Consider the following 72,089-nt stretch of genomic DNA (forward strand, 5'->3'; position numbering starts at 1 on the left):
CACTGGGGTGTTGTTACTTCTGGGTGTTCTCAGTTTGGAAATATGTGTCTATGAAATAAACTGACAATCAGTTCAGTTCAGTTCAGTTCAGTTGCTCAGTCGTGTCCGACTCTTTGTGACCCCATGAATCGCAAAACGCCAGGCCTCCCTGTCCATCACCAACTCCCAGAGTTCACCCAAACTCATGTGCATTGAGTCAGTGATGCCATCCAGCCATCTCATCCTCTGTCATCCCCTTCTTCTCCTGCCCCCAATCCCTCCCAGCATCAGGGTCTTTTCCAATGAGTCAACTCTTCACAAGAGGTGGCCGAAGTATTGGAGTTTCAGCTTCAACATCAGGCCTTCCAATGAACACCCAGGACTGATCTCCTTTAGAATGGACTGGTTGGATCTCCTTGCAGTCCAAGGGACTCTCAAGAGTCTTCTCCAACACCACAGTTCAAAAGCATCAATTCTTCGGTGCTCAGCTTTCACATCCATACCTGACCACTGGAAAAACCATAGCCTTGGCAGACTAACAGGATAAAAGAATATAAATTCATTAAACTTTAATATTTCACACACAGAAAATAAAATTGAATACCCTCGCCCCTAAATTGGTGAGATTTGAGAACTTACATACCCTCTTAATTGGGGTTCCCTGATGGTTCAGCAGGTGAAGAATCCGCCTGAAATGCAGGAGACACAGGAGAGGTAGGCTTGATCTCTGGGTTGGGAAGATCCCCTGGAGGAGGAAATGGCAACCCATTCCAGTACTCTTGACTGAAAAATCCCATGGACAGAGGAGCCTGGCGGGCCACAATCCAGAGTCACAAAGAGTTGGACACGACTGGGTAGGACTGAGCAACTAATCATGAACATGATGCCATCTTAATAGGGGAAGGGGATGTAGGCAGTTTAGGAAATGATTTTCAGGGAAGGTGAATGGGCTTTTAGAAGAATAGATGGGACATATTGTATGGTGGTTTATGACAAAGTTTGTCTGGCTCTCAGGTCCACTAGTCTGATAGGAGTCAGTGTTCCCTGGTTGATGAACTCCTGTCAAGGGAATTTATGACAATTGAGTTCCTTTTAGAGGATCTGTCTTTAGGCAGATAAGGGGAGTTCAGAGAAAACCTCCTTAGCATTGGCTGCTTTTTAAGTGCTTTCAGCTCAAAATAATCAATGTACACAAGTGATATATTTTAGGGGTGGCATGACCTGAACTCTTTCAACAGTAACCCCTTGTATGTACTCATATCTATACTTATTTCTTTATCTGTTTTTATTTATCCGTATTTATATTAGGCTAAACATGAGTTCATGCTGATGATGTTCCTTGTTCCGGAAAGAAAAAGGTTGGCAGCAGATGGTGCCTCACAGAAAGTTTCCTTTTAGTCTTGCTCTGATGCTATGTGCCAAATCTACTAAAAAAATCATTGTCCATTCTCTAGGCCTCCTCTGAAGATTAATCTAATCTTGCAATACAGTCTGCATTGAAAAACATGGTTGTTGGAGGCACAAAGCTCTGCATAGAACTGGAAGCACGGTCAGCATTAGAAGAAATAGAGGTCAGGCAGCTGGAGCAACAAGCCTGCTCTTTGACCGGGTGGTAGTGAAGAGGTTAAATATGAAGTTTGGATATACTTAGAGAAGTTACTGGAATCACTTTTTTCCTGGTATCACCATTTCGGACAGGCCTTGATGAAGAGAGAAGTGACTCATACGGTAAACAGGTCATGTTAATAGCAGTTTGTCTTACTTTGGCAGAGACGAGACAGCAGCACCCAGCACTAGTAAGTGGTTATCAGTAAAGCATCTGAAATTTAAAACAAGTATTAATGTTCAGGTCTTTTTATGTCTAACTCTTTCTGCATTACAAAAATAATGTCTTCTTTGTTAGCATAGGTCTTTTGCCAAGTTGGTAGAAAGAAAACCTGTGTCATTGACTAGGGTGTCAATGATACGGCAGGAAAGGAAAAGCTCAGTATCTTTCCATTACAGAGGGAGAAGTCTGTGGTGGTCAGGTAGCTAAACATGCAGCTCTCAAGAAATGTTTCTTATAAGTTGAAAAAGGAAGAAATGCCTGAGGAGAGCTGTATTTTGCCAACATAAGCTCTATCTGAGCATCTTATAAAAATATCTGAAAGCGTAAACTGACAGTTAAGGAAAATGTGGGAGAACCAGTTTTGAAATACACTAGGAGATGGCACTAAAGATATGCCATAATTTATTATGAAACATTCATAGCCACAAATGTCTGATTTGAGGAACGTTCACTTTTCAGGGAGGGAGAATGACTTAAAAGAAAAAGAAAAAGGAAAGAGAAACCCAGGAAGGAAAAAATGCAGTTGAAGATCTACTACAATAAAAAAAATTAAGAGCGTAATAAGCCTTTAGTGTGTTTTTACAGACTAAAAAGATAAGACTTTATGAACAAATTAATACTACTCTTTTAAACATTATATATGAAGAATGCTTACTGGCTCTTCCTCTCCTGTGCACAGAATGTAGCCATGCATGTTGGCTTGTACTAGCTAGCTCTCCTATGTGAGAGCGTGTGTTCAGTTGCTCAGTTATGCCCAGCTCTTTGTGACCCCATGCACTGTAGCCTGCCAAGCTCCTCTGTCCGTGGAATTTTCCAGACAAGAACACTGGAGCAGGCTTCCATTTCCTCCTCTAGGTGATCCTCTTGACTCGGGGACTGATCCCGTGTCAGCTATGTCTCCTGCATTGGGAGGTGGATTCTTTATCACTGAGCCGCCCGGGAAGCATGTGAGTACCAGGGTTCAGTTATATTTATCTTGGTGACAGCATTCCTGGTGCGCATTGAAAACATAACATATAAATTCCAACAGATTAATCTGAAATTTCTTTGTAATCAAAGCAAGATACTGTTTGCAATTCTATAAACTATAAAAAACTTCCCTGGTGGCTCAGATGGTAAAGAATCTGCCTGCAATGCAGGAGACCTGGGTTTGATCCCTGGGTTGGGAAGATCCCCTGGAGAAGGAAATCGCTCCCCACGCCCATATTATTGCCTGGAGAATTCCATGGACAGAGGAGCCTGGCAGGCTACAGTCCATGGGGTCGCAAAAAAGACTGAGGAACTAACACTTTCATTTCACCTGGCCTATGCAATGGAGTAACATTTAGAGAAGTATTTTTAGAACTGATCTTGTTTTGTAAAGTCTTCATATCCACAGCAGGCCTGTGTATGCATTGGTGAGTGTGTTTCTGTACCTAAGTTTACTAAGGCAAAGGAGCACATAAAATGTATGGTATTGCAGTAAATAGGTGTTTAGAGAAAATGACATCTCATTAAGGAAGGTGTGGTTGCACAGAGAATATTTTATTTCTATTCAAGTTTTTGTGTTCTTTACTTCTTGTTTTTTTTTTAAATTCATTATTTTTATGATCATTTTGATTCATGAAACACTAATAGTTGAAGCTAATAAGACAATTCGCAAAAGATTTTAGTCATGAGGAATTATGAACCATAGCAGTATTACAGAATTCCCTTGTATTTAGCTATCTTTTGGCAACAATAAAATACTCATCTTTTATGGCTCCAAGTATATCCATGGATAGTGAAGAATGTCCTCTCTTATGTGTGGATGTTTACATTTAATGACTAGAATTTATTGAAAGCTTGCTGTGTGTAAGGTACTATGATAAGATATGCAATAATTTATTCAGTCTTACATAAAGTTACCCCATTTCACAGACGAGAATCTTGGATTTTAAGAGAGATGTGGTTATGACTTACACAGACTGTGGAGTTAGTAAGTATAGAACCAAGTCTTAAAGTCAGGTCTAACAGAAAGAGATCATTCGGAAAGTCTGTACATTGTTCTGATATATTTTTCTATAACCAAAGGGGGAAATCATGCCTAAACAGTGTTATAGTTTTAGTATATAACTGGCTTGGGGCCACTGTGTTGCTTCATCTTGCTCACTCCTAAAGTTCCAGGGATTAAAAATAGTAAGTAAAATTACTCTTAGGGCCCCCCCAAATATTCTGAGCCAAGAGAAAGTTCATGCCTACTGAATTACCAAATTTGGCTGCTGATACCTTTTGTGCTAAAAATAAATAGAAAAGCCATGATTAGGGCCAAATCTCCAAGTCATACATCAGTTGCAGCAGTGTGCTGGGGGCAAGGGGAATATGGTTTCTTTACAAGTGAGTTCTGCTCTACCATTGGAAATCTTATTTTCAAGTCACTCCCAAAGTCTGAGGATTAAAACTGCTTTAACTCGAGAAAGGGGCCAGGAAGCACAAAGCACTTACCTACATGTAGGCTTAAACTTACTCAGCTCCCAAGACACGCCCTGATGCTTTGTCCTGATGTCTTGTGAGGCACTGCCTGAGGGACTCACTAGCATAAGTTTGGTGTAAGCAGTTACGTATATAAAATTTCATGGATTTCCTACTCCCGATTTTAAGTAATGAGCTTTTCTGTCAATCATCTCTTCACCTATTCGTAGCAACCTCAAGCCTTTTCTGAATTCAGGGCATACTGTTTAGTCAACTAAAACTTTGTCATAATCTAACAGCCAAATCTCATAACAGAAGCAGGCAACACAATAGACTAAAAAGGCTGTTGCTGTTTAGTTGCTATGTTGTGTTCAATTCTTGCAACCCCATGGACTGGAGCCCACCAGGCTCCTCTGTGCATGGGATTTCCCAGGCAAGAATAATACTAGGATGGGTTGCCATTTCTTTTTCCAAGGGATCTTCCTGACCCAGGGATTGAACCCATGTCTCCTGCTTTGGCAGGGAGATTCTTTACACTGAGCCACCTGGGAAGCTCCCTTTAAAAATTTTTTAAAAGTATCTTGACTACTGAGTTTGATTTAAATTAGTCATCTTTATACTGTACTCTGAAGAGTCGGGTTATGGAAGATGAGGTGAGAAAAGAAGGGAGTGTATGTGGATTCTGTGCGTGCTGCTCAGATCCTTCCATTAGAACCAAAGTTCCGAAGAACCAGTCTTCTCTGATGACTGCTGGAATGCTGCTAGCTGACAACCCCCAGCTACCAGTCCTCTCTGGCAGTCACTTCTGGCTGAAGACAGCTCCCTCGTCCCAACTATAGGTCAATCCTGAAGGATCATTCCTCTTTGAGAACACCCAGTAGCGTCACCGAGGCCTTGCTGTGACTGTACTGAACTGCCCCATCCTGCTTCTTTTACTTGCTTTATAGGATCTTACTCCAGAGCACTGTCTAGTAAATTTCCTGTTTTCCTAACTTCCTAGGGAACTGGCGCCTACAGCAATATCAACTAAAACAGCTCTGCTTTTATCATTTATGTTTATGTAGATAAAGCTCAGCTTTATCATAATCACTCATATATTTATAGTCCCCTTAAAGCAAAACAAACTAAAACCTTTGAAAGCCACTGGTCTAACAATTAAACAATGTTATATTAAACCTTATATGAAAAATCATCATTATGGTTTTGTGCAGGGTTAATTTAGGTTAATCTTTACAAACCAACATCCAAGTGTTTTCCTTTCGTAACTGTTTCTTCACCTTTATTTGTATGGTGTGTTTACACATTACTGTTGTGCCTTTTAAAGCTGAAAATACATTAAATGATAGTCATGAATATTTTTGCTATATATGTAAAACCGGGAAAATTTATTGACAGACCGGAGAAAGGCATTTTGTAGATGGCAATAGTCTCAAATATTGAGTTGTTATATATCTCATTCCCTGCTCCCCCCCACAAAAATAATTCTGAAGATTTTGTTTTGAACCAACTATGGTATAAATAATTATACTGTATATAGAATTTTCATTCTTTCCTTAAAAAAACTCACATTAAAAAATATACCATCAGCTAGCTTCTTGTAACACAGGGGTAAACCCATAACAAAAAAGGTCGATGGTCTTGTGGTAAAAATCACTGTATTCTAGCAAAGAATTTCCAGCTGATGAAGTCAATGAAAGGGTAAGTGATTGAAATTTGCTGAAAAAAATAACAATTCAAATTTAATAAACATTTGAATGACCAAGTTTTAGATCTGGCTTCTGCTGAGTTCATTCAATAATTTTAAAGAAGAAATACAGTTTGGCTCATCTAGATCTGGATTTTCCCGGTACTCTATCGTCTGGGAAGCTGTAAATCCATCAGGCCTTGGCTTTCTGCTCCAGCAATAAGGATGAGGAAAACACGCTCTTTTTACTCTCAAGTGACTATACCCAAACTTGATGTGGCAGTAATTAACTGACAAGCAGAAAACAACATAAGGAGTCAGAAGGGAGACTCAGGATGCAGGGCTGTGAAAGGGTATTATTTATTAGAAAGAATAACAAAGTATTTTATATACGTGTTATTTAACATATATAATCTGGGCAGCTAGGTCACTCTAGTTGTGAATTTATTCAGGAGCCTAAAATACCAAGCTTAGATACTTGAGAATTCCTGCTCACATTTCTGAGATTTTTAAAGATTAACGTTTAGAAAAGAAAGATCTATTGAAAAATACTGGAAAAATATGAAATTTAGGTAGCATGAGTTACCATTTGCATTCTGAAGAAATAGTGATTTCATCAAGCATGACATGAAAATACATTTTTCTTCTAAAAATGTAAGCATAGAGTAGCAATACTGTATATGTATGCAAAAAATAGCAATATTCTTCCATTGAAAGTAAATAAACTTTATAAGTGATAACACATAAATCAATCCATGCTCTTTATGCAAATAGGGTGTATTTTTGGAGTCAAAAAAACTTTAAAGTGCAACCAACTCTAGGTCTTCTTTGTGAATACCTTCTAGGGAGAATATGAATAAATGAAGCTGATTTATTTATTTGGCAAAGATTTTGAGGACAAACTGTATGCCAGTCATTGTGTTCGGTGATGCAGTTATGAACATGATAGACATGTCTCTGCCTGTGAAGCCTATTGTTTAATGGAAGAAGCTGACCATAAACTTTTACAATATAACATGACAAATGGGGACAGGGGAAACACAGGGTCCTCTGAAAGCACATGAAATACCAAAGTGAAAAGTGAAAGTAAAAGTCGCTCAGTCGTGTCCGACTCTTTGCGACCCCACGGACTATACAGTCTGTCGAATTCTCCAGAATACTGGAGTGTGTAGCCATTCCCTTCTCCAGGGGATCTTCCCAAACCAGGTCTCCTGCATTGCAGGTGGATTCTTTACCAGCTGAGCCACAAGGGAAGCCCAAGAATACTGCAGTGGGTAGCCTGTCCCTTCTGCAGCTGCTCTTCCCGACCCAGGAATCGAACCAGGGTCCCTGAATTGCAGGCAGATTCTTTACCAACTGAGCTATCAGGGAAGCCCTATGAAATGCCAAAACTGGATTTAAAAGAGGTGGAGAAATTTTCCCCAGGGGACACAATATCTAAATAAGCCTTAAAGCTGTGGATGTGCTGGTCAATTTGGTAGGGAGGAGCTAAAGAAAGAAGGTAAAAGATTTTGGAAGAAAGTACAGCTTTCAGCTGAAAACACAATCAGTATAGTGAGACTTGGGAAGGGAAGGTGGCTGCATAGACAGGTAAGGTATGTTAAGAACCAGTTCACAAAGGGTTCATGAAAACTATACTAAGGACTAAACATTTTATCATAATGGTAACAGGAAGTCATTGAAAAGATTTAGGCCAAGGACGTCAGTCACATTTTAGAAAAATTATTCTGATTATAACATGGAAAAATGAAGGCAGGAGATCAGTGAGGATTCTAAGATAGCAATCTATGGATGGCAGTATGGACTAGGTTAGTGATACTGTGAATGGAAGGAAGTGGCAAAATTTTTTAGGAGGTAAAACAAGGTGAAAGAGTGATAGGTTACATGTGGGCTGTGTAGGAGGCAATCGTGTCGTTCGCTAAGACTAGAAACACAGGAAGAAGAAAATGGGAAAAAGATGCCGAGTTCCTTTTCTGGACATGTTAAATTTTGGGTACTAAGGGATAAGCAAGAACAGATGTTGGGCAAGCAGTTGAATGTATGAATCTGATATTCTGCATAGAACTCTCTGAAATGGAGATGTAGACTGGAGAGCTGTTAGTGTGAAATGGTAACTGAAGCCATGGGAGTGGTGGTATTGCTCAAGGTAATATGTAGACCCATGAAAGAACAGTCTGGAACATCAAAAATCAAGGGTTGGGCAGAGAAACTGTTATTGTTCAGTCTCTAAGTCGTGTCCAACTCTTTTCATCACCATGGACTGCAGCATACCAGGCTTCCCTGTCCTTCACTGTCTCCCTGAGTTTGCTCAAACTCGTGTCCATTGTGTCAGTGATGCCATCCAGCCAACTGTCACCCCTTTCTCCTCTTGCCTTCCATCATTCCCAGCATCAGGGTCTTTTCCAATGAGTCAGCTCTTCCATCAGGTGGCTGCTGTATTGGAGTTTCAGCTTCAGCGTCAGTCCTTCCAATGAATATTCAGGGTTGATTTCCCTTAGGATTGAACTGATTTGATCTCCTTGCTGTCCAAGGGACTCTCAAGAGTCTTCTCCAACCACAGTTCAAAAGCATCAATTCTCTGGCACTCAGCCTTCTTTATGGTCCAACTCTCACATCCATATATGACTACTGGAAAAACCATAGCTTTGACTATACGGACCTTTGCTGGCAAAATGATGTTTCTGCTTTTTAATACACTGTCTAGGTTTGTCATAGCTTTCCTTCCAAGGAGCAAGCGTATTCTAATTTCATGGCTGCAGTCACCATCTGCAGTGATTTTTTGGAGCCCAAGAAAATAAAATTAGTCTCTGTTTCCATTTTCCCCCCATCTATTTGCCATGAAATGATGAGACCAGATGTCATGATCTTAGTTTTCTCAATGTTGAGTTTTAAACCAGCTGTTTCACTCTCCTCTTTCACCCTCATCAAGAGGCTCTTTAGTTCTTCTTCACTTTCCACCATTAGAGTGGTATCATCTGCATATCTGGGGTTACTGATATTTCTCCCTACAATCTTGATTCCAGCTTGTGCTTCATCCAGCCCAGAATTTCGCATGATGTACTCTGCGTAGAAGTTAAATAAGCAGGGTGACGATATACAGCCTTGACATACTCCTTTCTCAATTTTTAACCAGTTCATTATTCCATGTCTGGTTCTAACTGTTGCTTCTTGAACTGCATACAGGTTTCTCAGGAGACAGCTAAGGTGGTCTGGTACTCCAATCTCTTGAACAATTTTCCAGTTTGTTGTGATCCACATTGTCAAAGGCTTTAGTGTAGTCAATGAAGTAAATGTTTTTCTGGAATTCCCTTGCTTTTTCTGTGATCCAGCGGATGTTGGCGATTTGATCTCTGGTTCCTCTGCCTTTTCTAAATCCAGCTTGTACATCTGGAAGTTGTTGGTTCACGTACTGCTAAAGCTGAGCTTGAAGGATTTTGAGTGTTAACCTTACTAGCATGTGAAATGAACACAACTGTACGGCAGAGAAATAGGACTTAGAAAATATTCAGTCCAGCAATAATCCTGAAGCAATAGTTTGTACATTAGTTGATATTCTTCTTGGCCAATTCTAGTACTAGAAGTACTAACAAGTATGACAGTCTGATTTTTTAAATTCTTATTTCACCCTGTCAAGCCATTAATTCACAATGAAAACTTCTAAAATAAACTGAAATCAATAAACATTTGTAAAATAACTAAATAATTAAAATAATAAATAAATAGCTAAAATATGTAATTATATTATAGAATCACAAACCAGACAAACAGCCCTTGATTGCTCAAATACCCAGCTTTGATTATTTTGAGCTTAATACTTTACAACAGACCTTATGCTGTAATTTGCTCTCTCTCAGTTCTGTAACTGTTTCTTATTTCCTGATCATTTGGATAGTCTTTAATAGATTGGCAGTTTAGTGATAGCCCAGGAAGATTTTCTCTGATCAAAACGTGATTAAATAGAGATACACTTTGGTCAGAAGACAACTATGGTCCATAGTTCCCACATGGAAAAGATTCAAATGCAATTTTGGATGGGTCTGTGGGGATTTGCCTTGATATACTTCCTTTATCTTTTTAAGAGTAGAAATGGAAATGTGGCCTCTAGAGTGGCTAATCAGTGATGTGCTGATGATACATGTTCAACAACTGGCTTCCCACAAAAAAAGAGCCCTGATTTGTTGTGTTTGCCAATTATAGTGTAAATACTCCCTTCATATTCAATGTCAGGCCACCAACTTGATGTCACTGAAGGCAAAGAGGGATTAAATGTATACAGTTGGCTTTTGCAAGCCAGTGTAAGCTGGCTCCAGCACACTAGTGAACTAAGAATGATCTGACTGGTGGCCAGGAATGGAAATATACCTTGCATATGAGTTCAGCATATGAGACAACTGAATTCTACATAACTTAGTTTTTCCTTTAGTGAAAATTGATTTATTCATCTACAGTCAGTTTACTTATAGGTCTTGACCTTTTCCTTTTGAATAGAGGTATGAGTGATATATACATACACAAATCTAATAATATAGCACTATAATTTCTCTTTATTCATAGTAATAGTAGTTTCTAAAATTGCCTTGTGTCTGAGATTGAAATGATTGAGAATGTTTGTGAATCAATTCCTTATACCATGAACCAAAGAAATGACCAGTTTCTTTTTATTTCAAGATATCAGTATAATTTGCATTCTAATACCTTTCATAAAAGAAAATATTTTATTTCCATCAAATGAGCAAAGTTTGTTTTTTCCCTATTAAAGCAAATTATTTGTTGGTATGCTCTTCTAATAATATATGCAGAAAGGATAGCATCAAAATATCTCATTTCTTTATAGAATTTAATATACATCCTATTAACAGCAGTGTACAGATGTATAATATTTGACAATTAAAAATTACTTTAAAAAATATTTTCAATATTAGCTCTGGTAGAACCAGAGCTGCTATTATGCATACTATTTCTTTTTTTACATTCCAAAAGGAAATTAAAACTTCTAGTAGTATTACAAAGGAATACACTTTTAAATATTGAATGCAGATATACAAAATCTCATGACTTCTGTTAAAAACCTCGCAACTCTACTGGACACGAATAATGTCAAATAACTTGCTCTTATGCCAGGTTCATAAAGGTTACTATTAAAAATACTGCAAACCCAGTAAAAACACAATGATATAGTACAAAGTCTTTTTTCAAAGTCAAACTTTAAAAGATCTGTATTTACACAAAGGAATAATATTTTTTAGTGCCCTCTGATTGGTACTGTTGTTCAGGATAATCTAATTTTAGAAATCTAAATTGAACATTTTCACCATTTTTCTGCTTCAGTATGGAAGATGCTGAGGACATACAGAATAAATTTTAGAAACAGGACTGGGTAAAAACTTTATAAAGTAGAATAGTAAACATTTTACACACTTTAGTTATTGCCCTGCCAAAGATAAAAATAACCCATTGCTCCATCTTCCTCTATTTAACTTTCTAGATAACTATCTCAAATACCTATCTTTTGTCTACATAGAAAGTTTTTTTAGACCAAAGTATAAAGATTTTAGATTTTTTTTTTAACAAAATCCAAAATATCAGTAAGCCGTTTTTCATTTTCTAAATATGTTTACAGAAATGCTATTTTTCAATATAAAACCCCAAAGTGTTGAATTAAGACACATTAATAACATGCCTGGCCAATTACTGACTTGACTTTAGCATTAGAGGAATATGATACAATTGGCTGTTGAGTTCCAAATTTAAGCATTTGGTTTTATATTGTAATACTGTAATGTCTAATACAGATATTAAAGAAAATGAGCTTTTTCTTTTAAAAAAAGGAATAATAAAGAATTTCAGCCATAATACAAATCAACTTTGAGGGGAAAATCCATATCAAGATAGGAAATAGATTTTTAAAATCTTAGACTAATTGCTATAAAAGAATTATAAAAATGTAAATTTCTAAAAAAAATACACTGAAAATGTTTATCTAGGAAAAAATACAAGGAAAACATTCACTACTACGGGGTACAGTCAACTATGGACCTGGCTTATGAGCCTTTAAAAATTCACAAAAACTAATTAGCACCAAAATTGTCTAAAACTCCAAATGATATACTGAAGTAATTCCAAGCCCAAGTATTACATTATAAAAAAGTTATATTTAACTTGGAAGTTTTCCCAGTTATAATAAATATATTTCTTTACAATCTTTAGAAAATGTGCTAGCTTTACCAATTTTCAAAATATTAAGGTAGTGTATAGAAGTTGTCATTTACATTAGTTTTGGCTGAGCAGGGACAATGGAAATTCAAGTTATTTCCCAGAAAATATGGATTTATTTGGTTGGGGTAAGTGAAGAGCAATTCTCCAGTCAAAATTTTTCACTCCCTGTTTCACCCTTTTTCTTCTAAAATGTTTTATTAGAGCTTTTACAAGATCTATATTGTCTGATTTGAATTTTGTATCCTATTTTCCCTGCTCACTTTTTGGTGTTATTTAAGGTCTGGCATGGGAATAGGAGTATTTAAAAGTGGGCACAGATCACAGTAGTTAAACAAGTTATGAATAAGCTACTATATATATTCAACCCTCTTAAAATCAAGTTGAATTTAATTTTAAACATCAACTTACAAATTTAATTGCAAAACAACAACACACAATTTGAAACAAGGCAAACTTTTCAGCCTTTATGTAGTGAAATGTATAACTTCACTAATTACATATCTGGCTACCAAATGTCAAACCAAATGTTCATTTGGCCATATTTTACTGCTGCACATAAATAATGACAAGGCAAAGAAGAGCAACTAGTCCGAAGGCTGGTAGGCCAAGGAACCACAGCATAACCCAAAAGAAAATGACTATTACTGGTTCTACAATTTGTTCTCCAAAATACATCCTTGTGAAGCCCATGTTGAGGAGGCTTTTGTTCAGTTCACCAAAAAGCGTTCCCATCTTTTTGTAGTCATCTCCCACAGGCTCGCCAGTGTGGTTTTGTGATTCTTCAATATCCTTTGAAAAACAAAAACAAGACAAAATATAAACATAAAATGAGAAACAGGTGAAGGTCTTTTAAGAATAATGATCATTTCATAGTTCTTTATCTTCCAGAGTATGTACTGGGCATACTTGTGATAACCATTCGATAATATCTGGGAATGTTCCTTTTGATTGTCACCCAGAACAGCTGTGACTGTGATCACCTTTCAAGAATATGGAAAGCACTGATTTATTGATTTATGTGGCCTTGACATTGACTGGACACTCAACTACTAGAACACAGATTTACAAGATGAAGGAAGTAGCTGATCATTTCATTTTCTAGCTCCCTGGAATTGCACACAACAACTTATTAAGTGAAAAATCATGTTCGTATTGTTCTTATCAATGATTGTGATTACTGAACAACCTTTTTATACCAATCTGCTGTTCAGAGGCAGGCTCTGGATTGCTCTGTCCTGCTAAGTAAGCTTCTTTTCAGTCCATTCATTTGACACTAAGACTTCAATGACCCAGCCTCCTCTCTCTGGAGTAGAGCTTGCTGCTACTGTTGAGCAATTCTCAGCTATTATGTCTGTGATCTTTCGATTTTAGCTGGGAAGCTAAGAATTCAGTGTAGGTCCTTGATGTCCTAAATGCTTATTAATCTCATCAGAAGAAACATACAGTTTCCACATAGGAATAATTTTGTATAATAAGCCTAAAAGTTTACCTACATATCAGTTCCCCAGAAAATGTCCATGTGTACCCAATTATACATACCAAAAATTATGTACTATTTCTATTACCTCTCAGTCTTATTACAATTAGGGTCTTTATACTACTATCTTGCTGCCAAGTCACTTCAGTCGTGTCCGACTCTGTGCGACCCCATAGACGGCAGCCCACCAGGCTCTGCTGCCCCTGGGATTCTCTAGGCAAGAACACTGGAGTGGGTTGCCATTTCCTTCTCCAATGCATGAAAGTGAAAAGTCGAAGTTAAGTCGCTCAGTCGTGTCCGACTCTTTGCGACCCCATGGGCTGCAGCCCACCAGGCTCCTCCATCCGTGGGATTTTCCAGGCAAGAGTACTGGAGTGGGGTGCCATTGCCTTCTAGTAGATAGATATTAAGTTACTATCTCTTAGCTTCAACCCTACTCTTTGAAATTCTACAAACATATCTGGTTCCCTGTTAGGCTCTGCCAGTAGAGGAACTAGAGAGACACTGCACAGCAAGAGGAGGAGGAAGGGGCTTGCTCTTTCTTGTTTGCCTCTCATGGGTTTCTTGGTCCTCTTGGTCTCCAGTGATAGTTCACTCTGGCGGTAGTAGGTCCTTCTGGTAGCAGCTACTGATTTCAGTTTAGTGACTTCCCAGCACCTGCAGAAACTATCTCAATGTGCCTTCCTGAGACACCAGATCAAACCTGTGGGTTCCTTTCCCTCAGATCTCTGGTCCCCAGGGTCTGTGGTGTTCCTCCTTTGAGCTCAGAAACACCAGTACCAGGTGGGCGGTGATTGGCTCTTGGAAGCCTGAGTCTCAGCTGCGTGTCATGGGGCCTTCCCCAGTTTTCTCAGTTTTAGTAATTCTCTCTCTTCTCTGCTTCCTCAGGCCCAGGAGTGGTGGCTGGTTCCTGGTGTTACTACCTGTGGCACTCTAGCCTACTAAAGTGGTTTTTAAAACTTGATATGTTAGACTCCCTTGGAGGGCTCTGAAAGCCCACTGCCAGGGTTTCTGATTCAGTAAGCCACAATTGGGGCTTGGAGTCTGAGAATTTGCACTTCTAACAAGTTTCCAGGTAATGCTTATGATGCTGGTATTTTTTTTACATCTTTTGACTATGACTGCCTTCATGTTTTTGCCTTTCCTGTTCTTCAATGCCTGCTTAACAATTCTTTGTATTAACTTATCTTTGTTAAAATAATTGGTATAGTTTCTCTCTTTTCACTAGCCCCTAATTTGGTCACAAAAGAAAACCTATGTCACAGTGACACAGTTGTAATTGTAATTTATTAAACCTAATCTCTTTTAGGCATGATGATTCAAATCAGTAATTATTTATTGAACATATACTTGCTCATAGTAGGTGCAAGATAGAAAATTGGAGTTGGTGATGGACAGGGAGGCCTGGTGTGCTGCGATTCATGGGGTCGCAAAGAGTCGGACATGACTGAGTGACTGAACTGAACTGAAAAAAGACGACTTTGGGTATAGAGTTTCATATAATAACAAGTAAATATTAAAAGCTACTAAGTAGGCTGTCTAGGCCAGAAAATAGTTAATTAACTTAACTTGAGACACACTTCAAACACATGAATTGGACTTAGATTCCTTTAGTAGAAACCAAAACTTAATCATTTCAGTAATCAATAAGTAAATAACTAAAAATATTTTTTCACTTAAATGCATTATTTTTTATTCTACATAATAGTTTACATATATAAGGAAAAATGCAAAAAATCTAACTTTTATGTGCAATAGTCAGACAAAATGATTTTCAGTGTTTCACTGAAGTGTTTCACTTAAAGTGTTTCATTTTAAGGCAGTGTTTTCCCATATAATAGTAATTTATGTTGAGTACAGAGTATCATTGATGTAATGAAAAAATGAGACTCAATGGGGCATCATTGTTAAATGTATATAAGTTTAAGCCAGAATTAGAGTTAATCTATACATATAATTTAATAAATTACTTTTGGATTTTAATTTCTACCAAAAAAAGAATGAGAAAAACAAAATGTTGTTGAGATATTTGGAGAGTTTAAATCTAGGCTCCCAACACTTAAACTGAATGACCTTGATCAAACTACTTCAGTTTCCTGAGCTTCAGTTTTCTAATCCATAAAATGGGATTTTATGAATCCTTTTTGATACAGATAATATACTCGTGAATTATAGTTTATTTGTTAACCTTTCCTTATTTTTTGTATTTTAACTTTTAAATTATATTTTTGTTCACTGATGTGCTGTGATTAATTTTGTTTCTTAGCTTCTCATACTTTTTAATGTGTTCCACAATAATACACTATATTAAAAAAGAAAAACAAAAATCTTGAGATTTTTTTTGTACTTACTTGAGATTAAGGCTTTCTTTTCTTTAGGACAGAACTCAAAGAGTTCTTGATTTAGTTTGTAATTCTTCTGTTCCCTCAACTTCTCTTCTACTCCAGTGTCTATCATTGCTGGTATCATTTTTGGCCTCTTTCTTTATTTTTTAATTTCTTTTTCTTTTTTACCACCTCTAATTTCTTTTAATCTATGCACTTATTGTACTTTGGGGTTTTCTGTTGTTACTGAAGCTTTTTAAAACTTTTTCAGTATATTTGTGGTTTTAGTACAAAGTGAGTACCCTAATCTAAAACAGTTCTTTCTGAAGATTCACTTTAAATTCTTCTACAAACTGTTTGTGGGTTTTTCAGGGGAAGAAGTAGGTGTTGCAATGCTCAGTTAACTCCTCGAGGCCAGGGGGAGAGGCAGCAGTCTGAGATCCAGGGAGCAGCTAGGGGGACGGGGACTAGAGATGGGAGGCCAACTGGCCTGGGGATGCTGTGGCTGTGGCAGCCTGCTGCTGCTTCTTTTTTTTTTAATATGAAAAATTTCAAACACAAAATTAGAGAAAATAGTACAATGAACCCCTAAATACCTATCAACCAGATAAAATAATTACTAAAAATCTGCCACCTTACAGAAGCATTTAATCTGGGCAATCTGAAGGAGAAAAAAAAGTCACTAGAAGAATGCCTAAAAGTGGCATATCTTCACAAATAAAGTTCTCTGGAAACATCAACGATATTCAGCAAAGAACTGGATAAAGGTTCAAATAACCCTAGAGGAAAGACACTTAAAGACATGGAAAAGAAAACAGGCAGCATTCTTAAATCACTGACATTACAGTCAGTCTCACTACAGTGTTTTCTGTATCAGTAAATATCTGTTGAATACATGGGGAGAATTTATCTTGTGGCTGGCAAGCATTAGAGCAATATCTTGACAGATTTTTACCTACCTGCTCCACTTCTTGCCAAACAAAAAGATGGCCTTATTTTTTCCAAATATTATTTGGATTATTTATATTTTATATTTATATTATTTGTATTATTTATAATTGTAATCTCAAAGCAATTATATATTTTTATGGAATTATCAGTATGTTTTGTTGTGGATATTATTAAGATCCACTTACTTTTTCCTTAATCCAGACCAAACTTTAATCCAGTCCATATTCTTTACCTGAGGAAAACCCATCTATAGCTTCAGAGATGGCAAGTCTAAGAGTAATCCCCTGTCCTTGATGAGAAGCTGGCCTTGGAAAGGGCATGGGATCTACTCTGGACTGATGACTTTTGAGTGTCTTCTGGGGAAAATTCTTTCAAGCTCTTCTGATACAACTTTGGACAGTGATTCTTAACACTTTAGGAGAAATAGAAGAACAATTTCTGCACAGATAGACAGTAAGTAAAGAGAATTTACTATATTTGGATTAGCTTTCCATCACTGCCATATGAAATTAGTACAAACTTAGTGACTTAAAATGACACGAATGTATCACTGTTTTCTAACCTGTTTTGCAGGTGAGAAGTCAAAACTGGCAGGCTTGTTTCTTTCTGGAGGCTCAAGTAAAGAATCCATTTCTCTACTTTTTCTAGCTGCTAGAGGGTGTCCGTCTTACTTGGCTCCTAGTCCCCTTCCTCCACCTTCAAATCCAGCAACATTGTAACTCTCAGACCATCCTTCTGTAGTTAACTTTTTCCTCTGACCATAACAGGGTAAGGTTTTCTGTGTTTAAGGACCAATGTGATTAAGTTTAGTCCACTTAGATAATCCAGGTTCATTTTCCCATCTCAAAGTCCTTAAATTTGATCATATCTACAAAATCTTTTTTGCCATGTAAGATATCATATTCATAGGTACCAAGGATTAAGATGTGGACATCTTTGAGGGGGGAGAAACCATTATTCTACCCACCTCAATATTTAATTTTAAAATTATTTCTTTATAGATCTACTTTCTGTCACTATCTATGATAGGAGGGGTAAGGTCACTGAAGACAAGAACCATATAAATTCGAAAAAGAGTACTTATTATACTGCATTATGCCTGGCCCTTAGCAGGCTCATAATAAATATTTGTTGAATGAACAATAGAAATATTCTATAATAATAACATATTAGGCAAAAAGCTCCTCAAAAATAAAAACAAAATTTACAAACAACATCAATTATTTTATTTCCCCATGAGTACATCTGTGAATTTGTTCAAATACATATAAATAAATTTTAGAGAGACTGTAAGATATAGTAGCTGTTAGCTAAAATTTACATGCTTAGTTCATTTGCTAAACAACTGTACTTTAAGAGCAGAGGCTAATATGAACAGATGAGTTCTTAAGTCCCTGACTTAGTCAGAGGTCTACAGTTTTCGAGTGCTCAGTGCCTACTCTGTGGCACACACTGTGCTGTACGCGCGTTTCCTTGTGTCGTCTTTCCAACAGGCTGTGAGGGAGGCACTATGATTTTCGCCATTTGCAGATAAGGAAACTAAGTTTCAGAGGAGTTAAATGTTGGCCACTGACTTATATTAGTAATTGAAGGAGCTATGATATGAACTCCGACATTCTTACTCCAGAGACCACACCAGTAATCCCTATGTTATACTCTCTCCAGGTATTATATTATTAATAGCTAACATCTGTGTAATGTAAGCTTTCAGAGAACTTCTACATATTTGATCTCTGAAAAAAGAAAAACTATGTAAACACATTTTCATTTTTCACAGAAAGAGTACATTTAACACAGTGAAATGAACATCAGTATCTTTCTGTGCTTTACATCTTTTCCCAGTTTATAGCATACTTGAAGGTGAGTTTTATCAAGCATAAAATTGCTCAAATTTTAATTTCTGTCTTATATAACAATTTAGACAAGGTAAAGCTATTTGCAGCAGTTTAGTAAATCTTTTTATAGTCTATTCAGTATTGACTAGAATTCAGATTCAAATGCAAAAAAGAGAGACTCCAAGCAAGAATGAGGAGATACGCTTGGCAGAGTTGCAATAAGGCAAAAACCCAAACCAACCAACCAAATACACACACACACACACAAAACTCTTCACACATAACACACACCAATATGAAAATGTAGATGGCATTTCTCCCGTCCTAACATTAATCACTTTGTATCTTTGCCAAATTTTATTCTTTGTATGTGAGGTCCCAATGGAAGAATATTTATCAAATGACAGTTTACTTCATGATCATATAATAGTACAGACCATGACATGCACATTAAATAGTGATGTTATTATTTTGTCCATAATTAATGACATACGAGTGTTATAATTGACTGAAAATCTCTTAAAACTATGCAGAATTAGTGATGAGAAATTAAAGGTGAGCCCTGAAATCATCATAGGATTTTTGAGAGCAAAGGATCTTTAAGGATAATTAAAGTCTCTTACTTCAGAAACAAGAAATAAGAGGTTAAATCAGACAATCATCACTCAGTGTATGGTAACTAATATTATTACTACATTTTTGGTAGAAATTATATCTTGTGATTTTATTTTGTTTTCTTTCTACTTTAACATGCTGCCTAATACCTTAGTGATTATCTTTCTTGTGATAATTAAATTCAGCTGTGTTTTTCTCCATGTGTTATGACAACTTAATCATATAGAAGTTGAGGTGGGATGTTTTCTATGGCACAACCTTATCTATGGAACAATCTGTGCACATTAGTATGGCAGAATCTGCTTATTCACTTTAAGAAGAGTACAAGCTACATTTTGTAAACAGGTTTTCACTGAGTGGGTAACAATTCAAGATTCACTTTCAACTGTTTTTTTCCGAGTGTAATATTGGAAGTCTGCTGGTTTTGCCTGTCTGGTTTTTATTCTACTTTCTTCTGTTGATATCATCTTGATTTAACCTTGGGAAAATCCTTCCCCACCCACTCTTGGTTCCTGTGTTCTGCTGGAATGTGTGCCCACTCCCAAGTTCCAGGCCTGGTCACTCAGAACATTTCGTTTCCTTGAGCACATGATTAGTTAAGGAATGAGCATATAACCCAAGACAGGCCAGTGAAAGTTCTACCAAAGATGTTTGCTGCAACTACTGATAAATGGGCATCCCCCCTCCCCAGCTGGTAACGGTTAGCTGCTAAGGTGTAGAGCCTCTTATTACAATGAGGACGAAGCTTGCTATGAATGAAGTCAATATAAAATAAAGCCAAGAAATGACATAGTGGATATTGTCTGAATACTTGAATCCAGCTAGGGCATCTACCTCTGTTTCTTGTTTGTTTTGTTTTTTAAAAATAACATGAGCCAATAAATTCCTATTTTGCAAAATCTAGTAAAAGTTGAATTTTTGTCACTTGGAACTGAGAGTTCTGATGATGATGATGATGATGATCAAAGTAGTTAACAGCTACCATTAGAGACTTCCCTGGTGGTCCAGTGGTTAAACCTCCACCCTTCCAATGCAGGGAGCGTGAGTTCCATCCCTGGCTGGGGAACTAAGATTAGGCATGCCTCAGGGCATCGCAAAAAGAAGAAAAGTAGCAATAGCTTCCATTAACTGAATGTCTACTATATGCTAGATACTGTGCCAAGTGCTTTATATTCATTATGCTATTTAATCATTATTTATTATAATAAGTATTATTAGCTAATTTCAAAGCCCTGTGTTAATAATAGTGCTCAAGAACTTCCTCATTAATTTTGTTTTATTGTTACTAGCAATAATTAACATGAAGAATATATTAATAATATTAAAAAATAATAATGGGGTTAGGCAAGTAGAAAATTTTAGATAACTTCTTGAAAGGTTTTAAAAACTACACAAGAATAAACCAACAAAACACTGTAGAGCAATTTCCCTCCAATTAAAAAATAAATAAATAAAAATGGGTAAATGGTGACTGTATTCAGATAACACAAAGAGTAAAGACTAAAATGCTGATTTCTTCTTGCTACTTTAGGTTAACCTTCCTGAGTTGTCAAGCAGAGCCAGCCTCAATAACCCAAGTCCATGGAAACCATAACTGAGAAGGTAAACTTATAAATGCACAGCGAGCAAAAGGGGAATGATTTTTGGATGATGTGAAGTGAAAGTTGCTCAGTCATGTCTGACTCTTTGTGACCAGGTCAGAATACTGGAGTGGATAGCTATTCCCTTTTCCAGGGGATCTTCCCAACCCAGGGATTGAACCCAGGTCTCCCGTATTGCAGGTGGATTCTTCACCAGCTGAGCCAATAGGGAAACCCAGAAGAAGGTCTTCCCTAACTGGGAACTGAACCTGGGCATGGTGGTGAGAGTGCCGAATCCTAACCACTAGACCGATAGCACATAGTAACCTGTAGACTGAGGCTTATTAAATGAATGAAGAAATGAACGAATGAATGAACAACTCCTAAATCTTTCTGCAACTTCTCCTTTCAACTGTTTTTTCAACTCTAGGTTTTCCCTGCTATCCAAAAGTAGAGTGTTCCTATGAAACCTTCGGTAAACTGAAGTGGTATAAAGCAAAGAAGCAATTATCTTAGGGCACATCTTGGTATTAATAATAGATACATAAAACAAACTGAGAAAAAGCACAGATGCTCACAGACACAATTCAGAGCGCTGTTGGCCTGATGCTGAGTGTAGTTCCTGAGGAAGGAGGCTGGTGTGGTCACTCTAGCTACTTGGGAGTGTGCTGCCCTCAAACAGTTCACTACAAACAAAAACTGAATGCTGTTTTTGCTTTAGACTTTTTTTTTTCTTATAAGAAAAAATCCTCTTTGGATTTCTTTGCTCATCAAAAACAGGTACCAACTTTCACAAAGTGAAGTGGTGCAAAGCAAATTTTTGAAAGCAGGGACTACCTGTATGTACTCCCACTAACTTCTTTTCAACTTTACTGGGATTGTACTTCTTCACTTTTCTCCTTCAGCTTGAGCTCTATGACCCAAATCTCTTTAAAATTTAAAACTCCATTGTCTCATGGGGAAACTCTAATCTTGGAATAAGAATTATTTTCTATGTCTGTACCTGAGTACCTGTGGTGCTGGAGAAAGTTATACCATAGGGTACCAACAGTTTATGACAACCCTAAACAGATCTTCAAGTACATTCCTATTTCATTTCTCTGCTGAATGTTTTTTTTTTTTTTGCTCTTTACACAGAGCTATTTCAGATCTCTTTTAAAAATCTTCAACTGCCTCCTACTCCTTTCGCCCTCTCCTCCAGCAAATTGCTTGACCTCCTATTTCTCAGGAAAAAGAGAAGTCAGAAGAATTTCCTTAACTTTGTGATACTAAATGTATCAGCTACCAAAGTTTATGTCCATCTTTTCTCCTCTTTCGTTACAAACACAGAAACAAGGAAGTATTCCTTTTCCATTACCCCTCTGTCTCATATATATTCAGTCTTTCCCTCTGTTGGCTCCTTCTCATCAGTATTTAGACATGCTTAGATTTTCCTCCATTAATGCCACTAGCTCTGCCTGGCCTTTTCTTCTTCATAACCAAACTGTTTGAAACAATTCCCTCTGCTTGTTTCCATTTTTTTAATCTTTGTCAGGAACTGTGAAGGGACTGGTGTTTCACCCCAGCAGTTCCCAACCTTTTTGGCACCAGGGACTGGTTTCGTGGAGACAGTTTTTCCATGGACCAGGGCTGGGGTGGGGAAGGGATGGTCCACGCAGACTGTATTATTGTGTGCTTTATTTCTAGTCTGTGGTGATCTCAGGATATTCTGCCTTGACTTTAGGGTTAGGGTGCAAGCTCCTATGGAATCTAACGCCACTGCTGATCTGATGGGGGTGGCGCTCAGGTGATAATGCAGGAGATGGGGAGCAGCCACAAACACAGATGAAGCTTCACTCACTTGCCCTCCACTCACCTCCTGTTTTGAGACCTGGGACTGGGGACTCCTGTTTTATCCTCCAAGTTAGGATCCCTGTCTTGGCATCAGGGATATTGGTACCAGACACAAGTCTCCTGGGTCAGAGAGAAATGACTTCACTACTCATGCCACAAGAAGCGGCCTGAGTTTCATGTTGACGTTGGTTCTCTTTAAGTCCCACAGGGTGACAGAGTAGCCAAGCAGATGCTGCATGCAGTGCGTTTCTGTCACAGCTGAGGGACTTTGAGCTTAGGGAACTCTCATCTTTTATAATGGGCTGTAAGCAAATCTGCCTGACGTTTGTCCCGGGGGAGACATCATCTTTATTACACTGGGTGGCAAACAGTCTGTCCTCTACTCTGAAAGGAGACACTATTCCTATCTTCCAAGTCTGTTCATTTAGCAAACATCTTTGAAAAACAGTCCTTAACAAAAGTTCTCAATGCAAGAGACCCATGGAGAATTGCTCCTAACAATTTTCCAATCAGACCTCAACTTCTGTTGGCTTCTGTTCTTTTATACCACCAAAACAGCTCTTGTAAAGATTACCAATAAACTGCCATATCAATAAATTAAGAGATCTGTTAGGGGGCAGTCCCTGGCAGTCCAGTGGTTAGGACTGTGTGCTTTCACTGCTGGGGGCTCAGGTTCAGTCCCTGGTCAGGCAACTAGGATCCGACAAGTTGTGCAGCATGGCCAAAAAAAACCCAAAAAAAAACCCAAAAAACAAACAGAAAAAAGTTTTTCAGTTCTCATTTGATTCAACTTCTAAGCAGAATTACATCTACTTCTGCTTCATTGACTATGCTAAAGCCTTTGACTCTGTGCATCACAACAAACTGTGGAAAATTCTTCAAGAGATGGGAATACCAGACCACCTTACCTGTCTCCTGAGAAATTTGTATGCAGGTCAAGAAGCAACAGTTAGAACTGGACATGGAACAATGGACTGGCTCAAAATTGGGAAAGGAGTTATGTCAAGGCTGTATATTGTCACCCTGCTTATTTAATTTATATGCAGAGTACATTATGTGAAATGCTGGACTGGATGAAGCATAAGCTGTAATCAAGACTGGTGGGAGAAATATCAATAACATCAGATATACAGATGACACCACCCTTATAGCAGAAAGCAAAGAGGAACTAAAGAGCTTCTTGATGAAGGTGAAAGAGGAGAGCGAAAAAGCTGGCTCAAAACTCAACATTCACAAACCTAAGATCATGGCATCTGGTCCCATCACTTCATGGCAAATAGATGGGGAAACAATGGAAACAGTGACAGACTTTATTTTCTTCGGTTCCAAAATCACTGCAGATGGTGACTGCAGCAATGAAATTAAGATGCTTGCTCCTTGGAAGAAAAGCTATGACTAACCTAGACAGCATATTAAAAAGCAGAGACATTACTTTGCCAACAAAGGTCCACATAGTCAAAGCTATGGTTTTTCCAGTAGCCATGTATGGATGTGAGAGTTGGACCATAAAGAAAGCTGAGTGCCGAAGAATTGATGCTTTTGAACTGTGGTGTTGGAGAAGACTCTTAAGAGTTCCTTGGACAGTAAGGAGATCAAGTCGGTCAATTCTAAAAGAAATCAATCCTGAATATTCATTGGAAGGACTGATACTAAAACTCAAGTTCCAATACTTTGGCTACCTGATGTGAAGAGCCAACTCATTAGAAAAGACCCTGATGCTGGGAAAGATTGAAGGCAGGAGGAGAAGGGGACAACAGAGGATGAGATGGTTGGATGGCATCACTGTCTCAACTGACTTGAATTTGAGCAAACTCCGGGAAACAATGAAGGACAGGGAAGCCTGGTATGCTGCAGTCTGCAAGGTCGTAAAGAGTCAGATACGACTGAGCGACTGAACAGCAATAACTTTTTCTTTTCTTCTGAATTATATGGTATTATTCTATTTTTCTCTCTCTGGCCACGCTTTTCTCAGTCTGCTTTGTGAGGTCACCATCCCCAACCTAGCTATTAAGTATCGATCCTCAACCTCTGGTCTTAAGCTTTCATCTCTTTTCTCTCCATATTTTCTTCCCAAATAAGCTCAATCAAATTTTACAGTTTCAATTACCACCAGTACATTAATTACTTAAACATTATATCCAGCTCAGACCTTTCTTCTGCACTCTAAAACCATATATTCAACATTTACACTTGGATATCTTGAATATGGGCTTCCCAGGTGGCGCTAGTGGTAAAGAACCCACCTGCCAACGTAGGAGACCTAAGAGATGCAGGTTTGATTCCTAGGTTGGGAAGATCCCCTGGAGGAGGGCATGGCAACCCACCCCAGTATTCTTGTCTAGAGAATCCCTGTAGACAGAGGAGCCTGGCAGGCTACAGTCCACATGCTTGCAAAGACTGACTGACACAACTCGTAGCACAGCAGCATTTATCTTGAATATACTTCAATATTCAACACATCCAAGGCCAAACCTGATTTTCCTCCTCAAAACTGGTCTTCATTCAATGAACAGACCCTCAGGAATAAAATCTATCCTTAATTTCTACAAGTCAGAAACTCAAGAATGATCTGTAAAGCCTTCTTTTTCCTAATTTCCTGTAACCAATTTATCAATGGGTTCTGTTGATCTTAAATCCTAAATATTTCAGGCATTTATAGTTTTCTAATTTTTCTTCCGTGTTGACTGGTATACAGTCTGCCTTCTTAACACCTCCCTTTCTGGTTCTTTTTATTCCTTCCTATGGATGTGAGCTACTAGTTGGTGTCATTTCCTTACTCCAATACATCTTGATTTCCACCTTTGTATTTTGTGCTGATATTGTCAAAATATATTTCAGTATGTGATAGGCTCAACAATATAATTATATATATACTTTATGCAATTGCTTTTTTAAATCCATCAAGAGAAGATGTGCTATTATACTATCGTTTGTAATTATCCACATAATTGCCTTTATCAATCCTCTTTTTTTCTGGGTGTGTGGATTCAAAGCACTGTCGCTATCAACTGCTTTCATCCTTATGATTGCCTTTAAATGTTCCTGTAAGATAGATGTTTTGGGAAAAAATTGTTTTTATCTGGGAATGTTTCACTTTTATTTTTGAAAAGTAATTCTGCTGGATATAGGACGGTGAACAGGTTTTAACTCTCAGCACTTTTAATGTGTTGTCCTTCTGTCCTTCAAGTTTCTGATGAGCAATTGACTTGATCTTACTGGGGTTTCCTTGTATGTGATGAGTTGTTCTTCCTTTGCTGCTTTCAAGACTTTCTCATGCTCTTTCAACATTTTGACCACAATGTGTCTGGATTTCATTGTTATTTCTTGTATGTGTAGCTTAATGCTTTTCATTAAGTTTAAAAAATGTTAAGCCATTATATCTTAGAATATTTCTTATATTTTTAAAAATTACTTTATTATTCTTATTTTTTATTTAATTTTTGGCCATGTCACATGGCATGTGGGATCTCAGTTCCCTGGCCAGTGATCAAACCTGCTCCCCCTGCTTTGGGAGCATGGAGTATTAACCACTTGACCACCAGGGAAGTCCTGAGTATCTTATATTCTATAGAATATTTCTGTCTCTTCTCTTCTAATATTCCTATTATTTGTATACTGATGTGTTTAATCATGTTCCACAATTCTCTGAGGCTCTGTTTATTTTTTTCTATTCTTCTCTCTCTCCATTCTTCAGGTTGCATAATTTCTGTTGCTCTACTTCAAATTCACTGATTTTTATCTTCTGCTTATTCAATTGGGCTACTGTACTTTCAACTAACAAGCCTCTTGATAAAAGTGAAAGAGGAGAGTGAAAAAGTTGGCTTAAAGCTCAACATTCAGAAAAAGAAGATCATGGCATCTGGCCCCATCACTTCATGGCAAATAGATGGGGAAACAGTGGCTGGCTTTATTTTTTTGGGCTCCAAAATCACTGCAGATGGTGAATGCAGCCATGAAATTAAAAGACACTTACTCCTTGGAAGGAAAGTTATGACCTAGATAGCATGTTGAAAAGCAGAGACATTACTTTGCCAACAAAGGTCCGTCTAGTCAAGGCTATGGCTTTTCTAGTGGTCATGTATGGATGTAAGAGTTGGACTGTGAAAAAAGCTGAGCACCAAAGAATTGATCCTTTTGAACTGTGGTGTTGGAGAAGACTCTTGAGAGTCCCTTGGACTGCAAGGAGATCCAACCAATCCATTCTAAAGGAGATCAGTCCTGGGTGTTCATTGGAAGCACTGATGCTAAAGCTGAAACTCCAATACTTTCGCCACCTCACATGAAGAGTTGACTCATTGGAAAAGAGTCTGATGCTGGGAGGGATTGGGGGCAGGAGGAGAAGGGGAAGACAGAGGATGAGATGGCTGGATGGCATCACCGACTCGATGGACATGAGTTTGAGTGAACTCCGGGAGCTGGTGATGGACAGGGAGGCCTGGTGTGCTGCAGTCCATGGGGTTGCAGAGTCGGACACGACTGAGCAACTGAACTGAACTGTACTTGCAACTCCAGAATTTCCATTTAATTAAAAAGAAAAACAATTTCTCTCAATATTGTCTACTTGATGAGACACTGTCATCATACTTTAGTTCTTTAAGCATGTTTCCTTTAGTTTGTTGCATATTATAATAACTGTTTTGAAGTCTTTGTCTGCTAAGTATATATCATTCAGTTCAGTTCAGTCCAGTCACTCAGTCATGTCCGACTCTTTGCGACCCCATGAATCGCAGCACGCCAGGCCTCCCTGTCCATCATCAACTCCCGGAGTTCATTCAGACTCACGTCCATATATCATTGGGCCCCATCAAAGACATTTTTTATTGTCTGATTTTTTTTCCTATTGATGGATCGTATTTTCCTGTTTTTTTTTTTTTACCATGTTTCATAATCTTTTTTCAATAATTGGACATTTCTGATTTATTTTTGCAACACTAGATACTGACCCCTACCACTACTCTGGAGGTGGTGGTGGTGGTTTGCTTATTTGTTTAGTGAGTTGGCTGAGCTAATTCAGCAGTCTAGTCCTTTGCAGTGTTCAGCCTCTGATGTTCCTATTCATGTTTTCTCCCTTGTTTTCATCTTTTACTCTCATTACCTAGAGGCTCCCCCTGGGGTAGTATAGCCGTTTATTGGTTAGAGGTTGTGCTTATGATTCCTTAGCCTTTATTTTTATTCTTCACCACTAGCCGTACTAGAAACTGCTATTATAGTTCAGAGACTTTACTTCTTTGCCCTACATTCAGCCAGGGGACTGGTAGCGTGGAGGTGCCTACACTTACTACTCATGAGAGGGTACAGCCTCGGGCATGTATACAATTTTCCGGACTGCCGCAGGTGATTGTGAAATCTCTGATCCTTGCTTCCTAGGAGTTGTCCCTGGGTCAGCATAGCGTACCATTTAGTCAGTGTTTGGTCACAGGTTGTAATGAAGCCCCTTGTTCTTACTGAGGCTTCTGCCCTATGTCAGTGGGTCTCTGTGCAGCTTAGGGAATGCTTTCAAGTCTGCTCCACATCCTGCTGTAATGCTCCCAAGTAGACGCAGCCTCACACCTGCACACTTGCCTTCCTGATCCTCACAGGTGACTATGAGCCCAAGAGGGTTCTTCATGGCCGACTCTCCCTGGCTCTTTCTGCAAAACTTCTGGATGCTCTGTTGTTTTCATGTATTATGGGGCTACCAGACTCCTTTCAATTGCGCTTCAGCAAGATCTGTACTGTTTTCAACACCACCATTAGGCATGGAGTTCTCCACTCTTTCTTCCCAACGAAGTCAGATCCAAAGACCTCTCTATTTTTATTATTTGCCTTTCCCCTGGGCAGAACACCCGCACCACTGCACTGCAGCTGGGGGCAGAGACTCTGTTTTCCTAGAGTGACAGTCCTGCTCTGTAAGTAGGTACTGAGGGTGGGGAGCCGCTCTTGGTCTTGGCTTGCTCCTCTTGGTGTGGAGCCTCTGCTCTGTAGTGGTGTGGGGCAGGGTAACTGGGCCTCAGTGTTCTCAGCTGCTGTGCTTAGGGTGGGGGTTGCTTGGGGGAAGGGAGACTTGGAACAGACTTCAGCCACATAGACCTGAAACAGACTTCCTGTAACACGGAACTGAGAGGGGAGGCAGGGAAGGCATGAGAAGCCCTACCCTTCCAGGGTGAAACTATAGCCCTAGACTGAGAGTTAGCGGGACAGGGGAACCTAATTTTCTTGGCTACACATGCTGGGGATGGAGCTTCTGTAACACAGCACTGTGATGGGGAGGTAATGGATTAGGTTGTGGCTCACAAATACTTACTGCTCTTACCTAGATTTGGTAGATTTTTTAAAATGAATGTTTTTCACTTGCTGTATGCTCTTTAGGGTGATTCCCAAAGATTTTAAATGATATTTTATTTTAAATTTTCTCCTCTTAAATTGTTGTTTTCCTGGGACAAAGTCTGCTGAGTTCCTTACTCCATTTTTCTGGAAGTCCTACCACAGTTGTTTCTGGACATTACTTACTTTTGATGGTGTATTGAAGGATAATTCCTGTAAGGATAAGCCAGGGGATCCTGGGTAGTACTCAGCATGTTTTCTGGAATTAACTGTAGGACGTTAAGCATTTTGAAGAGTGTTTATTTTTCATATATGCTGTGATAGTCAAATTCTGGGTATACAAGTTCAATTTTTGAAGTTCCCATTTAGTCATATGGTCCCACTAACACTTTATTTTTTTAAAAAAGGACTTAAAAAAAAACTTTAAGCATTTACTTATACATAAAGCCTAAATGAATAAAAAACAATGGCTCTTTTGTTCTTTCTCATTTCCTCTCATATCAACCATTAAAGAGGCAGTTTTCCTTCTTTACACAGCAGAGTCTAGCAAATATTTTAGTTGGTAATTAATTCATTTTTTAAAAATTAAGCCTAAGGAAAGTTAACTGGAAATTCAAATCTCAGAATAGTCTTGCTTTTCCCTTTACTTGCTTCCAATACATTAAATCTTGTACCCCCAAGTTGTTTTTTAAAATAATTTTTACCATAGTAAAATACTTTGTTCTTTGTTATCAGTATTTATAACCCTCTGGAAAAGCTTGTAAGAGATGCAGAAATGTCAGAAGTAAATCAAGAATGCTTTGTGAGCATTAAAATCATCTCTTCCTTTCTAACTCCCCATATTATTAATAAATCTTTACAGCCCAGAAAGAAAAAAGTAAATAAAGAAATAAACATATTAATATATGTAAGAACAAATAAGGCTATCTTAAGCTATCATGTTTATTCAATAAAACATTTAAAATTATTTTACTTTCAAAACACTTCTGCTTTGAGAACCAATTCAATAAAATTTTCCTGATACCTAAAATGTATTAGATAAATAAGACTATATCCTTAACTCCAAGAACAATTGGAGTAACAATTCAGTAAAATGTTAATATTTATATAAAAATAAGTAGATTTTTAAGGCAAAGTATGATGTGTTTAAGAGTTGCAAAATGCTTGGCATTTAGATAACAAAAGGTGAATTTAGTAAAAAAAAAAAAAATTAAATCAGGAGAACTGGCAAAAAAAGTGACTGCAATGTTTTCAAATATTTAGATGATGTCTTTAAAAACGATATAAGCATGTTTAACTGCTTTTGTCTTATTATATAACAGAATAGTGGTTTATAGCACTAATGCACTATAAACTGACTCCATGGTTAAAACATCTTTACCTCAGCATTTCGTTACCTGAAGAGACTCATTTTTCCTCTCTTTATTCCTTTTCATCTCAAAGGCTGGCCCTCTGTGGAGATGCTCTAAACACAATATGCTTTAAACACAATAAATAATGCTTAAATGAAGTTTTTAAAGAATTTCACAACATAGCATTAATTTTTAAAACCCTAATATTTACTGAATATCTATTATGTGTTGGCTAGTGTTTTAAGTACTTCAATCTTCAAAATATAAAGAAAACTGAAGAAAGATTATGTAATTTAGTCAAGATCACTAATAACTGGTGGAGTGAACACACACGTTCAGACAGTCTGCCCTAAAGCCCATGTTCTAAAGCCCTATACTGTAAGCTCTCTTATAAATAAACATAAAATCACTCTTGTAATCACTCACATTCTATTTGTTTTAATGCATCAGTTTTAACAGCAGTTCAAAGTTATACTTGTCTTGGTTAATTTATATTCAGTAAAAATAATGGCATTTAAAAATAGCTTTGACTAGTTTACATTTGACTCACTGTACAATATAGCAACTGGTCTTCATTGTGATAAAATTTGACTAAGATTTAAAATTTTTCTTTCTTTAAAACTAAAAACCAAACCAACATCGAATTCTTAATTCCACCACTTGAGAGAAACATGTATTTTATTTGGACAGAAAATAAACACCTTTTCTTTCCCCTTGAAATGTTCTTGTCCTCACAGTATGAACAATGAATTTCTAATACAGTAGAATGTGCTCCAATGATCACAGAAAGGCTGCCTTTCTTAATAAAATGATTTTTGATTGATTATAATTAAGGAGAGGCAAAATGAAGGATCAAGAACAACAACAGAAACAAGCTGGAAGTCAGTTTCAGAGGGGTTTTAGACTGAAAGGGCTTCCCTGTGGCTCAGCTGGTAAAGAATCTGCCTGCAATGCAGGAGACCTAGGTTTGATGCCTGGGTTGGGAAGATCCCCTGGAGAGGGGAAAGGCTACCCACTCCAGTATTCTGGCCTGGAGAATTCCATGAACTGTCTAGTCCATGGGGTCGCAAAGAGTCAGACACGACTGAGCGACCTTCACTTTCACTTAGCCTGAAAAGTCTCCCCCTCCAAAACATCAGAATTTTGTTTCTCTCAATCCACCTCACCATCTTACTAGACCTCTCAAAAGAAAGACCTGTTTTGAAAAATATCTTGAGGCTTTCTTTTAAATGGGCAGGAGTCTCACATTTGCAAAAGATATTCAAGAGACAGTGTCATACTGTGATAAACAAATAGACAGTAAGAAAGTAGCTATAAAATTTAAAAGCCTCTGGATTACTTCTAGATTTAGCTATTTACTTTCTCCTTGCGGAACCCACAGTCTACATTCAACCACAAATTCATAGCTACATGTTCTCCCACACTCTCAGATTTCCAGCAACCTCCAGTCTCCCTGCTCCTTCTGAGCTGCTACATGGTGGTGGTGTTGGTAAAAACTGCTCAGATGCCTCCTTACAAAATCATGTTGCCTCAGCATCTTGGTACTCCTACATAAGTGGAGGGGGTCACCTCTTGATAACTACCCATCCAATTCCAAATTTTTATTGTTCCAAATCTTTCCTACTTTATCATTCCTCCTTAGAGGTGTTGTTATTATTTTTAAGGTTAAACAAGATTCATAATTCCAAATGTCTGCATCCATAAATTTAAATACAAAAATGGATTTAAACTGTAACATACTTTAATTCCTAAAGCAAAAGAAGCAATATGGAGATCCTGATTGAAACTGGAACATTTGTGTATCAGGCAAGTCACACTTCCTTCCAAGACAAAATCAAGAAAGGAAAAGACATTACAAAATCAAAGACACTTGTCAGAATGTGAAGCACTAAGTAGGTGAGGGCTGGTTCTTAAAACCACTGGGTCCATTGTTGTTGTCCCAGTTGCTTGACCATACCTATTGAAAGAGCCAACATTTATGACTTTGGAAATGCCCCCTTTTAAAATTAAATTTTATCGTAGGAGTTTTAAGTTTATTCCTAGGCTTAAGGAAGTATATAGCTTTATGAAAATTTGAAAATTCTACTTGGTTATGCTATTACGTTATCTTTTCCATAGTATATTTAAAGACTTAAAGATAAATATGGCTGCTATGTATACTAAAACTAGGCAAAAATATGGACCATCCTTGTTAGAATTAAGTTCCCTCTTTCCTCTATGGTTAGCTTTTTATCATTAATTTTTTACTAAGATCTATAATGGGATTTCTGTCTCACAGAAAATCTAAGAGTACTTACGAATGGGACAATGTTTTAAAAAGCTATGAAAATGCCACTCACATAACAATGTTCATGAGTGGTTTATTGTGTTCTGTATAATAACAGCTTCTTGTTTTATATACTGCACTTTTGTCTGATTCAGTGACTTGGCTGATATTTTTTCCTTGCATTCTGAAATAACCACTTCTGTGCAGTTTCTTATGAAATGAAATAAATGTCTATTGCATTAGCAATCAACCATTTGGACTAAGTGGTGAAAAATTTAACTGCTTCTCCTTATTTATGACACTAAAGAATTTGTAGGAATCTAGTCTTGTAAATAAAAGTATGTGGGTTTATAAAATTTCTTATGGAAAACATTTTTTTTTGAAAAACAGTATATCTACATAAGCTACCTTATTTTATAATAAAGTGTATTACTTAGTTTAATCTTACGTAAATAGTAATATAATGAAAATGACAGGTTTTCTGCCTACTGTAATAAAGCCTATAGTCATGTTCTAAAGTTACAATCTTCTCTCGGCCTGTTTTGTACCTGCGTTTTATGCAAGATGTGCTGTGCCCTACTTGTGGCAAGCCTGCACAGATCTGAAAGATTTGCCAGACCAACAGCTGCTTACTTTCAGGAAATCATACTCTTGTTCTTGGTGTGTGTCACGTCCTCCCTGAGTACCACTAGTCTTTGATTACTAAACTCCAACTCTCATAACTCACAGTCCTTGACTCGCAGAATAATCTGGCTTGCAAAATAAATCCTTTAGTCAATTCAGTTCAATTCAATAAATAATAACTGGATGCCTACCACAAGCAAGGTAAGTGCTGTGAGGTACAGAAAGCAAATAATCTATACTCCTTGCTATTAAGCTGCTTAATATATAAGCAAAGATATGCACTCAAATCACCATATTCAAACACGGCTGAGGCTGCCCCTAACAATGAAAATGACCTGTACTTTTTATAAAAGATTCATAGTTTTCTTATTTTTCTCAGTTAAGGCAACTTTTCAAATTTCTAGACTTGTACGCTCAATTGCATATTCAACATTTCTATGTAGATATCTGAAGCAGAAGATATTAAGAAGAGGTGGCAAGAATACATAGAAGAACTATACAAAAAAGAGCTTAATGACCCAGATAACCACAATGGTGTGATCAATCACCTAAACCCAGACATTCTGGAATGTGAAATCAAGTGAGTCTCAGGAAATATCACTATGAACAAAGCTAGTGGAGGTGACAGAATTCCAGTTGAGCTATTTCAAATCCTAAAAGATGATGCTATGAAAGTGCTGCACTCAATATGCCAGAAAATTTGGAAAACTCAGCAGTGGCCACAGGACTGGAAAAGATCAGTTTTCATTCCAATCCCAAAGAAAGGCAATGCCAAAGAATGTTCAAACAATGGCACAATTGCACTCATCTCACATGATAGTAGAGTAATGCTTAAAATTCTCCAAGCCAGGCTTCAACAGTATGTGAACCATGAACCTCCAGATGTTCAAGCTGGATTTAGAAAAGGCAGAGTAACCAGAGATCAAATTGCCAACATCTGTTGGATCACCGAAAAAGCAAGAGAGTTCTAGAAAAACATCTACTTCTGCTTTACTGACTATGCCAAAGCCTTTGTGTGGCTCACAACAAACTGTGAAAAATTCTTAAAGAGATGGGAATACCACACCACCTTACCTGTCTTCTGAGAAATCTGTATAGAGGTCAAGAAGCAACAGTTAGAACCAGACGTAGTACAAAGGACTGGTTCCAAATTGGAAAAGGAGTATGTCAAGAATGTATATTGTTACCCTTGTTATATTGTTATTTAACTTATATGCAGAGTACATCATGTGAAATGCTGGACTGGATGAAGCATAAGCTGGAATCAAGACTGCTGGGAAAAATATCAACAACCTCAGATATGCAGATGACACCCTTATGGCAAAAAGTGAAGAAGAACTAAACAGCCTCTTGATGAAAATAAAAGAGGGGAGTGAAAAAGCTGGTTTAAAACTCAGCATTCAAAAAACTAAGATCATGTCATCTGGTCTCATCACCTCATGTAAATACATGGGGAAACAATGGAAACAGTGACAGACTCTCTTTTCATGGGCTCCAAAATCACTGCAGATGGTGACTGCAGCCATGAAATTAAAAGATGCTTGCTCCTTGGAAGAAAGGATATGTATGACCAACCTAGACAGCATATTAAAAAGCAGAGACATTACTTTGCCAACAAAAGTCCCTCTACTCCAAGCTATGGTTTTTCCAGTAGTCATATATGGATGTGAGAGTTGGACTATAAAGAAAGCTGAGCACTAAAGAATTGATGCTTTTGAACTGTGGTGGTGGAGAAGACTCTTGAGAATTCCTTGGACTACAAGGAGATCAAACCATTCAATCCTAAAGGAGTCTACCGGGAGCCAGCACGGGAGTCTCCACCCATGACAAGGTCATGTGGGAGAGTTCTGGTGCAAGGCGAGCCAGAACTCGAGGGGTGCCCCTCTGGGCCTGCCTGAGCGTCTACCCCAAAACCAGAATCTGTCTGTTTTACTATTTTACGACTTTCACCAACTCCTCTGACATTAACAGGGTGCTATCCCCGACCACCTTTCTCTGTAAGAAAATCAACTTAAAACCTAGTTAATAATAAGTCTGCTGGGTGTAATAGGAGTGTTTCAATTCAAACCCCTCTGATGACTTTTCTAGCTTGCCTGACAGGTTTGTTCATATTCACAGCCTCCCAACCACGAGAGGCACGGAAAGCTTAAGATATTCTAACAATGCACAGCTTCTCAGAGAGTTAAAATTGTTAAAATAGAACTAGTAGAGGATTTCTTTGTTGAGCTAATGCTTGCTGCCAAGTTTCCATATCCCTTACCTATTGTGTCCCTGGGAGTGTATTGATTCATATAGTTGGTGTATAGAAATGTAAGTAGTAGCTTTAATGTTTGTAACCTTGGACCCTTGAGTTAATTCTTTTCTTGTTGTAGCCCACCACACTTTTGCCCTATAGGAATACAACTTTACCTAATGTTTTCGGAGGGTGGCGCCTGACTTTAGAATAATCACCTTTAGAGAAAAATAAGTTTTCTGAAGAAAGGGTCATAAAATGTTAACAGGCTTCCTGGCCAGAAGATGATGTAAATCACCTAAAACTTTTGCATATAAGTTTGCAGAAAGAAAGCCTGGCTTCGATAAGAATCAAGGACTGCTGACCTTGCATGACTCTACCCGCTCCCCGCCACCCCCACCCCCCACCCCACCCCTTAGCCTCTATGCACAACTTAAGGTATAAAAACTACTTTGAAAAATAAAGTGTGGGCCTTGTTCACTGAAGCTTGGTCTCCCCATGTCGTTCTTTCTCTTTCCTTTTCCTATTCAGGCTGATTCCATGGAGCACAGGGGCTCTCTGTGTTCACTTTCCTGCCTGCGCTCCTAAGACCCACTTGAGAAGGTGCCTAAGGTGGGGTACCTTCCGTGATTCGAGAGGGCACCTTGGCCTACGTGAACAGAGCACGTCCCGTGCTGGGGCTTTATTGGCTTTCTGCGTAAACCAAGGAATATCAGCCTCTTTTCTCTCCTCTATTTTCTTAACTGCAAAATTCTTTCCTTATCTTTATCTCTTTATCTATTCTTTTAATCGCTGACGCCGTCTCCGGAGGGAATCCCTGGATCCTACTGGGGCTGGACCCAGGTAGGAGTCAGTCCTGATGCTAAAGCTCCAATTCTTTGGCCACCTGATGTGAATAACTGACTCACTGGAAAAGACCCTGATTCTGGGAAAGATTGAAGGCAGGAGGATAAGGGGATGACAGAGGGTGAGATGGTTGGATGGTATCACTGACTCAATGGACATGAGTTTGAGCAGGCTCCATGAGTTGGTGATGGACAGGGAAGTCTGGCCTGCTGCAGTTGCAAAGAGTTGGACATGACTGAGTGACTGAACTGATCTTGTTGTTCAGCCGCTAAGTTGTGTCTGACTCTCTGCGACCTCGTGGACTTTAGCACTCTAGGCTCCTCTGTCCTCCACTATCTCCCAGTTTGCTCAAAGTCATGTCCATTGAATCGATGATACCATCTAACTGTCTCATCCTCTGCCATTTCCTCCTCTTTTTGCCTTCAGTCTTTCCCAGCAGGGTCTTTTCCAGTGAGTCAGCTCTCACATCAGGTGGCCAAAGTATTGGAGTTTCAGCTTCAGTTATCAGTCCTTCCAATGAATGTTCAGGGTTGAATCCTTTAGGATTGACTGGTTGGATCCCCCTGCAGTCCAAGAAACTCTCAAGAGTCTTCTCTAGCACCAACATTTGAAATGATCAATTCTTTAGTGCTCAGCCTTTATGGTCCAACTCTCACATCTGTACATGACTACTGGAAAAACTACAGCTTTGACTACACAGACTTTTGTCAGCAAAATGATGTCTCTGCTTTTTAATACACTGTCTAGGTTTGTCATAGCTGTCCTTCCAAGGAGTAAGCATCTTTTAATTTCATGGCTGCAGTCACTGTCTGCAGGGACTTTTGGAGACCAAGAAAATAAAATCTATTACTGCTTCCACTTTTTTTTTCCTTCTCTTTGCCATGAAGTGATGGAAATGAATGCCATAATCTTAGTTATTTTAATGTTGAGCTTCGAGCCAGTTTTGTCACTCCTCTTTCTCTCTCATCAAGAGGCTCTTTAGTTCCTCTTCACTGAGGACCTGAAACTCAGCATCCCCTGTCCCAAACTCATAATCATCTGCCTTAATATTGGTTTTCCTCCACAGGTCCACTACCTCAGTAAACTGCACAATCCAGAAGTACAAGCAAGAAGACTGCTAGTTATTCTAGATGTCTTCATCACCCTTCTCCTTTTTGGTCTACGTTTGCCGGCTCATTCCCCTCTGAGTCTGTGCTGGATCTTCTCAGGAACTTATGGGTAGTCTGTCTTCTCTTCTTACCCTATAGTCTTTCTTGATGGAGGTTTCATGTACTCTAATGATTTTACTAATTCTTATATAGTTTATATGCTGAAGACTCTTTCATTTTAAATCATACCCTTGCTAAGAGAAAATTATTAGTGAAATATTTTTAATTTCTTCAGGAAAAAATTGCTCTAGTTTTGATCCTCCCCCATTTAAAAATAAAATCCTATCCCCATTTTATTCCTTATTAGCCATTTGTTCAATAAACTTATTAAATACACATTCCAAGTGTTTGCTCCTCACAAAAACACCATAAGATGGGTATTATTAGACTCTAGAGGTCGAGTGACTTTTTCAGAAGTATACAACCAGCCAGAATTTGAGTTTTGGAAAACAGGAATTTTCTGACTATAAATTCTAAGCTCTTCTCAATAAACTGTACTGCAAATCTCTAAAGACCTTAGTACAAAGGAATCAGGTATATTAAGAAGAAAGCAAAATATTTAAACAAATGCATCATAAGGTGTGATTATATAACACTTAAGAAAGGTACTTTTTAAAAGATATAGTCTTTAATTAATTTACTTAAGCCCATAATTAATTTACTTTTTCCTCTCATCTTTCTACAAGGGAGTTGAATTTGTTTATAGTAGGAACAAATGAATAAAACAGTAATGAAATATAGAAACCTGGAATGGGGGATGGATAAGAAATAACTGAGAGTCTAGACTGGGGAAAGATGTAACCACGATTACCAACACTGATCCTCAAATTGGGTTCTATCCTCCAGGGATTCAAAGCAAGCGTGGTATAGCCAAGTAATTCCTACTTCCTGGAAGTGTCGGCTCAAACATTACCTTAGTGAGCCCTTCCGTGATCATGTTATTTAAAATAGCAGCCCTATCCCTTATACATACTCTCTACCCACCTTCCATTTATTTTTTCCCATAGCACTATAACTCACTGATGTACTTGCTCATTGATTCACTGTCTTTGTCTCCTTCCTACAACGGGAGATTAAAGACAGGAGAGATTTGGGCCTCTTTCTGTTTGTTTCTTGGTATTCTGGGTGCCTACAGCACTGCCCAGGAAAGAATAGGAGCTCATTAAATGTTTTAAATGAATGAATTAAAAACTACCAAGAAAATAAGGAACAAACAAATAATAATACTTAATAAATAACAAATAAGGAATACAAACAAATAATACAGAAAACTGTCTATAATACAATGACTATTACCAGTTGCTAAAGCAATTGATGTTCCATATGATACAAATGAATAATGAAAATGTCTTTAGTGTATGGCCAGGTTGTTGGAGCAACTGAAGTCTTAAATTAGTAGCCTAATATAGAGTGCTCAAAGACTGATTTCCAAATGCTTAATCACTTAAATTCCAAAGGGAAAATGCTGTCATCCAGAAATGGAAGAATCATTATGCCATTTTCATGATGTTACTGTTAAATAAACTTCACATACTGAATAATGAAGGAGGGAGTTTAGTGTCTTCTTTTAATTTATTCTTCATATATTATTTTCATGTGTTTTCCACTGAGTATTTTTATGGATACCAGAAATGGTTATAATTAACTGGCTAATTCTCTATGAAGAAATCACTTCAGTCTTGCCCTCCTTTAAATTTAAAAGCTTAAACTAAATGAACATCTACACTCCCATGAAACTCTTGAGAAGACATAATCGTCTGTGAAACCAATAACCATTCAACACATGGAGAAAGTATGCTAGAATGCTAGGAACAAGCAATTGGGATTTGTGTGCTGAATAAAAACTAGACATGAATATGGAATCCTTGGAGCAGCCATCCTGTTCTTATTAAAATTTGCTTTTGGTAGTTGTCTTGTGCTGTGCTGTGCTTAGTCACTCGGTTGTATCCAACTCTGTGACCCCGCCAGGCTCCTCTGTCCATGGGGATTCTCCAGGCAAGAATACTAGAGTGTGTTGCCATGTCCTCCTCCAGGAGATCTTCCCAACCCAGGGATCGAACCCAGGTCTTCTGCATTGCAGGCGGATTCTTTATCAGCTGAGCTACTAGGAAAGCCCCAGTAGTTATCTTAGTATCAGGTTAATTTCAGTTAAATAACTCAGCAGAAAGAACTTCAAATATAAATCAACCCTTGCTTTTCACATGCATATAAATCATGCATTTCCACATGTACTCTGAATGTATATTGTACAGTACTACCATGGAAGACTAGAATTAATCTTTTATAGCAGCACAAGAACACGAGACATTGTAAAGGAAAAGTTCAAGTGCCCTCACAATATACAAATTAATCTACTCTGTGTAGCACATTTTGGAAATGACTTTTTTTATACTTTAAGAAAATTAAGAATAAGTAAAAAAATTATGGGTATCTCCATGGAAAACTGTGCATCGTTTAAAAGAATGTTTAGCCTTTATGACTTTCAAGATATTTTACAAGTTGGTAAATTATAAATAACCAACAGCAATGCAAATAATTTTTATTAACAGACAGACAAATTCTGTTCCATTAGAGGTTCAACTGTCTTCCCACCCCACCTATGGAAAAAGCCAGTCTCTCGGCTATTTGTAAATTCATTTCAACATACCTTTTTCCATATACATTTCTGACTGATTTCTCCATTGAAGCAGTTTTCACATTTGTCTGGTTCCCTCACTACTGATGAGCTAAATAAACCCCTTAACATGTATTCATTTTATATTTAATGAGCATTATAATTTTACCTCTTTTTGAAAATTATCCTTCAACTTTGCTATTATTGAAATGGCTGATCTGAATTTTAACCTATGTTAGTTATGCATTTCATTTACTGTCTTTCCTCTGTTTAGTTCAAGAAAAATTAAAAACAAGATAGCAAGTTCTGACCACTTACATAAATTAATGCTAGTTAGTATTCCAAGATCCTGTTTGTTAAATTTCACCTTCTTGATACTGTGGTTTTTAAAATACAGCACATCAAGGAACATAATCTTTGCCTAAATTCTTACAACTGTTTTACAGGGATCTTTAGCTCAATGCGCCGAAGAATTGATGCTTTTGAACTGTGGTGTTGGAGAAGACTCTTAAGAGTCCCTTGGACAGCAAGGAGATCCAATCAGTCCATCCTAAAAGAAATCAGTCCTGAATATTCATTAGAAGGACTGATGCTGAAGCTGAAACTCCAATACTTTGGCCACCTGATGTAAAGAACTGACTCGTTGGAAAAGACCCTGATGCTGGGAAAGATTGAAGGTGGGAAGAGAAGGAGACGACAGAGGATAAGATGGTTGGATGGCATCACCGACTCAATGGACATGTGTTTGAGTAAACTCTGGGAGTTGATGATGGACAGGGAGGCCTGCCATGTTGCAATCCATGGGGTTGCAAAGCGTTGGACACAAGTGAGTGACTGAACTGAACTTAGCTCAATGCACAGCTAACATCATTCATTTCCTTTCTGTTGATTCTGACAATAGAATATGTTCCTGTTATACAAAAAGTTCTCTCTCTCTTAAAACTAATTTTTGTTATGAAAGTTTCCCCTGGGAAGCCACATTGCTTCAACAAAAACATCAACTGCATTTATACCAGCAGTGTCATTTTAGACAGAAAATTTTATAGACTCTATACTACCTCACAGATGCCAAAATAATTGTCTGAAGCATTTGCCATATGCAATTTCTGCTCTCATGGAGATGACGTTTCCTGTGTGAGCCTGTGAAGGGGAGAGTGGGAAGTTGCAGAGAATAAATATATTAACAAACAAACAAAATAATATCAAGTAGTGTGAGGGCTATGAATAAAACAGAGTAATGGCAGAGAGGAAGATGGGTTGGACTGCCTACATTAGGCAGAGCTGGGATCTCAGAGAGGTTATAGTTAAGCCAATGATATGAAGATTTGCCAAAGGAATATCTGGGGAAAAGAACCCAGGCAGAGGCTTTGAGACAGAACTGAGCTGTCTGGGCTAGTGCAGTGATTTTGACTGTGATCCACAATAAGAGATATATTTTATTTCTTGACCTAATACATATAAACTAAAGTTCCACAAAATGACATTCATACCACATGTGAAGCATTCTAATGATTTCTGTCCTATCCTATCCTGTTCACAATTCACTAAATTAATTTCATGAACCAACACTAGCTTGATAGTTATTTAGCATGGGTTTGTATCGCAACTCTGCAATGTTCTAGCTGTGATACTTTCAGTATATTACTTAGCCTCCCTGTTCTGCAGTGTTTACAACTTTAAAGTGGGAAGCAACAGCAGTAGATCAAACCTGTGAGGTTTCATACCAGATTTCCTTCCAGAAAGACCAAATCAATTTTACTTCTAACTTCAGTGTATTGTTATTTCGTAAACTATTTCTTTAAATCCACATTATTCATTTTTAAAATGATCAAGTTGCTAGGTGAAATATTATCTCTAATAGTTTTAATTTGCATTTCTTTTATTTCCAGTGATGCTGGACATGTTTTCCTCCTTACTGGATACTAAATGTCACTGCAGGTTTTATTGCCTACAAACTGTACAAAAACAAGATGTTAAATATAAACTTTTACTAAGTATGTAAAGCTTCACCTAGCTGCAGCATATATAATTTATAACATGTTTATTATTACATTTATAATTTGTCACTTTTAAATTAAATGCAAAGTTTTAACATTTATTTACACTGCTGCTGCTGCTGCTGCTAAGTCGCTTCAGTCATGTCCGACTCTGTGCGACCCCATAGACAGCAGCCCACCAGGCTCCCCCATCCCTGAGGTTCTCCAGGCAAGAACATTGGAGTGAGTTGCCATTTCCTTCTCCAATGCATGAAAGTGAAAAGTGAAAGGGAAGTCACTCAGTCGTGTCCGACTCTTTGCGATCCCATGGACTGCAGCCTACCAAGCTCCTCTGTCCATGGGATTTTCCAGGCAAGAATCTTGGAGTGGAGTGCCATTGCCTTCTCATCTTACACTAAACTACATATAACCAATAAAGGAGAAAAACTTTTTTTGTATCCATTTGGGAGGATGGATACAAATCATTGAGAATATCAGCTAGTTCTTGAATTAGTTTTTGAAATTACTATAAATGGAAAAATACTAAAATTTGCTTTCATTGTCATTTTAACCAATAGAATTCAGTATTTAAAATCATAGTTACAAACTTAGACAAATGAAACCAAGTATTAAAAAATATACACACAATTTCAGCCATATCTACCAAGCATATTAAAAGAGTTGCCTACTGCAGTGGAAGAGAACATTTCTGCAATGAAGAAGTAAATTAATTAAATAAAAAATAAATCAATTAAAGTTAATGCTATGAATGAACTAACGATAGATAATAACAGGCCATGAAGTGAAGAGTATGACTGATTCAAGCTGCAGGTTAAAATTTTCTACCTTTTGTACTTACCCTAAAATCAATTTTTTTTTTTTAAAGAAATGAAGTTTCTGGTGACATTATTGAGTACCTTGTACATATAGGGAAGTATGCTGGCTGCTACCACAGATGGAACAGTTTGTTTATTTAAAGAAGCCAAAATCAAACATTTTTCCTTAAAAATGAATTTTTTCTTAATTCTCAATTTGTGGCATGACAACAGCTTCTGTTAGATTTTATTATCTCTGAAAACCATGGAATAAGGAATTCTGAATTTAATCAAACTCATGAAATTTGCCAGCCATGGGAAATACACCTTAAATTCCCTGCCTCTGTAGGTGGTGTGCACACATCCCAGTAAAATTTTGATGAAGAGGATAAAAGACAAAAATAAAAATTTTTGGATTGGAAGAGGGAATTAAAAAAAAACTCACCAATGTTAGAAAAAATTATATCAAAGGAATATAGTAAAAACCACAAATGGAAACTGAATTTTCTTAACACTGTGTTTGCTATAAAGTATTAATAATAATTTTATCCTTTGTTTTCCATAAAGTTCAAAACATTTGGACCATGCGTTCCCTTTGATCAGATAAGCTCTAGTTTTGCCATAAGAAAACAGCAGCCACAAATAAAGCCAATTATTTCCTCTTCCTAAGCCAAGACAAGACATAGCTGCCAATGATGTTAAGTAGAAAAACAAAAAACAACAGAAAAAAATCCCCCTGGATGTGGGAAAAATTAGATCAGAAGACAGAAAGTATCTTTTGCATTAACTTAATTAGAAATTCAGTTTCTTTGTCCAAATGAAACTACCCTTTGATTATCTTGTTAATTCCCCTAAACACACACACACACACACACACACACACACACACACACACACGAATACACCACACTCTTTAGGAACCAAAACATGACTAGTAGAGACTCAAAGTTTCTTGAAGATATGTGGCTGTTATTGCAAGATAACACTATGACTCCAGAGATCACAGAAATTAAAGATAGTGTGGCTAAAGCTTAAAGGAAATATGAAAAAAAGACATAGTTTCTACTTAGGTCTTTTGGTGCAAGGTTAATATCATAGAACTACTTTCGGTTTTTCCCTTTAGCCTTGCTTTGCCACTTCTGATCAGTAAATTGAGAACAACATGAACAGAGGAGGGTGGGTATTTTTCCCATCAAGGATCAGTGATCCACAACAAGAAAAAAAAAAAAAAAATCAAACTAGAGATCTATACAAAAAGCAACATAATCTACTTTAAAAAAAAAGAAATATGAAATACTTATCTGATTTTCAGATTAGGAAATCTTAATACTTTATTCAATAAATAATACTTATTCTATAAATCTGAAAATTGCAGAGACTAAAAATACAGTTCTATGATGTGGTTAGATAAGAAAAAGAAGGCAACCAGAGAAAAAAGATGAGAGAGAAGATGAGGGTAAAACAGGTAGCTAATATTCATTGAGGGCTTACTATATGGTAGGTCTTTCATAACACAAAATGTTCCTGAACCCTCATAAGAATTTTAAGTAGATAGAATTATACCCATCACATGAGGAAACTGAGTCTCTGAGGGATTAAGTTATTAGGATGATAAGACCCATAAAGCAGTAAAGCCAAGACTCAAACTTAGAACAGTCACACTCCAATACCTTTTCCACTGCTCTGCAACATCGGCTTCTATAGAAGAGAGGCGGCAATGGGGTGGAGAAGGTGCATGGAAATGAAGAGAAAGTGGCTAGGATGGGAGGTGAGGAAGAATAAAAAGCAACAGGAGAGTGCGACACTCAGTAAGCAGAGATGAAAAAGAGATGGGTAGTAGCAGAGAAGGGCAGAAAAAGAACATGAACGTATGTGGCCATTGGCATAAGTGACTCCACTGTGTGCCCACAGGGTTCCTCCTGTTCTGCTGACCCCACCCAGGACTGTACTGTGCAGTAAGTCATTTCTCTGTTGTCAAGGGCTTTGGAGCTAATCAGCATTGTTTAATAATCATTAGGGCCAGGCTGGCCTCTTGCTCTGTAGTCCCCAAACAATGATGAAAACCTTCACTGACTTATTCCCTGTGTCCACAAGACTAGTTATCTATTCATAAATATTGACTTAGGAAGGCACTTCCTGTTTCCAAGCATGTACCCCCATACCCTAGGTTAACTGTAAAATTGTCTCAGTGGCCCCTTGGCAGTGTGGAGTGCAGCTGCAAATGCTCGCATATCCTTGTCTCCTCAATCCCACTCTGTAAGCAAGTTACCCTATAATATAGTGATCCACTGATTACATGGAACTGCCTGCCTTGTTTCTTTCAGTCTCTAGAGATACCTTCTTAGTTTGGTGAGCACCTTTTGTTCCCTCCATCCTCCAACAGAGAGGGAAAGAAAACTGGAGAAAGTTGCATATAAGGAGTTGCTTGAAGAAAAGATGTGAGAAAAGATCTGTTGGGAGACTACGTGTTTGGAATGTAGGTGTCAAGAAAATAAACAATTATTACGTATCCACTGGAGTATCTATCAGTAGAGCATTTTCAACAACTCAAATCACTGTAACCGTAATTCATTTTGAGCAGAGTTTCTCAACTTGAGCACTAGTGACATTTTGGGTCAGACAATGCTTTGCTGTAGGCGACTGTTCTGTGCATTACAGGCTGTTCAGCAGGATCCCTGGACTCTTATTAGATGCCAATGGTACTATACCTCCTCAGTTTTAACATTCAAATGTCTCTCGAGACATTGCCAAGTGCCCCTTGTGAGTCTAATTGCCCTAAGAGCCATTGATTTAGAGGTTCCACCCTTGCATAATGACAAAAATGAACAAAAGGTATCTACCATATACAAAATTATCCCGGGAGTTACTCTAGTGACTAGATGCCCATTGGAAAGAAATTAGATTACGTCTAGGGCCAAGTTCATCTAAACTCAAGGAACTTGCTACAGTATTGTTTGCAGACTGTTTTTAAAAGATGTGAAAGGAAGTGGGTACAAACAGATATCTGTTTTTGAACTACACAATCTAAAGGGGGGCAGCAGATTTATCAGACTGTTCTTCCATCATGGGTGAAGGCTCTTATTTCTGAAAACAAAAACAAAACCGGCTCTGGAGTTTGGAGACCTGGGTTCTGGTGTGTTCTAGTAAGAGACAGTTGTAAGACTGAGAGCAAATCACTTGGCCTGGGGAACCAAGGCTTGTTGGCTTCTTACACTTTACCTAGAGTTCAAATATACCCTTCGAGGGAAATAGTAAAAAGTAAAATAACTTCTACATTTCTATTACTGATACCATGTTGAAGGGAAAGGATGGTGGGTTGGCATGCTTATTACTCCCTGCCACTCAGAGTGTGGCCCACGGGCATAGCAGCAGCCTCACTTTAAGCGCTTGTGAGAGATGCAAAGTCTCAGGCCTCACCCCAGAACAACGAAATCATAACCTGTATTTAACAACAGATGCTTTGTTTGCACATTAAAGCTGAGGAGCACTGTTCTATTCCTCCTTCTTCCTAGGGTGGCTTTCTAACTGTGGAGTGTGCAAAACTTATAAACAACATTTCTCAGATTTCTTTTTAGTTAGGGTTCTAGTTGAAAATTAGGTCCAAATACTAACCCTTACATGCTTATAGCCAGATACTACTCTAACATTCTACATGTATTACATATACACATGCATATATATACACACATATATATGTATATACATACGTATAACAATTTTGTGAGGTTGACACAACTATTTTCCCCTTTAGACAGATGAAGAAACTGAGGGCCAAAGAGGTCAATTAACTTGCCCAAAGTTACAGTTAGTAAGTAGCAGAGTGAGGATTCAAACCTAGGTATTCTGGATCTAGAATATGTACTGCTAATCATATCTTTAATGACAGATCAAAGAGCAGGTATAAGGCTTTCTGCTGCTGCCACTTTTTTTTTAAACAGATGATCTTGTGGAACATTCTTTGCTAAATGCTATTATGCACATTCCTTCATTTATTTATGTAAATATCTATAAGCCAACACTTATCTGAAAGTTCCAGGACTGCAAAAGGCAAGAAGCAGAAATAAAGCGTTACCATTTGAAAGAAATCAAAATCAACCTTATCTATAGAGTGGATGATTATACACCTAGAAGTCTAAGAGATATTAGTATATATTAGTGTTAGAATTAATAGGGACTTCCTCTGATGATCCCATGGCCAAGACACCACACTCCCAATGCATTGGGGCCCAGGTTTGATTCTTGGTCAGATGTCACATGCTGCAACTAAAAGCTGACCTGTTGCAACTGAAGGACCCACAAGCCGCAATGAAGACAGAAGATCCACACGCCGCAGCTAAGACCCAGAGCAGCCAAATAAATACATTAATATAAAAAAGGCTTCATCCCCGGAACACTCTTAAAAAGTGAATTAATACAAGAATTCAGAAAGGTAGTTAGTTTAAAACTAATATATAAAAACCAATAGCTAAAAACCAGCAGTAAAAATGTGATATGGAAAAAGAAACCCCCTTCAGAATGCCAACAGAAAAATGTAAAAGCTTATTTCAGTATTTATAACTACTATAAAGGATTGTGAACCCAAAGAGAAAGTGGATTATTCAGTGATTAGGGGGAAAATAAGATTAGTTCCATACCTCACACAATACATGAAGTCATTGTAAAGAGATTAAATACAGAGAGTAAAAAAATAAAAATAAAACTATAAACACACACATAAAGGAAACATTGGTGGATATTTTAATTAACTGTAGGATTAGAAAGAATGTTCTAAAGAAATATATAAAAATATGTGTGTGTGTGTGTGTGTGTGTGTGTGTGCATGTTTGAGGGTGTAAGATGTGTGTATTAAATTTCCAAAAGTATTCCTTTGGCTAATAAAAATTTAAAGCATTTCTAAATCAAAAACATCATAAAATTATAAAGCAAATAGCAAGCAGGGAAAATAATTATAAGCAATGTGAAATATGGCATTAATATCTTAAAATAATGCCAAAAGAAAAAATGGTCAAAGAGCATGATTAAAAAGAAATGCAGAACTTCCCTGGTGGTCCAGTGGTTAAGAATCTGCCTGCTGATGCAGGGGCTACGAATTCAATCCCTGGTATGGTAAGAGTGCACCTGCTTCAGGGCCACGACTATTGAAGCTGGTGTGCAGCCGGGAAGACCAGCGCAGCCAAAAATACATAAATAAATAACATTTTTAAAATCTAGGGGAAAAGTGCAGATGCTCGGTAAATATATGAATGGTCTAGTAAACCTCTCTAGCAATATCTTATGACAGTAAGATAATTTTTGCCTACTAAACGTGAACCGTGAACTTCCTGATGTTCAAGCTGGTTTTAGAAAAGGCAGAGGAACCAGAGATCAAATTGCCAATATCCGCTGGATCATGGAAAAAGCAAGAGAGTTCCAGAAAAACATCTATTTCTGCTTTATTGACTATGCCAAAGCCTTTGACTGTGTGGATCACAATCAACTGTGGAAAATTCTGAAAGAGATGGGCATACCAGACCACCTGATCTGCCTCTTGAGAAATGTATGCAGGTCAGGAAGCAATAGTTAGAACTGGACATGGAACAACAGATTGGTTCCAAATAGGAAAAGGAGTACATCAAGGCTGTATATTGTCACCCTGCTTATTTAACTTATATGCAGAGTGCATCATGAGAAACGCTGGGCTGGAAAAAGCACAAGCTGGAATCAAGATTGGCGGGAGAAATATCAATAACCTCAGATATGCAGATGACATCACCCTTATGGCAGAAAGTGAAGAGGAACTAAAAAGCCTCTTGAAAGTGATAGAGAGTGAAAAAGTTGGCTTAAAGCTCAACATTCAGAAGACGAAGATCATGGCATCTGGTCCCATCACTTCATGGGAAATAGATGGGAAAACAGTGGAAACAGTGTCAGACTTTTTTTGGGGGGCTCCAAAATCACTGCAGATGGTGACTACAGCCATGAAATTAAAAGACACTTACTCCTTGGAAGGAAAGTTATGACCAACCTAGATAGCATATTGAAAAGCAGAGACATTACTTTGCCAACAAAGGTCCATCTAGTCAAGGCTATAGTTTTTCCAGTGGTCATGTATGGATGTGAGAGTTGGACTGTGAAGCAAGCTGAGCGCCAAAGAATTGATGCTTTTGAACTGTGGTGTTGGAGAAGACTCTTGAGAGTCCCCTGGACTGCAAGGAGATCAGTCCTGGGTGTTCACTGGAAGGACTGATGCTGAAGCTGAAACTCCAGTACTTTGGCCACCTCATGTGAAGAGTTGACTCACTGGAAAAGACCCTGATGCTGGGAGGGATTGGGGGCAGGAGGAGAAGGGGACGACAGAGGATGAGATGGCTGGATGGCATCACCGACTCGATGGACGTGAGTCTGAGTGAACTCTGGGAGTTGGTGATGGACAGGGAGGCCTGGCGTGCTGCGATTCATGGGGATGCAAAGAGTCGGACACGACTGAGCAACTGAACTGAACGGAAACTGGCAAAGATTAATCTACCAATTAAATCATTGCTGACACGGATGGCTTCTAACTGACACTCTTACATACTAATGCCAGAAATGTACACTGGTGCAGGCTTTCCTGAATGTAATTCTTTAGGATGTTTCAAGAGACTTCAAAGAGTTTGACTTACTGACCTATGCCTTCCACTTTTAGAAATTTATTCTAAGGTAGAACTGTGAGGAACTGTGACAACAAGGTAGAACTTTATAAGCAAAGATTTTTACTGCAGTATTATGTATAAAGCACATTAAATATGTAGTATTAAGGGACTGACAATTAAGCAGCCTTAAAAATAATTTTTGCAAAGAATTTTTGATAAAGTTGGAAAATGGCATAACATGCCTAAGTAGATAAAACAAGATACCACATTCAAATATTACATTAAACCTTGTTAAAAAATGTGTGTATATACACACATACACACAGATATATGAATGCAGTAACACCAAATATTTCACATTTTATAGCACAATATTACTCAGATTTCAAATGCTCTTGTTTTCTTCTTTAGATTGTTCTATATTTCTACATTTTCCAAAGTACATAACACATAATCATGAAGACCTTAAAGCTAGAAATAATGATTCTAAAGTCAATCCAAGAATAGTGGTACCTTTCTATGCTCTAAGATGGCAGGGACATCTTAGGTTATTCAGGTTGTAAATGCCACGTCTGAGTGGATGCCACTCACATTACACACATAAATGTAATAAAAGGACTAGAAACTTTAACCTTCTAGGTATACAGCAGGGCAGATACTCTAAGGGACCTGGCATTCAGAGTCAGAACATATTTTGATCATCTCTCAATGGCACCCCACTCCAGTACTCTTGCCTGGAAAATCCCATGGATGGAGAAGTCTGGTGGGCTGCAGTCCATGGGGTCGCTAAGAGTCGGACACGACTGAGCGACTTCCCTTTCACTTTTCACTTTCATGCACTGGAGTAGGAAATGGCAACCCACTCCAGTGTTCTTGCCTGGAGAATCCCAGGGATGGGGGAGCCTGGTGGGCTGCCGTCTCTGGGGTGGCACAGAGTCGGACACGACTGAGCGACTTAGCAGCAGCAGCAGCAGCAGCATGCACACAGTTACCAACACACATTCAGGACAGCTATGTCCTGTCCCTTCAGTTCCTTGGGCATTTTGCCTGTCTCCTGGCTTTTCTTTTTGATGCCAAACTCCTACTTCAGACTTAACACAGTTCCTTCATCTGGGGAACCTGGTCCAGTCTTTCAAGTCCTCCTTTCCTAGGACACAGGCTGCCTTGTCAATTATCTTACCTGGAAAGATTCAGGTCAAAAGGACAGAGGAACCTTAGTTTTTCTCTCAGATGGAGTAGGATTTAAGGATAAATTGTTAAAAAAAAAACAAAAAACAAAAAAACGCTGACAAGATCTTAGTTATTGAGAAAACACCTATATAAATAACCAGTATTTTGGTACTACATGAAATAAATACTATTTTTATCTGGTATCATAATAACAATGAGCCAAAGACACATTTGGTATAATCAAAGCTGATGTAAGAGCCCTCCAGGTTGAAGGAAGGGCAAGAGCTTTTGAGTCAACAATGTAAAGAAAAAGTGAAGGGAAAGATGTATGTAGAGGAGACTTTAGCCTGGGAAAGAGCCAAAGGAAGAAACCTGCTTCATCAAATTATCAGGTAAGGGCAAACTGTGAAAGAACTAGAAATAGAAAGGGATTTAATACAGAAAATTAGGGACTGACAAAAATCTTGGGAAGAGCTGGAGGAGCAGAAGTCAGGTGCCTTCTGGAGCTACTGCATTCAAGAACACACCACCCTTAACCCTGGTCCAGATATAAGGGAGCCTCTGCTATTACTGTAGCCGCTGCTACCAATTCTCTCTTAACATCCATGAGGCTACTCAGATTCTGGAATATTGAGTGTGTCAAGCAGAAAGGACAGCAAGGAGATGGCCTCTGTCTCATTTCCAGCTAATTAGTTTTGGTTTTGATTCTGTTTATATCATTGTTTCTATGGAAAAGTTCACTCCAAGTTCCAAATATCAACAACAAGTTTACAAACCAAGTTTTCAAAAGTACTCCATTTGTAATTTGGAGTTCACGTGTCCTTAAAGCAGCAAACACACACACACTATCTGCCTAAAGAAAAGCAAATTAAAACAACTCATTAGGTTATGTTTTACAGTTGTTAATTTCATTTACCTCTTCCTCAAATATCTTTATGTCTCTACTGTCATTACAAGACAGTGCATACAAAATTTAAGTTTCATTTTCAGCACTTGAAAAAAGCTACATTTATTGCTTCCCAGATAGCTCAGATGGCAAAAAATCCACCTGCAATGTAGGAGACCAGGAGACTTCCATCCTTAGGTTGGGAAGATCCTCTGGAGAAGGGAATGGCAACCCACTCTAGTATTCTTACCTGGATAATTCCATGGACAGAGGAGCCTGGTAGGATACAGTCTATGGGGGTTGCAAAGAGCTGGACACGACTGAGACTAACACTTTTCATTATCAAGAAGTGATATATCACAATAGCTTGTTTCTTATACCAATGGGTTGGGTTGTATCAATTTCTTGTTTATTTTTGACTTACTTATGAGAAGTTCTTTGGTGCATATATATTATTAGGAGGGAATGCATATCTCAGGTGTAATTTTCAAGTATTGTGTATGTGGGCTTAGAGTACATAAATAAACCATGTGATAAAAATAAAATCATAACTTTTTCACAGGAGTATAGGGAAATAAATGTCCATGACATACAATGATAGAGGCAGGTATGTAAAGTATATCTGTTTTCTAGGGTATATGTTTCTTTTTTTGTTTGTTTCATCCCTTTTTGTGTACCCTAAGCAATTCCGTTAAGACCAGAGCTGCTGCTGATGAAAAATCCACAAAAGCTTAGATGAAGTATTTTACATACTCTCTTACAACCGCTTGAAAATTACTTTGGGACCTTCAGTTCAAATATATTTCCCCTGCCCCAGGGAATTTCTGTTGCTGTTTTCTTCACTTTGCCAGTTGAACAACTAAAGTAAGAGGAAACAGTCCTTTAGCTACTGAGTCATGGTACACTTAATGGGGGAAAACCATCAGGAAACTAGTTAGGAAGATCTCATAGCTACCAATTATATGCTTCAGTTACCATCTCCTATATCGTCAAAAGAATGAAAAATTACACTTCCACATGGTGAGAAAACCTAATGCTAAGGCATATTTTGTGCCTGCCACACGGTTATTTCTGTTTCCTAAACACAAGGCAGAGAAATTACCTATTAATGCATTTAGTGATGTTGGAGTTTGTGAAATGTGGCAAAAAGATGCTGAAGGATAATGAGAGAAGACAGGCATCAATTGATCTCAACAGTATACCCTGTAATAAAGGCAAAGGATAATTTTATTTCTTGCGCTTTAATGGGATTCTGAGGGTAAACTAATCTCGGGTATTTTTGAAGGTCTACTGTATTTGATGGTGAAAATTCATCCCACTGTGTGGGATAATTCAATTTCTTTCATTAAACGTCTTGCCTAATTGTCAAGATACATGCTATAATGCCTATTATCACCATATTTTATTTAGTGAAAGCAAAGTCAGAGTTTCAAAAACTGCCCAACTTCTCTTTTCTTTATTATGGCTGGACTCATGCTTTTTCCCCCTTTGGTAACAACTGAAAGCAATTTTCCGGCGTTTTCAGTTTTTCAATGAAGTTTAGATCTCCTTTCTGTTCATGTATAAAACTTGCTCTGGGAGAGTCCCCGTCAAGACATCCACTGTAATACTCGCTCCTACACATGCCTTCAGATACTGACTGCATGGCTACAGAAATACACCTACACCGTACGGAGGCGCTAGGTGTGTTCAGAAATGCCAAGATGGAAGGCGGGAGGGGAGTCGCTGGCCCCTAAAACACAGCCCCGGGGAACCTATTCCAAGTGGAAGAGTGTTTACATGTAAGGCTTTCAGATAAGTGACCGTTATGGAGGGCACTTCCCCAGAGCCCTGGGCTCTGGCCTGAGAATCCTCTCCGCCAGACGGGTGGGAAAGGGCGGCGCTCACCCAGCCAGGCACGCGACTCCGGGTCGGCCCTCGGCACGCGACCCCGCGGCCCGCCCCGAGCGCGCCGTCAACTGCTCTCGGGGTCAACTGTTCGGCTTCCCGGAATGCCGCGGAGCCCAGCTCCCCGAGCCGACCACAGCCCGGGCGCCGCCCTCCCGCCGGACCACTTCCCTCCGCCGCCGCGTGGGGCTCGGGAAACCGGCCGGAGCGCGCCGACCCGCCCGGCTCACCTGCTCCCGCTCCTCCAGCGGCCGCCGCCCGCGCCGCCGCGGGCTCGCCCCGGACTCCTGCTCTGTCCCCGCCGCCGCTCGCTCCGCCAGTGCGTCTCGATCTTCGTCGCGCTCCCCGCCGCTGCCTCCGCCGCCGCCGCCGCCGCCTAGCAGCTGCCCGGCCGAGCACATCCCGCCGCCAACTTCTGCCGCCCGGGACGGCCGCCAAGCCGGAGGCAGCGACCGAATGCCCGAGGGCCGCCGTAGGATCGTCCGCGCTTGCCACTGACAGGCGCCTCCAGAGCGCGCCCCGCCGGCTGGGGCGCCACAAGTACCAGCCAGGCTCGGCCCCTCGAATCACGGGCTCGCCCCGCCCTCAGCCGCCGGGGCGGAGCCCGAACGGGGGCGGGGCCACGGAGGGGCGGGGCCAAGGCCGCGCGCGCGCGTGCGAGTGTGACAGGAGAGGGAGTCTGTGTGACTCTGTACGTTAAGAGACTCTGTGTGTGTGACATTGTGTATGAGAGAGAGGAGCTGTGTATGAGAGACTGTGTGAGAGACTATGCGAGAGAAATTTTGTGTATGAGCAGTACAACAACCGTGAGAGACTGTGTAAGAGATGGTGTGTGCATAGGAGAGACTGAGAGCCTACTAGACAGAACTGTGAGAGAGAGACTGTGAAAGACAGGATGTATGCGTTTGTGAGGGAGAGAGGAGAGCGTGTGTTGGTGTGTGTGTGTGAAACACACACAGACACTCCAGCGAGACCCCTCTGGGTTTGCCTGGCACTACTGGTGTGCCTGGGTACGCTGCTGGCTGCCTGTCCTGAGTAAACTGTCCATCCTTGCAAGTAATACACATTCTATGTCTATTTCGTTCCTTTTGCCTCCTTTCTGTGTCTCTCCGAAGGTCTGAAGGTATCTGTTGAGTGCTTGCTTCCCTGGTGTGTGTTGGTTGTCAAAGCCTTGGGACCATAGGTAGTGTATCTGCTTTTGTGTATGTTTCTATAAATGGTAAGAATATATCACTCTCAGTGTGGGGGATACATTTAATTTATAATTCTTTTTCTTTCTACTTGTGGTGTTATGATTTAAAATAATTATATATATATATATATATATATATATATATATAGCCTTTGTCCCCACTCCTGGCACAGAGCTCCTAAAACCTTGAAGCTTCCCAAGTGGTGAGAAGGATAAAGATGTCCTTTGTTATGTTAATGAGGTAACTTTTTGGTAGCCCCTATGAAACTTAAGGATGGGTCCTATTCCCAGAAGAACCAACCTTGTGATTAGAGGATTGGAACTTTGAGTCCCATCCCCTGATTTCCTGGGAGGGCAGAGGGACTGAGGTTGAGTCGATCACCAAAGCTCAAGAATTTAATCAGCCTTGCCTACATACTGAAACCTCTGTAGAAACACAAAGGACAGGGGTGTGGAGAACTTCCGAGTTGGTGAACAGGTGGAAATGGGGGGAGAGGGGCAGCTTAGAGTGCTCATGGAAGCTCTGCATCTTGTCCCACACACCTTGCCCTGGGTACCTCTTCATCTGACTGTTTACCCATATCCTTTGTACTATCTTTTGTAATAAAATGGTTAAGTAAATGCTTCCCTGAGTTCTGTGAGCAGCTCTAGCAAACTAACGGAACCCAAAGAGGGTGATCAAGGGAACCTTCACTATATAGCTGGCTGGTATTAATAGAAGCACAAGTTACAACCTGGACTTGCAATTGGCCTCTGAAGTGTGTGGGGTCGGGTGGAGGGGAGTTGGACGGAAGGGAAGAGGCGGGCAGCAGTTTTGTGGAACTGAGTCCTTGGCCTCTGAGATCTGTGATCTTGTCTCCAGATAGGTAGTTTCAGAACTGAGTTAATTGCTTGGTGTGGTTGAAAAATACACATTAGACTCCCCTATCCATTTTGTTAAATGGAAGCCAGGGCACTTAAATCCCATATCAAATTTTGTAAATCTCTTATCTGAACTTTGAGAAAATATAGACTATTGATAGATATAATAGCAGACTATGTTTCAGTGGAAAGTAAACATGCCTAGGTATGGAGAAGAGGGAGTTATTTGATTCTTTTATTAAAATGTCTTTAGGCCCAGAGAAGGGAATTAAAATAGGCAGGAACCTAAAGGCTTATTTTAAAGACCTGTTTCCTGGCTTTGGTAGTCAGGACTGCAGAAACCAGGAAATATGCCTTTGGATATCACAAATTAGAAAGAAAATGAATCTGATTTATTTCCTTTCTTAAAAGCCTTTAGACTCCAGGAGGAAAGTATTTAATGTTATATATATATAATCAGAAACAAATGTCACCATGGGAACCCAAGGGCATTCCCTGATGGCCCTCATTGCTTTCCTCTAGTGCCATTCTGTTGTGAAAATTTTGCTTTGGCTCTTAGTAGCGTTTCTTACGGAGAAGGCAATGGCAACCCACCCCAGTACTCTTGCCTGGAAAATCCCATGGACGGAGGAGCCTGGTAGGCTGCAGTCCATGGGGTCGCTAAGAGTCAGACGTGACTGAGTGACTTCACTTTCACTTTTCACTTTCATGCATTGGAGAAGGAAATGGCAACCCACTCCAGTGTTCTTGCCTGGAGAATCCCAGGGACGGCGGAGCCTGGTGGGCTGCCGTCTATGGGGTCACACAGAGTCGGACACGACTGAAGCGACTTAGCAGCAGCAGAAGCAGCGTTTCTTATAAAAAAAAAGACTTTATATATTTAAGAAAACTTTAGGATTATGTGTAGTGGTACAGAGAATATCAGCTTTTACTACCAACTCTGTGGAGCTTAAGGCACATTTTGAAGTTCACCCTATTTTGGCTTTTATCTGTTAACTTGGTAAATCAAGCAGCTATGCATGCTTCACTCAGGTTACAGAGTGAACAGAAACTTCTTGTATACATGAGGACTCAGAAGGCACAGGGTGTGTATATGGCCAGGAAAAAAGAATAATACAGTTTAACTTTGTTCAACTTAGGGGACAAGTCTTATTAAAGTGCTTTAGAATATATGTCTGATCTTTTGAAGAGTCCTGCTTCTTGATTCTTTGAGAAGTGTATTCTTTCAGTTATTTCACAGATATTTATTGAATACCTCTAGGCATTAGACTCAGGTCTAGGTTCCTCCTCTCGTGAAGGTTCCATTTTATTTCTTTTGAATTCTATTCTGCTTTTCCTGGCAAACACCAAGAATTTTCAGCAAAAGTTGGGCAGAATTCTCTGATTCCTGCCTAGAACTGATGTCAGAACCTTCTTTCTCAGTAGCTATCCTTTATTTAGTGCATGAGTTTCCTCTTTGAACTGTTATTTGTTTATAAAGACTTTGGTCTTTCTTAAAGATTTAGAGGCTCATCTCTTTCCCAAAAACCCAGTAGAAGCATTTTATACAAAAGACATTATTCAGATTGCATCACAGATCACATACTTTCAAGTGCAACTTATCGGGGGGGACCTTTTTACTCTGTTGCATAGTATGAATAATAAATACATAAAGCTATTACTGCCAGTTTCCCATGAGAAATATAAGATTTTTTATTACCTAGGCAACTATAATCTGTTGATCTCAAATTGTAATGTAGTTTAGTTGTGATTTTATTGGTGTGTTTACCTTGTGTTTTCCTAGGGATTAGTAAGTGGCAAAAACCAGATTCTTTTCTCAGGAGTGGCCTGTGTAGTGCAAATGTGTCTTGTGCAGTTGCTGTGGGAACAAGGACTTTGAATTTCTCACTTTCACACCTTTAATATCTTATTTTAAATCTTCTTCCACTCATGTGTACATCTTTCTAGGAAGAAAAAATGAATCAGAGTGATCTGTATTCATTTAGTAATATAGTGTTAGAATCAAGTGCAGTTATTTATAGAAATTGAGCCAAACTTCATTTTTTCAGTTTAATTTTGACATACTATGATCTTATTATATGCTTCCTATACTTTAATTTTGGCCTCTCATTTTTAAAATTTGTGTTCTTTCTTGTTCAGCAGAGCCTTCGGTATGGGAAATACTTTTTGAGATGTTTGGAATCTTAAAATTCCAGGAAAAACTATTGTTTCTGGATAACATGAGTTTAAAGGAAAAGGAACTTACTAGAGAACACTCATGTCCTTTATTGTTCCTTTATTTTAAGGAAGCTATATCAGAAATATGTGGAACCAACAGTTTCTCAATATTCTATAGCCATCCCAGAGAACACGGTCTGATTGGGAGAAGGAAAAATTTGCCCTTCTTCCTGGAATTAATTTCTATTCTTTCTTTTGTTCAGTTCAGTTCAGTCACTCAGTCGTGTCTGACTTTTTGCAACCCCATGAATCACAGCACGCCAGGCCTCCCTGTCCATCACCAACTCCTGGAGTTCACTCAGACTCACGTACATCGAGTCAGTGATGCCATCCAGCCATCTCATCCTCTGTCATCCCCTTCTCCTCCTGCCCCCAATCCCTCCCAGCATCAGAGTCTTTTCCAATGAGTCAACTCTTCACATGAGGTGGCTGAAGAACTGGAGTTTCAGCTTTAGCATCATTCCTTCCAAAGAAATCACAGGGCTGATCTCCTTTAGAATGGACTGGTTGGATCTCCTTGCAGTCCAAGGGACTCTCAAGAGTCTTCTCCAAAGCCACAGTTCAAAAACATCAATTCTTCGGCACTCAGCTTTCTTCACAGTCCAACTCTCACATCCATACATGACCACTGGAAAAACCATAGCCTTGACTAGACGGACCTTTGTTGGCAAAGTAATGTCTCTGCTTTTGAATATGCTATCTAGGTTGGTCATAACTTTCCTTCCAAGGAGTAGGCATGTTTTAATTTCATGGCTGCAGTCACCATCTGCAGTGATTTTGAAGCCAAGAAAAATAAAGTCTGACACTGTTTCCACTGTTTCCCCATCTATTTCCCATGAAGTGATGGGACCAGATGCCATGATCTTCGTTTTCTGAATGTTGAGCTTTAAGCCAACTTTTTCACTCTCCACTTTCACTTTCATCAAGAGGCTTTTGAATTCCTCTTCACTTTCTGCCATAAGGGTGGTGTCATCTGCATATCTGAGGTTATTGATACTTCTCCCGGCAATCTTGATTCCAGCTTGTGTTTCTTCCAGCCCAGCATTTCTCATGATGTACTCTGCATATAAGTTAAATAAGCAGGGTGACAATATACAGCCTTGATGTACTTCTTTTCCTATTTGGGACCAGTCTGTTGTTCCATGTCCAGTTCTAACTGTTGCTTCCTGACCTGCATACAAATTTCTCAAGAGGCAGATCAGGTGGTCTGGTATTCCCATCTCTTTCAGAATTTTCCACAGTTGATTGTGATCCACACAGTCAAAGGCTTTGGCTAGTCAATAAAGCAGAAATAGATGTTTTTCTGGAACTCTCTTGCTTTTTCCATGATCCAGCGGATGTTGGCAATTTGATCTCTGGTTCCTCTGCCTTTTCTAAAACCAGCCTGAACATCAGGAAGTTCACTGTTCACATATTGCTGAAGCCTGGCTTGGAGAATTTTGAGCATTACTTTACTAGCGTGTGAGATGAGTGCAATTGTGAGGTAGTTTGAGCATTCTTTGGCATTGCCTTTCTTTGAGATTGGAATGAAAATGGACCTTTTCCAGTCCTGTGGCCACTGCTGAGTTTTCCAAATTTGCTGGCATACTGACAGCACTTTCACAGCATCATCTTTCAGGATTTGGAATAGCTCAACTGAAATTCCATCACCTCCACTAGCTTTGTTTGTAGTGATGCTTTCTAAGGCCCACTTGACTTCACATTCCAGGATGTCTGGCTCTAGGTCAGTTATCACACCATGGTGATTATCTGGGTCGTGAAGATCTTTTTTGTACAGTTCTTCTGTGTATTCTTGCCACCTCTTCTTAATATCTTCTGCTTCTGTTAGGTCCATACCATTTCTGTCCTTTATTGAGCCCATCTTTGCATGAAATGTTCCTTTGGTATCTCTGATTTTCTTGAAGAGATCTCTAGTCTTTACCATTCTGTTGTTTTCCTCTATTTCTTTGCATTGATCGCTGAAGAAGGCTTTCTTATCTCTTCTTGCTATTCTTTGGAACTCTGCATTCAGATGCTTATATCTTTCCTTTTCTCCTTTGCTTTTCGCTTCTCTTCTTTTCACAGCTATTTGTAAGGCCTCCCCAGACAGCCATTTTGCTTTTTTGCATTTCTTTTCCATGCGGATGGTCTTGATCCCTGTCTCCTGTACAATGTCACGAACCTCATTCCATAGTTCATCAGGCACTCTATCTATCAGATCTAGGCCCTTAAATCTATTTCTCACTTCCACTGTATAATCATAAGGGATTTGATTTAGGTCATACCTGTATGGTCTAGTGGTTTTCCCTACTTTCTTCAATTTCAGTCTGAATTTGGCAATAAGGAGTTCATGATCTGAGCCACAGTCAGCTCCCAATCTTGTTTTTGCTGACTGTATAGAGCTTCTGTCAATTGAGTACATCTTACTGGCTTTGTTTCCTGGTGGGTTGGTGGTAAAGAATCTGCTTGCCAGTACAGGAGACACAGTTTCTATCCTTGGGTTGGTAAGAGCCCCTGGAATAGAAAATGACAAATCACTCCAGTATCCTTGACTGGGAAATCCCATGGACAGAGGAGCATGGAGGGTTACAGTCTATGGGGTCACAAAAGAGTTGCACACAACTTAGCGACTAAACAAAAACAATAATAATATTGGCTTTATTCAGCCATTCATGAGTCAGGCAGTGTCCAATCTAGAAGATAGAAAGAAGCTTCAAAGAATTGTACAGCAGAGTTTTATAGACCAAAGTGAGCAGGAACAGGAAAGTTATACTAGGCATTTGCTGATTGGTTGAAAGTGAAAGTGAAGTCACTCAGTCATGTCCGACTCTTTGCGACCCCATGGACTGTAGCCTACCAGGCTCCTCAGTCCATGGAATTTTCCAGGCAAGAGTACTGGAGTGGGTTGCCATTTAAAGCAGGGTTATTCCCTTACATGGAGCAAAGGGAGGTCTTGGAGCCTGGTGAGATAACTTGTGCTGGACAAGTAAGCACTGATCAGTTGACCTAGGCCTGCCTTTTCCAAGGATCAAAGCAATTAAGTTTTGGTTTGCCAAGGTAGGGTTTAGCATGAGTGATTCCATCTTGGGCCTAATCTGTTTACATTAACTGTTTTACTCCCTTTTTCTGATGTGGCTTCTTTGCACCCACATGTACTATGAGTTTCCTCCTAATGGTAGCAAAGTAGATTAAGAATTGCATTTTCATTAAAAAAAAAAAAAAAAAAGAGTTGAGAAGGCTATTCAAACTTGTTAGTAGAGAAAAAAATCGAAATGTAAACAATTATAAAGTGCTACTTAATAAGTATTAGCAGTTTTTAAAATGTTGAATAAAGCCTAATGTGGACAATGTCTTGGGGAAATGGTTAAATCAATTACTGCTAGTTCACCACAAACTGATGGTATTCTTTTTTTATGATTCTGAATATGGGATATATTCAGAATCATAAAAATATCCATACCCTTTTGCCCAACTGCAGACCTAGGAAAAAATTGAAAAGAGGTTAAAAAAAACTGTTTGATGTTCAAGGCAAAACTATAGTAAAAATTGAGAGAAGCCTGCCCTTCAATAGGGACATGGCTGAGAAAACTATGGTCTGCTGCTGCTGCTAAGTCACTTCAGTCGTGCTTGACTCTGTGTGACCCCACAGATGGCAGCCCACCAGGCTCCTCTGTCTCTGGGATTCTCCAGGCAAGAACACTGGAGTGGGTTGCCATTTCCTTCTCCAAAACTATGGTATACCAACAATTAAATGTATCAGACCTTATAACAGTAATGATGAAGATTTTATATCATTGTGGTAAACATATTTAATAAAATGTTAAATGAAAAAGCACAGCCTGATGGTAACAAAGCCACTTAGCTATCCTACATCTCAGGAGCTGGGAAGATAAAAAGAGTAATATGGAACTTAACTCTGTTCAACTTAGGGGATAAAGCTGACAGGAGTGAAATTATGTGAACGTATAGATAAAATTCATAAGAGAAATTTTTTAAATGCTTTCTGGATTTTGTGTTTCCTTGTAAAATTTATTTTAATGTTGTAATTTAAAAATAATCATTTTTATAGATCTGTTTCTGTTTTCTTTGTAAAATTGGATGGTTGGCACGAAAAGTCTGGTTGACTTGACTTCATAGCTGAAAGTTCTATTACCTTTTGTTGAATAATTTAGTTCTTGAATGGACTTTTGGATCTTTTATTCATGCTGTTCTCAATAATTTAGAATCTTAGAGTTGGAAGGAATATAAGAGGCAGTTTAGAACAAACTCCCACCCAGTATAGGGATCCCTTCTATAACATTCTTAACAGATGGTCACCCTCCTTCTGTTTGAAGGCTTCCAACTATGGGAAATTCATTACTTCATGATGCCACCTGTTCAATTACTGGATCTCTCTAGTTGTTAGAAAGTTCTTTACATCTACTGAGTTGAATCTGTATTCTTGTCTCTGCCTACTGGTTCAGTTCTTTCTTGAAATACGAGAGAATTGATTAATCTTTTTTTTCCCCTCAAGACAGTCTTTTGGATGTTTCTAAAAAGGGAATTTTTGTCTTCTCTTAGCCTTTATTCTTTCAACTTTTATTTATGGATAGGATGTAGAATTTGTAGATTTTGCCATTTGTTATCTGTACCTACTTCTTATTTCTTATGTTAACATTACTTCAACTTTTTTTTTTTTAATATTGATTCAACTTTCTTTTACTCTCAGTCTGTGATTTCAGAGAAAGATAAATCTATTCTTGGGTCCAGGAGTGGAGAATATGAACTTCACTAAGTAATTCAAATGCATCTTACCCTTCCTACCTCCCATGGCTACAGTGACCTGGTTTAAGGATATGCACATGGCCCCAGTCAGGTCCATCACGGCCAGTGAAACTCAATTTTGGGGTTTTTGTGCTGTAGAGAAAGCAGATCTTGTCTACAGGATTGGCGCATGATGATATGAGCTTGAAACTACAAGTGAACCACCTTATAGGGCCTGAGAATGAAGTCTGTCCTGCAGAATTCATGACTGAGAGATGAGTTTCTTAAGGCCAGCTTTTAACTACTCCAAAAGTTGAGCTATCCCTGTATCCTGTAGTCTTTTCAAATATGCTAGCCAATAAATTATCACAATAATGCCATTTCTTCCCCATCTCTTTCTTCATACATCATCTTGGCTTGGCTTTTTGTCACTTACTGAAAAAGTTAGTGATACAAGCTCTAAACTGGGATAAAAAAGAAATGAGTAGTTCTGCTACTCTCAGGCTGAAGAAATGTGGGCAGTTCATTTAAAGTCTCTGATACTGGATTTCATCATCAGTAAAATGAGCAAGTTTAACTAGGCAATTTGAAAAACCCCTTCCTGCTTTAAAACTCTATGGTTTCTATGTGACTTCACCTCCAGGTTTAACCTGAGTGTCTTGGCTGCTGTCCTTTGCTTTTATCCCAATTGGTCAAGTTGTTCTTGTTGGAGAGGTTTATTCTCCAAAGCAAAAGGTTAGAAGGAATTGCCTGATTTTCAATCCTGGCTCTCTCTAATCCTCAGTTATCATGTTTTCAAAATACAGTTATTATTGGCATCTATTAATTAGTATTAATATTAAGCATATTAGTATTATTATATGAGTAGAGCTCACATGAGATGTGTGTGATTTGTCATTGCTTGTAGGAAACCATAGTTATCTGTGCTCTCCAAATAACGCTGGACCTTTAGATTCCTCACATGGGAAATAAATCTGTGGTTGGCCCAAAAGGGAATGCAAAAAGCTGAAACAGAAATGAAAGAGTATGTATTTTTGGCTGGGCAAGAAATTAGACCCCGTGCTGAAAGTTTCAAGTAGCTTCTGCCAACAGGGTACTAGTGGAAGTAAAACTAGATAAGGGTAGCAGATGGGTTACATCTCACGTGCCAATTATTCTTCATGGCTGCCTGGTACACTGTATAAGATAGCTTGTGAGAACTTCTGGGGAAAGAATAACTGCAGTGGCATGGGAGATATGAGTGATGGCACAAGTGCTGTGCATTTACCTCTCTGATCTAGGTCTGAAAGACAAACAGAGTGAGTTTCAGGAATGGGAAGTGAAGTTGACAACTGGATAGTAAATACATTTAAGGCTGAGAGAGAAATATTACTAGATTTAAGTGAAATATTCCATCAAGCCTGTTAGCAAACCAGTATTATGTGCATATGTCTATCTTAGCATTACCGCATTATAGCAACTCCTTTATTTATGAGTTTGTCTCTCTAACTGGAATAGAAGTTTCCAGAAGGAAGACCCACTATTACCCTTTGTGCATTATAAAGTGTTATGTATGTTCAGTTCAGTTCAGTTCAGTCGCTCAGTCGTGTCCGACTCTTTGTGACCCCATGACTTGCAGCATGCCAGGCCTCCCTGTCCATCACCATCTCCCGGAGTTCACTCAGACTCACATCCATCGAGTCGGTGATGCCATCCAGCCATTTCATCCTCTGTCATCCCCTTTTCCTCTTGCCTCCAATCCCTCCCAGTATCAGAGTCTTTTCCAATGAGTCAACTCTTCGCATGAGGTGGCCAAAGTACTGGAGCTTCAGCTTTAGCATCATTCCTTCCAAAGAAATCCCAGGGCTGATTTCCTTTAGAATGGACTGGTTGGATCTCCTTGCAGTCCAAGGGACTCTCAAGAGTCTTCTCCAACACCACAGTTCAAAAGCATCAATTCTTCGGCACTCAGCTTTCTTCACAGTCCAACTCTCACATCCATACATGACCACTGGAAAAACCATAGCCTTGACTAGATGGACTTTAGTTGGCAAAGTAATGTCTCTGCTTTTGAATATGCTATCTAGGTTGGTCATAACTTTTCTTCCAAGGAGTAAGTGTCTTTTAATTTCATGGCTGCAGTCATGTATGTAGTGGGTACATAATCAATGTTTGAGCTGATTTGGGTGTATCTAAATTTTGATTAGATTTGGGTTAAAAGTCCTTACCCTGTAAAACTCATTCCATTTCTGTGCTTCTTTTGAAGCCTTCTGCCTTCCTTAGTTTCTTATTAAAAATACATTTAGAAAATTCTCATCTTATAGCTAGTAAACTAAGAGCAAAAAGATGTTTGCTTGGGCATACACCCTGAGTAACCATAATTCAAACAGACACATTCAAAGAGACCCAGTGTTCACTGCAGCACTATTTACAATAGCCAGAATATGAAAGCAATCTAAGTATCCATTGACAGATGAATGGATAAAGATGATATGATACATATATACAATTGAGTATTACTCAGGCCTAGAAAGGAATGGAATTGGGTCATTTGAAGAGGTGTGGATTGACCTAGAGTCTGTGGTTCAGAGTGAAGTAAGTCAGAAAGGGAAAAACAAGTATCATATGTTAATGTATATATGTAGAAACCAGAAAAATAGCACAGATGAAACTATTTGCAGTACAGGAGTAGAGACACAGATATAGAGAACAGACGTGTGGTCTTGGAGGGAAGGGGAGGGTGGGATGAACAGGGAGATTAGGGTTGACATATATACACTACCACGTGTAAAATAGGTAGCTAGTGGGAACCTGCTGTATAGCATAGGAGCTCAGCATGGGAGCTCAACTCAGTGGTGACCTAGATGGGTGGGATGGGGGTGGGGTGGTCTAAGTGGAGGTCTAAGTGGAAGAGGATATATGTATACATATAGTGATTCACTTCATTGTACAGCAGAATCTAACACAACATGGTAAAGCAATTAAACTCCAATTAAAAAAAAAATCGAGAAAGAACAGTAAACCCCTGATGGCTAAACCCTTTTACAGAGTTCATGTAGGACAGAATTCAAGTAGGAAATAGAGATATAGAAGACCCTGGAGATGCAAAAGTTTTAGATCTTTTGTACATACTAACTGGCTCTTTTCTACCTCATAGACACATTATACATTAAATACTAAAAAACAAAGTCAAAATTCTATGATTACATGTCTTCTCAAATATTCAAATTATAGGTAGTTCGAAGTCATAACTTCTGAAATTATGTCAAACCTATAATTTCCATGTCATTAATTGACACTCACAGATAACACAGGTGGTGTGATATTCAGCAGCTGGAAAAAGATTGTTTTGAGCCATTAGAGGAAGAGGGCCAGTCACTCGGTTTTGGCCACATTGCTTTCTTTTTCTGAACACAATAGTGACAATTTAACTATTCAGTTGAACTTCGATATAAAATTTTTATAGATATGAAGCTACGTGCTAGAAAATTAAAGTTCTGTTGAAACATGAGCAGTATAGGCCTCATAAACTTAGTCGTGATTTAACAACAGTAAAACTCATCAGGCATGTCCCTAATAGCACAATTTTGGCCTTAACAATACACTATCTAGTTTAAGTTTGTTCAGTTATCTGTGAGGTTTATTTATGAGGGAAAGTAAAAATAAATAATTGATACATATTGCTAGACATATTTTTCAAATTACACCAATAAGATGTACCTAAAGATTTTTTTGTAGTTTTTAGCTTTTTGAGAATGTACACAGTTAACCCTCTTATAGATTTTCAGAACTGCATTACATGCAAAAGCAGGGGACTATCTATATATTTTACTTGGTAGTTGCCTCTTTTCTCAAGTTGTACTTTAATATGTTTGATTTTTCTTGCTCTAATGATGTCTTGCTATTTTCTATCTCTGCCTCTTAACAATCCTATCTATCCAGAACCCAACTGAGAACAAAGAACTAAGCAAAAGATCTTCTGAAAGACTGTTAAGCCTCTTGAGCACTATATTATAGTTCCTCTACTCAGAAAAAAATGCTACTTGGGTCCTTACTCACAGTCTATTCACATTCTAACGGTCCTGGTGCAAAAAGACACCTATATATTGTCTAAATTTTGTATGCAAGGTAGTTGTGTATGGAATGGTTTATGTGGAGGAGTGCAAAGAATGTTGAGACTCTTCATATTCTCAGGTGCTTAAATAAGCCATATAAAGCATTTACACAGCTAAGAATAAAGCAGTGTAGAATGAGGAAAGTGTCATAAGGAATTACACATGAAGTGCTATGTAATTCAGAAGAGAGGAAGATTACTTATCTACCTAAGTTCCATACCTACAGTGCACATCTAGAATAGCAAATTTAGAAGAGGGAAGAGCTGCTTTCGGCAGGAATGCTGTCAGCCACTACTTTTATAGCTGATGATTTAACATTAAGAAATAAATTGGCAATATTCTAGAAAGCAGGCACGTGAACTTGAAATGTCCAGGAACCACTTAGTGTAAAGCCAACTTTAAGAGCCTTTGAGAACATCATTGAATAATTCAATAATCAGTGTTGTAAAATAATACATAGATTTCTAGAATTAGAAGTTCTCTTAAAGCCCATCCAGGCTCCATATTTTATTAACGACATTTAGAAAGGGTAAGTCACTCACTTCAGTCTGGTAGCGATGGGGCTGGCCTCATCCTTGACTCCTTTTTACTTTTTCTCCAACTTTTCCATCCTTCCCACTTGCCATCTCCATCTAAGCTATCACTTTGTCTTTTTGTCTTTGTTTTCCTGAAATTTGTATTACCTCTTCCATCTCAGTTTTCACTGCCTTATATCAGACCCTCAGTATCTCTTGTCTGGAATTCTTCCATGGGTTCCTAATTCATCTTTCGCTTTCCATTTCTTTCTTTTTTTAAAAAAAATTTATTTTATTTTTAAACTTTACAAATTGTATTAGTTTTGTCAAATATCAAAATGAATCCGCCACAGGTATACATGTGTTCCCCATCCTGAGCTCTCCTCCCTCCTCCCTCCCCATACCATCCCTCTGGGTCGTCCCAGTGCACTAGCCCCAAGCATCCAGTATCATGCATCGAACCTGGACTGGCAACTCGTTTCATACATGATATTATACATGTTTCAATGCCATTCTCCCAAATCTTCCCACCCTCTTCCTCTGCAACAGAGTCCATAAGACTGTTCTATACATCAGTGTCTGTTTTGCTGTCTCGCACACAGGGTTATTGTTAGCATCTTTCTAAATTCCATATATATGCGTTAGTATACTGTATTGGTGTTTTTCCATTTCTTATCCTTCCTAAATCTGCATACCGCTTATACAGCCAGAGACATCTGGTTGAAATGAAAATCTGATGGTGACATTCACTGATTGTATTGCAGTAGCCTCCATTGCTTGCAAGATGGGAACTTGAATTTTGAATCCCTATCCAGCCCTTCTCTGCTTCCTACCACTCCTTATACTGTATGGGGGTATATAATGGGGGAGGGGGTGTTTGGCACATTGTTCCCTCTCTCTCTCCGCATTCTGTCTCCAGATTGACTTGGCTAATATTTCAGTCTTTAGGACTCAGATGTCATCTTCTCCAGGGAGCCCAGGCTGAGACTGAGGAGGTCTTTCATTGTCTAGGGATGGATTTTCATTGTGTCCTATTATTGGACAGACCTATACTATAATTTGGCTACTCTGTTTTGAACATGCACTCTTTGAGAGATCTTGTTTTATTCATCTTGTATACCGAGTACCTTATTCCTGCTGCTGCTGCTGCTAAGTCACTTCAGTCGTGTCCGACTCTGTGCGACCCCATAGACGGCAGCCCACCAGGCTCCCACATCCCTGGGATTCTCCAGGCAAGAACACTGGAGTGGGCTGCCATTTCCTTCTCCAATGCATGAAAGTGAAAAGTGAAAGTGAAGTCGCTTAGTCGTGTCTGACCCTCAGTGACCCCATGGACTGCAGCCTTCCAGGCTCCTCTGTCCATGGGATTTTCCAGGCAAGAGTACTGGAGTGGGGTGCCATTGCCTTCTGCGGAGTACCCTATTAGGTGCTCAATTTTAGGACATGTTAGATGCCCTATCATTGTATGTTGAATGCATGCACAGGTCTTAGAAATAAAGCTATTTGAATACAAATAGGCAAGTGTTCTTCCTCTTATGCTCTAAGTGTCATGAATCTGACCAGGATCACCTGGGAAGGTTTTTAAAAACACAGATTTCTAGGCTTCACTCCTGCCCTAGTAAATCATATTTTTATAAGGTTTCTCAGGTGATTCTTATAAATCAACCTAGAATCCGAGCTCAGGCTGGAGTTTGTAAATCATTATACAGTGTTTCTTATCATAAGCCTTTAAGACTAGTTAAGAAAGCAAAGTAATAGATAATCATTTAAAATAAAATAACAGATTTTAGAAAGGTTTGCATTTGAGAAGGCAAATTTGTTTACAATGTGTCAGTTAAAGGATAACCATCCAGCTCTCCCAAAATCTCTGCATGCCATAATTCATTCACTAGTGATTCTGAAGAGAAATGGTTTAAATTTTTGTTTACATTACTCAAAGTATTTTTCCTTTTCTAACTCCCTTAAAATGGATTTTATTTACCATATGTTTTCTTTATGTGACCACTTAATACGTTTTGCTCCTTTTTCCAAGTATAATTAGGAAAACACAATTGCTCCATGCTTCAAGCCTGCATTTTTAATGACATGTATCTTTTCAGCTTTTGCTGTTTAAAACTCTTGCTACTTCATTCATCTGCTCTGTGGGTTGATTGAGTCTCTGCAAGAGAAGCGGGTCCTGCTTTCATCTCGCATCGCATGGAGCCTATTGGTTTCTGTGGGTTGTCAGGGCGCTGTTGAGGAGAGGAACTGATGTGGGTGGGAATTTGGCTGACTCTAAGATTTTCCATTCGCACCGTGTGCTCCTCGCGCTTGAGCTGGAAGCTGGTCTCCTCGGGCAGGCCTGAGAGGAGCAGGAAGACAGCCACTGTGTGGGTGGTTTCGAAGAAACCTCGGTTTTTTTCGGTACCCAATTGGTTTAAAGTTTCTGGGCAGTAGTGCTAAAACAACCTTCAAGTTTTGCCTTTGATTTAGTAAGATTTTGGGTCTGGGTTAAAGATTGCCTTTGGTTTTGGACTTATGTTTTGATGTATCTTACAAGACAGTTTATCTCCAGCTTCGGTGTTCCATCAGATATAGTTAATGCACATATTTATTATTTTTAGTTTTAATTATATTATTTGGTACAAATCTAATGATCTACCAATGAAAGTGTATACTATCCTCATCCTAACTGTAGGGGTAGGGAGTGAATTGATTGTAATTTTTGTGCTATGATTTACATGGATTTAAGTTACATTTTATGACTGAGTGACTTCACTTCACCTCACTTCAAGTTACATTCTAGGTGTAAGGTTTGGAACTCTTAAGTCTTTTTCTAAAATATTCCTTGAAATTTAAAACTTTTGGGTCACCAAGAATATAAACTTATTTAATGTTATCTTCTGATACTATTTTTCTTTTTTTGCTAGCTAGCAACACATGCTTGTTTAAGAGATCCTCCTTGTCACGTGCTAAAAATCTGATAGGGACCATATAACATTTACACAAGTAAGAATAAGAGATAAAGTGCTAAAGCAATTTAATGGAACATCTCTAGGGTCTTCAAAGGTTTCTATTCTGAAAAACATCTTTGTTCTGCCTTGTTATAGACCTAAACTGGCAGATTCATGTGAAGAGAGGAGGACAATTATGGTTAGAAACCATATGATTAACTGGTTACAGTATAGCCCTGAGCATATAAAATGACATATTACTCAGCCATTTTTATTTAAGTATTGTTGAAGTGGTTCATTTTTGGTTATTTAATGAAATGTCCTTTACTAAATTTTGCTTGACTTTTCTGTATATCTCCAGGAAAATCTGCTTTATATTCTTGCATATTAGACTTCAAGATTAAAACGTTAAACATATAATTGGTTAGGTTTAAAAATCCATAAAAGGCCTATGACTTTCTCCAAGGTAGTACATATTTAGATAATATAGGTGGTGTCTTCTAAAGTGATAGTAAAAGTAATCATATGCTGTGCTAGTGTATCTTCCTAATGCTGAAAAAATGGACTTTTACACACACGTATATATGGGCTTCCCTAATGGCTCAGATGGTAAAGAATTTGCCTGAAGTGCAAGAGGCCTGGGTTCGATCCCTGGGTCAGAAATGGCTACCAACTCCAATATTTGTGCCTGGAGAATTCCATAGACAGAGGAGCCTGGTGGCCCATAGTCCATGAGGTTGCAAAGAGTTGAACACAACTGAGCAACTAACACTTCCCTTTTCATATATGTTTTATACATGCATATTTTAATTTTTTAAGATTAAAAAGTCTTGATGGAAGTTGGTTTTAAATACCATATGTAGAAATATAGTTATAGTTTTGGGGTTGTCATTTAAAAAATTATTTTAGGCAGTATAATATTCCTCAAAATTGTAGCTATTTCATATTCAAGGACGTGGTCTATTATGAACTATTTCCTAGACTATTGGTCTCAGTAGATATTTTTAACGTGTGCTAACAAAAATCACTGTGGATGGTGACTGCAACCATGAACTTAAAAGACGCTTGCTCCTTGGAAGAAGAGCTGTGACAAACCTACCTGCTACAGCTGCTAAGTCGTTTCAGTCGTGTCCGACTCTGTGCGACCCCATAGTCTGCAGCCCACCAAGCTCCTCCATTCATGGGATTTTCCAGGCAAGAGTACTGGAGTGGGGTGCCATTGCCTTCTCCAGTGACAAACCTAGATAGTGTATTAAAAAGCAGAGATATTACTTTGCCTGACAAATGTCCATATAGTCAAAGCTATGGTTATTCCATAACTTTGGATGTGAGAGTTGGACCAAAAGAAGACTGAGCACCAAAGGATTGATGCTTTCAAATTGCGGTGTTGGAGAAGACTCTGAGAGTCCCTTGGACAGCAAGGAGATCCAACCAGTCCATCCTAAAGGAAATAAACCCTGAATATTCATTGGAAGGACTGATGTTGAAGCTGAATCTCCAATACTTTGGCCACCTGATGCAAAGCGCTGACTCATTGGAAAAGACCTGGTGGTGGGAACGATTGAAGGCAGGAGGAGAAGGGGACGACAGAGGATGAGATGGTTGGATGGCTTCACCCACTCAATGGACATGGGTTTGAGCAAACTCCAGGAGGTTGTGGAGGACAGAGGAGCCTGGTGTGCTATAGTCCATGGGGTAGCAAAGAGTCTGAAATGACTTAATGACTTAACAACAATAACAAATGTTGAATATACTTTTCCCCCTATCTAAACCAATAGCATGACTATTATTACTTACTGTAATAATAAGCAATTAAGTGATTGGCCAAGAGATATCTGTTATAAAGACAGGAAATATGGTGTTTTTATGTATGTCAGGGCTACAAGTAGAATGACAGATAAATTCAAAGCTGGGACATTACTTGGTGAATTTTTTAGTTTTAGCTTTAGTTTAGAAGAACTGGAGCCCTGCAGACAAACTTGGTTTTAATTTTGATTCTGTCATTCACTAGCAATGTAACATCAGTCAATTTTCTAAGTTCTGTTTTCTGTGTTTGTAGACTGGGTCTAAGG

General features: G+C 38.7%; 1 protein-coding gene across 1 annotated transcript; it reads right to left on the reverse strand.

The window, feature by feature from the left end:
- Positions 1 to 10,554: 10,554 nt before the first annotated feature.
- On the reverse strand, positions 10,555 to 54,055 carry FAM241A (family with sequence similarity 241 member A). Its single transcript, XM_027543827.1, has 2 exons — positions 53,714 to 54,055; positions 10,555 to 12,926 (listed from the first exon to the last, which is right to left on the reverse strand). Exons 1-2 carry the CDS (start codon positions 53,882 to 53,884, stop codon positions 12,681 to 12,683), a joined length of 417 nt encoding a protein of 138 aa, XP_027399628.1. The 5' UTR covers positions 53,885 to 54,055; the 3' UTR covers positions 10,555 to 12,680.
- Positions 54,056 to 72,089: the final 18,034 nt, after the last annotated feature.

The sequence above is a fragment of the Bos indicus x Bos taurus genome, chromosome 6 (genome assembly GCF_003369695.1).
Source record: "Bos indicus x Bos taurus breed Angus x Brahman F1 hybrid chromosome 6, Bos_hybrid_MaternalHap_v2.0, whole genome shotgun sequence".
Taxonomy (NCBI): domain Eukaryota; kingdom Metazoa; phylum Chordata; class Mammalia; order Artiodactyla; family Bovidae; genus Bos; species Bos indicus x Bos taurus.

Excerpts from the sequence above, each read along its gene's own strand:
- FAM241A (XM_027543827.1), bottom strand. The coding sequence starts at position 53,884 with ATGTGCTCGGCCGGGCAGCTGCTAGGCGGCGGCGGCGGCGGCGGAGGC. Across the intron at positions 12,927-53,713 it reads CGCTGGAGGAGCGGGAGCAG|GATATTGAAGAATCACAAAA; the intron begins GTGAGCCGGGCG and ends TGTTTTTCAAAG.